Genomic DNA, 70299 nt, shown 5'->3' on the forward strand with positions numbered 1-70299 from the left:
CCGCTTTTGGAAGCAGCACCGCAGAGGCCTGCACCGCAGGGGACGCGCCCCGGCCTCCCTCCCGCCTGGGCACTGCTCTGGGCACTGTCCCCTCAAGCCGCCTTCCGAGCAGCCGCCACGTGCACGCCCTCCACGTGCCCTCCACGTGCCCCCCACACCCCTCCACACACACCCCACAACCCCCCCACACGCACCCCACAGCCCTCCACACCCCCCATGCCCCCCACACCTCTTCACGCGCCCATGCGCCCCCACACCCCTCCACGCCCCCCCACACCCCCCATGTGCCCCCACACACCTCCACACCCCCCACACCCCTCCACACACACCCCACAACCCCCCCACACCCCTCCACACCCCCCATGCGCCCCCACACCCCTCCACGCCCCCCCACACTCCTTCACACACACCCGCACATGCCCCCCATACCCCTCCACACCCCTTCACGTGCCCCCCCATGTGCCCTCCTGGGGTCTGAGTGGTTCCGAGGGGAAGCCTGGGGTCTGACTGGTTCCGAGGGGAAGCCGGGGTCTGACTGGTTCCGAGGGGAAGCCCGGGGTCTGAGTGGTTCCGAGGGGAAGCCTGGGGTCTGACTGGTTCCGAGGGGAAGCCTGGGGTCTGACTGGTTCCGAGGGGAAGCCTGGGGTCTGACTGGTTCCGAGGGGAAGCCTGGGGTCTGAGTGGTTCCGAGGGGAAGCCGGGGTCTGAGTGGTTCCGAGGGGAAGCCTGGGGTCTGACTGGTTCCGAGGGGAAGCCTGGGGTCTGACTGGTTCCGAGGGGAAGCCTGGGGTCTGACTGGTTCCGAGGGGAAGCCTGGGGTCTGAGTGGTTCCGAGGGGAAGCCTGGGGTCTGAGTGGTTCCGAGGGGAAGCCTGGGGTCTGAGTGGTTCCGAGGGGAAGCCTGGGGTCTGAGTGGTTCCGAGGGGAAGCCTGGGGTCTGAGTGGTTCCGAGGGGAAGCCTGGGGTCTGACTGGTTCCGAGGGGAAGCCTGGGGTCTGAGTGGTTCCGAGGGGAAGCCTGGGGTCTGACTGGTTCCGAGGGGAAGCCTGCGGTCTGAGTGGTTCCGAGGGGAAGCCTGGGGTCTGACTGGTTCCGAGGGGAAGCCAGGCTGGAGACCAGGCTGCAGGCTCAGTGCTTCTCAGATGCAAGCGCGCATCCTAACTGCCGAGGAATCCCGTTAACAGGCTGATTCTGGGGGGCCTGTGGGGGACCTGGGCCTGCATTCCGGCCACCTCCCTGGTGGTGATGTGGGGCATGGTCCTCGCCCACACACTGAGGGGCCAGGTTCCCTGTCAGGGACCCTTCACCGCGCTGCTCAATCCGTTACCCGCGGAGAGTGTGTTGGTTTCCTGCGGCCGCTGTAACCGATCACCAGCAGCTCCTGGCTCAAAACAAGGCGAGCTGAGGCTTCCATTCCTGAGGTCAGCGTCCAGGCCGCGCCCGGGGTCCGAGGCAGGAGCCTGCAGGCTGTGCTCCTCCGCGGCGGGGGGGCGGGGTCTGTCTCCTTGCTTTCCCGGCTTCAGAGGCGGCACATCCCCCGGCTCGCGGCCCCTTTCCCAGGGCATCTCTCCGACCTCTGTCTCGTCACCTGCCTGCTCCCTGCCCCGCTTCCTCCCGTAAGGAATTCTGTGGTCACAGCAGACAACCCAGGCATCCACAACCCTGGTCCAGTCCCTGGTCTAGTCCCACCTGCAGTCCCTTCTGCGGTGAAAACGACACTCACACGTTGGCGGTGTGGGCCCCCTCGGCAGGCCAGCGCTCAGCCCCCTGCAGGTGGTTTAACGCGGAAGCCTGCGCCCACAGGGAGGACCTGATGTTGGGTCTGGGGCCGGGCCGGGGCCGGGGTGTGGGCATGACAGCAACACTGGGGTGCTGACCCCCACGAGGCCTGAGAAACGCTGTGCCAGGCAGGCCAAGGCTCCCTGGGGGATCTCCACCACCCTTCCCCCCCCCGCCCCCCGACTCCTCCCCAAAGACCCCACACCCAGCCTGGCCCCCAGGAGAGGCCAGGACGGCACCCCGCCTGCGGTCCCTCCTCCACCCGCCAGGCCTCTGCAACTGGAGACAGCGCCCGTCCTTGTCCGGGAGCTCAGACCCAGCGGCAGGCTGTGGGCCTCGGGGTTCCCAGCCCTTGTTGGCACCACCGGACCCCACCGGCTCCCGGCCGGGTTCGGCGCTAGAGCTCTCAGTGGCGTCTGTCACCCTCCGGCCCTGACACATGCGCAGCGGCAGGTGTCTGGCAGCATCAGAGTCACACCCACGAGCCAGCGCTGAGTGACGTGGGGCCGCCGTCTGTCCCCCAGCCGGCTCCCCGGCCCTGCCCTCGGCTCCACGCAAAGGGCAGCCACTCGCCCACGACCCGGTGGCCCTGGCGACGTCCGCCCTGGGTCTGCCCGAGCCCCTGGGGTGAGTCACAGGGAAGGCGTGGCGGGCGCCTTATATGGCGCGCGTCTCCCCGACAGGTGCGGGTTCCCGGACGGAAGCGGGTGAGGTCAGCTCCTCAGGTGACACCGGGACGTGCATTTTGTTTTGTTTCACAACAGGCCGTCTGGAGGTGGCAGGCTTCCCCTGGCAAGTTCCGCTCTGGACGTGTCCCGCTGCCTCGGCTCCCGGCACCACGGAAGCGCCCAGGTTCAGGGAGCAGAGTGGCCCCCCCCCCCGCCCCCTGCACACGCAGGCCTTGTCCCCGCCTCCGAGCAGAGGGCGTCCCGAGGGGAGAGGCCCACAGCCCTGCCCCAGCCATGCTGAGCGTCCCCCACGTGCAGAGCATGGGTGGGCGTCGGTGCTGCGGAGCAAGGACAGGGAGGGCGGTCACCCCTGGGGGGGGGCGCGCCCTGTGCGGGGAGGGAGGGTGGGGGCACCACTGAGAGAGACATCAACGTGAGAAACAGCGATCGGTTGCCTCCCGTACGCACTCCAACGGGGACACTCCGACACCCTGTGTGCGCGCTGACCGGGCATTGAACCCACGACTCGTTGGCCCACGGGACGATGCTTCCCCCGCAGAGCCCCGGCAGGGCCAGAAGCGGCTGTGACTCAGCGCAGACGGCCCTCCCCTCTGGGCTGAGTCAGGAGCGGGGGGGGGGGGGGGGGGGGTTGTGACTGCTAAGCTGGGTGCAGGGAGAGCAACAGGGAGCCGGACGGCAGGCGCAGGCCTGGCTGCTGGGAGGTGGGTGCCAACTGGACCGTTTAGAACAGGGCACTCGGAGGCTCGCTGGGCCGAGGGAGGTGAGAGCAGAGGACAGAATTCCGGGGAGCCCCGCCGACCTCACCCCATGACCTCTGCCCACCGTGCTGTGTCCCCTTCCCGCCTCCTGGCCTTGTCCCCACCCTCCAGCTCCTCCCCGGGAGGCCGGGGCCTCCCCACAGGCTGCCGCCCGCCCTCCACAGGGCTCACGCATTTTAAAACACAGGTTTGACTAGAACACGCAAGTCTAAGGACGTCACTTCAACACACTGTTTCCTTTCCGCTTATTTGTAGGTGTGTAGTTATGCCAGCTTATGAACACGTGTGAGCACAGCACCCCGAACTCAACCACGGATCCCGCTGTGGGCACCGCCTCTCCCCGGCTTCCCAGGCCAGCGGTCACTGTGAGCGGTCCGCTTCATGGCTTTGGGGCTGCGCGTTTAAAAACATACCTTTCTACTGACTTCAGAGAGGAAGGTGGGGGGGGGGAGAGAGAGAGAGAGAGAGAGAGAGACATCAATGATGAGAGAGATTCATGGATCGGCCACCCCCTGCACCTCCCCCCACGGGAAATCAGCCTGAAACCCAGGCACGTGTCCTAACCGGGAAGGAACCAGTGACCTCTCCGAGCGCAGGACGACACAACCACTGAGCCACAGCGGCCGGGCTCATTCATTAAGTGTCCGTATTTGTCCTCTAGTCAGACCTTGTCACAGCTGTCAGATTTGAGGCCACGTATGCTCAGGGTTCCAGAACAAAGCTGTCCAAACCCAGCATGACTCAGGTTCGCTGTGAACTGGAAGAGACTGGGCGGGGAGACGCGACCGGACGGCACTTCACACCGTTACAGGGAGCAGAGGGGGGCGTCGCTGGCGCGCATCTGACTCGTCACCGTCCACAGAGCTGCCCCTGCGATGTCGGCTGCAGAGGCTCACCCGAGGCTGAGACGCCGGGTGGGGCAGAAGCAGAGGCTGCCATGGGCCTGGGAGGGTTCCAACACGAGGGGCCCGTGTCCCCCTTCAGCACGCTCCCCTTCCGCCCAGAGCGTTTCCACAGCTGGTGCCGTTTGGTCCAACCCACAGTCACAGGTGGGGGCACCCCCGGCCCGGACTCACCCTGTGTGTGTGTGGGGGGGGGGCGTGCCCTGTAGAGGGACGGAGGGTGGGGACCACTGAGAGAGACATCAACGTGAGAGAGAAACTTCGATCGGCTGCCTTTAGTACTCACCCCAGCCAGGCATATTCCCGACACCTGGGTATGTGCCCTGGTCGGGAAATGAACCCACAACTCTTTGGTGTCTTGGGGTAAAGAGGTCAAAGGTCATTTCACAGATGAGGAAGCCAAAGTCAAGAAGCTCAGCTGCACCCCTCGTGAGCGGTAGTCAAGGCCGGACCAAGAACCCAATCGTTCCGGCTCCACATCCACCACTGTGCGCACGGCACGGAGCTCATCACAGCCAGGGGTGGCGCCACACCCTCGACGCTGAACTGGGTTCGAGCCGTGTTGAGTCTCCTGATGAAAGCTGTTCCGGGAGAAGGCGGGAGGACACGTTCATGATCTGTGGCCGCCAGGGTCAGCGCCCTCACAGCCACGCCCGCACGGAGCCGCGTTAAGAGGAGTGAGTGCCTGGCCCAGCCGGCGTGGCTCCGTGGTTGAGATCGAACTATGAACCAGGAGGTCACGGTTGGATTCCCAGTCAGGGCACATGCCCGGGTTGCGGGCTTGATCACCAGTTGGGGGCGTGCAGGAGGCAGCCGATCAATGATTCTCTCATCATTGAAGTTTCTCTCTCTCCCCCTCTCCCCTCCTCTGTGACATCGGTAAAAGAGGTGTGCGTGCCTGGAATTCTGTGATCCCAAGCGCCTCGGGGCAGCTGCCTCAGTGTCTCTGAGGGGCCACCTGGTTTGAAGGCAGGAGGACCCTGCAGATGGCCGAGAGCCAGAACCCCAAGTCCTGACGGGCTGGACCGGGGGCGTGAAGACCGCAGGCAGGCTCTGGCGAGTGTGGCGCGCGGTCACTTCTCCCGTCGCCTGGAGAACGTCCTCTCATCGGCGCGGGGAGGAAAGGGAGATGGGACAGTCACCTGCCCACTGAACCGAAAGCGCCTGCTGTCCTCTCCGGACTGGCCGCTGGCGCACGACTCAGCCCACACTGCTGCTGTCCCCGCGGCCTGGTCTCCCGGGCTGGGCGGGGGCAGGTGCCGTGGGGAAGCCTGCTCCGCTCTCACCCGCGTGACTACACCTTCCCGCGTCCGCGGCGAGGACCCGTCCCTCGGTCCCCCTTCGTCAGAGATAGAGCGAGACCATCAGCTCCCTGAACTGCCTTTCAATATGGAGTCCCTGTGGGATGCCACTGTTCGTGTGGTTTCCTGCACTTTCCCTCCATGCGCTGCGTCTCCGAGCCATCCAGCCGGCAAAGCGAACAAGCAGGCTCCGTTTGTTAGTTCTCGGGCAGGCGCCTGACTCGCCCTGGCTGGCACACACACTCAGTAACGCCCCCCCAGCCTTGCTGGTTACCTGCTAGTCACTACTCACTTCAGTTCCCTTCGGGACAAGTGGTTATTCCAAAGACGTCGCTGCTCTCAGGGACACGCGCAGCTTTTCCGGCGCCCGGGGGGGGGGGGGGGGCGGCTGGACCCCGTGCCCTGTCCCACGGGAAGCTGGTGGGTGCATCCGCATCTGCAGATCCTCGGGGGACGCTGCTGTCGCTGTGCTGACGCCTGGCTTTCCCGTTCATGGTCTCCTATTGGTCGGAATCACACAGTGAAGACTCCCTCCTCTCACCTCAACATTCTCCTTGTTTCCTGGAAGTGGGGCCAAATAGAGCGAACGCACACACATGCCTCCCCTCCCCCGGCCGTGCCCTGCCCACCCTCACGGCGGCGGGCACGCTGCCCCTGCTCTCAGCTCCTCCGGGCCCCTGGGAGGGCGTGGAGGAAGCTGGTCCCAGGGAGGCGGGCGGCTGCACTGGCTCCAGAGGGCAGGTTTCCTGGACGCCTGTGCCCTCCGCACTCGGCTGTCCCCCCTCACGGCAGGGCCCAGGCTCTGGTGGGCTCGGTGGAGCGGCTGCCAGCTCACAGCCCAGCAGCTGGGCCTCCTGGCAAGGCCGTGCCTGGTGAGTGGAGTGCTTGGCAGAGCAGGAAGTACCAGGATGGAGAGCGGGGAGGCTGGCGCCACGCCAGGGCACCGGGCCAAGCCCCGTGGTGAGGGGTTTCCTCCACCATCTGCCCCGGCGAACAAGCAGCAGCATTTCGTACGAGAGTAACGTTTGTTTCTAACCTCCGCCAGGTCTTCACGGACACCATTTGTGCGATGGGAACTTAACTCTCCTCTGCGTGGTTCTCCATGCCAGCCAGCGCTTAGGGGGCTCGCCTGGAGCCGAGCTGGGCTCTCGTCGGGCTGAGCCCTCGCGCTCTGACCACAGGAAACCAGCCCACAGGGTAGGTGGTGCCCCCCGTTCCCAGCGGGAGGAGCCACGGTAGAACTAACCGCACCGAGCGCAATCCGCGCAGAGGCAGGCAGACGTTAAAACAGGCCCAGGCCCACAGCACAGCCGCGTATGCCGAGTCCTCAAACCGGGACTGCGTTCGGCTCCCCCTCCCAGGAAGGGAGTCCCAACCCCGTCAGCCCCGAATCCTCTGAGCACCCGCCCCCGAGGGAACGCGACCTTGAACACCCACCCTCCTTCCTACAATCACTTCCTGTCCCTCCCTGCTGCCTGCGAGAGCCTTTGGCTCTGTGCACCCCTCAGAGCGCCCTTCTCTCTGCCCGATCGCACGCCGCCGGGATCCTGAACTGTTCCATGAAGCCAGTCAGGTCTTTAACATCCACCATAGCGAGGCTGCGGGGCGAGCAGCTCTAATTTGGAGCTCAGCTCTCTGTGGACCAAGCACGCGCCCTCGGGCAGTCAGCAGACCCACATGCCCCAGCTTCCTGACCCGTAAGGCCCGGGGCAGGAGCTGTGGCTGACAGTAAGGTACCCGCCCGTCCTGGTTTGAAGGGCGCTGATCCTGGGCGCCCAGGGCCGGGGACTACCGTGCCTGTGGGCCGGGGAACTTGGTGCATGTTAATGCCCGTCCCCCGCCCATCCTGTGGGGCGAGGCCTGTCTGGGGCTTGAGGATGGCTTTCCTGCGGCCTCACCTGCTCTCACAGCCCTGAGTGTTTTCCCAGCTCCCGGCCCTCCCTCTCCCCACGTGCTTTTCCAGCGGCGAGGGGGCTGCGTGACCCGGAGGCAGCGTGGTGGCCGTCCCTGCAGCGGACGGGGCATGGGGTGGGCGTGGGGAGCACTGTGTGTCCTGCCCCGGGAGAGGGGTGTTAGTGAGACACGTTGGGAAGAGACTGGGAGCCAGGGAGGATGCGGCCAGCAGCACCTCGGGCCGGGGTGAGCTTGTGTAGGGACATCTGCCATGATGCCGCCCAGAAGAGCAGAGACATCCGACCCCACAGGCTGAGTCGTCACGCCGCGGCCCCTCTGCTGCGGACTCTGGTGGGGCCACGCCATGCGGTCTAGGCCGGTCCGTGTGGCCTGCAGGTGAGTGCTCCCACCCGAACAGCGGTGCTGCCAGCAAGGTGGCTGTGACCAGGGAGTGAGTGCAGCGGGGGCGTGGGGTACGGCCAAGCGCGTGGTCAGACACGCCCCCCCGCCGCCCCTCCCACCCCCCCCCCGCCCCGTTGCAGGAGGATGGACAGAGAGGGACATGCCTCCCACCTCCTCAGCCCGCCCTCAGGCCCAAGCGCTTAATCATTTCCGGTGCGTCCTTAGAGCAACGTGTACAAAGTAAAACACTGTACGTGCTTTTCCAGCTCCGAGCGATGCCGCGTGGAAATGCGGTGCCCAGAGCCACCGGCCAGCACAGACGGGAACCACCTCCCGCCGGGAGCCGCTCCTGGAACCACCTCCCCAGGCTTGGAAACCGCCGTCTGTGCAACATCTGCCTTTCAAAGCCTCGGCGCGGACGGCGCTCTCAGGCCCCGGGGCCTGTGCAGTGGGGGGGGGGGGGGGGGGGGGCGGGGCGCGCCATGTGCCCGCTACGCGGCTGCGAGGAGCCGGCCGCTGCTCGGGGGGCTTGTCGGGCGGAGCCGTGACTGCGAGGGAGCGGGCACGGAGCAAGAGGACCCACGTACTCGCGCGCACGTGTGAACTCGAAGCCCCTAAACCTGCCCAGGTGACACCCCAGGTTCCCCAGGAGAGTGAAGGGCTCCCCTCCTTGGGCCGCCAACCCGTGGGTCTTCCCTGTGGGACCCCGTCCATTTCAGCCTCGCTGGCAGCCCCGCCCTCTCGGGAGAGCCGCACTTGAACAAACGCCCCTCCCTGGCCCACGTTTCTCAAGCCGGCCCCCTGCCAGCACCCCTCTCTCCAGGGGAGGGCGGAGCGGTCCTCGCCCTCCCACGGGCATCGGTTGGTCTCTGTGGGCGTGGCCTTGCAGGGAGGCCCTCTGAGCTTGGCCTAGCAGCCGTGGGCAAACTACGGCCCGCGGGCCGGATCCGGCTGTTCTATCCGGTTCTCTTGCTCTCCCCTCCGCTCCTTTACTTTGAATTTATATTAGTTCACACACACACTCCATCCATGCTTTTGTTCCGGCCCTCCGGTCCAGTTTAAGAACCCATGGTGGCCCTCGAGTCAAAAAGTTTGCCCACCCCTGGCCTAGAGGCACCTGGGGGCCGGGCCGGGCCGGAGCTGGCGGCCGCTCCGGCTGTGGCTGCTGCTGTGCCGCTGGGCTGAGGGGCACGAGCATCGAGATGAAGCCACTGTCAGGACCTGCCTGGGCTTGAAGGTCCTGGCCGCCACGGGTCCTGCTTTTCCGGCGAGACCAGCTTTCATAAAGGTCTTTCCTTGTGTCTCTCCTGGCGCCAGCGCGTCAGACTCTGCAGCACAAACCGGTCCGTGTGGGAGGGGCCCTGGCCCCACGCCAGTCCGCCTGTGCCTGGGCGTCCATTACCGCCCCGTCGCTGAAGCACACCCTGGTCTTCCCGGGGTCACCCAGGCCCCGAGGGAGCCTCCTGCTCCCACACACGGACCCCTCTCCGGAGCTGCCTTGGGAACCACGCTCACCGCGGGGCGGGTCCTTTCAGCCCACGGACCTGCCCAGCCCCAGGAGAAGGCACGCGGGTGGGTCAGAGACCAGCGACCAGACCAGTTCAAGTCTTTAAGTGCAGACTTCACGTTCTCAGTGCAGATCCCGACGTTCGGTGGGGACAGGCAGCTCTGCTGTTTGGAATTCGGCCACGATCACTGACCTGCATCCTCCCCAGTCCCGTCGGCAGGCCCTGGCGGAACGCAGGCCTTTCGCTTGGAGCTTAAAGCAACGTCCGTCTCTGGCATCAATGCGGGGTCTTTCTGAGCAAGGCTCCGTCTGGAGGGTCCCACCGAAGGGAGAAGCGCGCGGGGGGGGGGGGGGAGGGGAGGGCAGGAACGGCCCAGAGAGGTCATCGCCGAGAGCGGGACACTCAGTGCCCATCCCCTCAGCACAGCCCGGCTCCATGTCCTGTGTTGAGTCTAGTAGACTGCACCTCGGCAACAAGGTCCCACAGATAGAGCCTCGCTCCCTGTAACTGTCCAAACGCGTCTCCGGAGCTTCGAGAGCGTTTGTTTTCGTCATGGTGTCTACGTGACACCACGGGAACCAATCACGTTACTCTGTTCTCGCCAGACATCCCAGGCCATGCTCTCCTCCGCCTGACCTTCAGGTTTCAACAGCTGATTTACTTAATGACCCTGGCGAAGCCGCCGACCCTCACCCGCCCTCTCCTGGACACAGACGTCAAGGCCTCGCAGTTACTCCAACCACTGCTGGCCACGTGGTGCCTGTCTTGTCGTTTATCTTTTCCTCGGACGGCTCCGTATCTCGGACTAGATTGGGGAGAGAGCCAACCTTCCCCGTTTTGGAGAAGAGGGTCCCGTCCCACCTCTTTGAATACCGGGTCCTGCTCAGGGCCCAGGGGCCACTGCTCCTGGGGGTCGAGATGCTGGCTGAACCAAGTTTCCAGACTTGGATTGTACTGTCCTCTCTCCGACATCGCATCCAAGTCTCAAATCCGCAACCTCCAGCAGCATCCGCTTCTGAAGACGGTTGGAGACCTAGAACATTGTAGGTGGAGGAACCTGTGTCCACCCGGCCCATCAACCTCACCTCCCAGGCGAGGACCGCGACATCTTCCCGAAGGCGCGTGAGTGAAGTCTGTGAGGGCGCTCTTCCTCTCCGACGGCGTAGCGCCCTGGCCAAGGTGTGGGTGGAGAGAATCCTACCCGTTCCAAGCCCTGAGCAACAGTTCCGAGACTTCACTGGGTCATAACAACAATAAATAAAAACCATTGTTCCTCTGGATGGATTGTTCTTCAAAGACCTCCAAGTGGAATGTGGTTTTCTGTTTGTTTGTTTTTAAGTATACTTTTATTGATTTCAGAGAGGAAGGGAGAGGGAGACAGAGATAGAAACACCAATGATGAGAATCACTGATTGGCTGCCTCCTGCACACCCCACATTGGAGATAGCCCACAACCCGGCCATGTGCCTTGACTGGGAATCGAACCGTAACCTCCTGGTTCCTAGGTCGATGCTCAACCACTGAGCCACACCAGCCGGGTCTCAAAGCAGTATGTTTTTAGGGGAGATTTTTTTCTAGTTTTTTAATCTGTGAGCTAACAGCATCTCTACAATCGGAGGGGAAGCAGCAGATATGCCTGCCAACCTGTTTCACTGAACTAGTCCTGTGGGGGGTTCTTTGTAAATCCAAGTCTCTGTTAAATCTATCAGCCAACATAGAAATTCCTTCCTTTTAAAGTCGATACAATGGATGGAAAAGGTAAATGACTGACTGACTAGCTACCAGGGGCTCCGGGGCCAGCCCTGCGGGGGATGGGATCCACACGCCCACGTGAGGGCGCTGTGATGGCTCACACTCCCACTAGCTGGCACCGGCTGGCGAGCAGCAGTACAAACTGGCAGGACACAGTTGGAACGCAATTTGAAACTATGTATCAGAGCCCTAAAAATACCCCACACCCTGACTCAGCAACCCTGCTTCCGAGAACCCCTCCTTAGGAAATTAAGCAAAATATAAACAAAGCTTTAAGCACAAAGTGCTTCCTAAAAGCCTTATTTATAATAGCCAACGTTAGAGAACAATCTCAATGTCCACTAACGGGAGGGCTGGTAGATTATGGGACAAGCACTCAACCGTCAGCATTAAATGTGATGTTTATAAGATTTTTAATGACATGAAAAAATGTTTATGCTAAAGCATTAAGTAAAAAGAGCAGGGTGCACATATGTAAGTGTGTGCGTGTGTGTGTTGTCCAAACATCGCACGTGCATATGATGAGATGCAATAAACTGAACAATATTGATCACTGGTGAGATTCCTTTCATCTTTGCTTTTTTTTTTTTTGATCCTCACCCGATGATATTATAGAGAGGGGAAGACAGACGGAAAGACAGAGAGAAACATCCATGTGAGAGAAACACATCGGCTGGCTGCCTCCCGCATGAGCCCTGACCAGGGCCTGGGCTGGGGAGGAGCCTGCAACCACATGCCCTTGACCGGAACCGAACCCGGGACCCTTTGGTCCGCAGGCCGATGTTCTGTCCGCTGAGCCACACCAGCCAGGGCAATCTTTATGTTTTAAATCCCCTTCCATGTTTTCTGAATATTCCACAACCAGAGTAGGAAACTCTTGTAAGTGAAAAATTTTAATTTTAAAACTAAAAAAGTGAACTCACGTGAGCGATTTAAGACGCCAAGGGGCACCACAGCTCTTGCTGCTTCTTGGTCCCGCGGCCGTTTCTCTGAGTTGATGGATGTCCGTACGAGTGAAGGACCGTGTCTGTTCTTGGTTTCTGGACCCACGAGTGAAGGAACGTGTCTGTTCTTGGTTTCAGGACCCACGGGTGCTCTCCCAGGGACTGCAGACGAGCTCGTGAACAGGGTGTGTTTCACGGGCAGTGAGGACGGAGCAGCAGGCCTGGGTCAGCAGCCGATGGTCCCGCGTCGGGACAGACCGCACCGTCCACCTGAGCCAACAGCCACAGTGTCAGCCGGGAAGTCGTGGCTTCAGCGCGGAAACCTGGACGGGCACCTGCTGTGCAGAAATTATCCCGACTGCCTGCTGTGGAGCCGTCGGGAGAGAGCGGACGCGGCTGCAGCGTCGCCTTATGCCGGTGAGAGAGATGCACGGGGACTCAGCCAGCGCAGGTGAGCCCGAGGCTCTGCAGGTACCGGGAGCGACATGGGAAGGCGGGAAGGAAGACGCGCGCGACGCCTTGGAGGGCCTTGCCTCCTGGCCAGCCGACACCCAGGTAGAAAGAGCCCGCTGTTTTCAGGGAAAACTTGTCCGCCCGGGAACGGTATCCTGCAGCCGTGAGGACGGCTTGCTTCCAGTGCTCTGTGAGGTTTTATTACAGCTTTCTAGGCGCTAACGGCTTTATGGGAACACGTATGTCCTCAGCAGTTCCGAACGTTCCATAGGAGGGACTTGCCCGTCATCCCAGGTGAGGGCCGAGGGCCGGAGGAATGTTTCTCCTGAGGCCAGTCCTCGGCAAACGCTGTAAAGCAACTCCTGAGTCATGATTTTTAAAACCAAGGGCGGGGGTGGGGCGGAGACGCAGAGGCTGTCCTAACCAGCCACCCCACCTGCGAACGCTGCCCCCAGTCGCAGTGTGTGGCATGAGGGTCCTGGGGAGGCCGAGTGCGTCTGTCTCGGGAGCTGAGAAGAGCAATAAAAGCACAAGGATCTGAGCCTCGCAGGACTGGCCTGCCCCCACCCCTCCCTCCCCCCTTTCCCTGTAAGGAAGCTCCGGGGGAGGGGAGGGGAGGGGAGGGAAGGCTCCATCCCCAAGGAGCTGACATTCTTCTTCTTTGTGTTAATCCTCCCCGAGGATATTTTTCTGTTGATTTTCAGGGGGAGTGGAAGGAAGGGGAGAGACAGAGAGAGAAACATCATGTGAGAGACAGCAGTTGGCTGCCGCCAGGGTGGGGATGGAGCCTGCATCCGAGGTGCGTGCCCTGGACTGGAATCAAACCCAGGACCCTTCCGTCTGCGAACCGACGCTCTATCCACTGAGCAACACCGGCCAGAGCAGGAGCCGACCTTCAAAGAAGGCAAAGCTCAGCGTGTGAGAGGCTGAGGCCCGAGGACCGGGACTCACCCTACAGCAGGCGCAGCTGCGGCCTCAGGAGCTCCCCTCTGTGCACTGGGAGGCAGGAGGCAAGGTCGGGCTGAGCAGAGGCAAACCCCATGTGCACAGGACGTGGGAGTTAGAATGCTTCCTTCCATTCTGACTCAGCACAGAGGTTCTGAAGGTCTAGCCCGGGTTTTAAGCTAAGCTAAGTCCTGTCACTTTAACAATGCCTTTTAGGAATGAGGGGAGATGGGAGAAAAGGTCGTCTCCGATCAGTGTAAACACAAGGAATTCTGGGATCCTCGATGTGCTTCCCATGTCAAAAGCTGTCTTAAATCGTTTAACTTCCCATGCGCCCGGCGTCTGGGTGGCCCGAGCGCGAGGGCCCTCGGCGAGGACGCACCCCCCGCCCCTTCTCAGGGCCCCGAGCCCGCTCACCAGCCGTGACCTCTGAATGACATACTCGCCAGATAAACCTCATGATACTGCACAGCAGTCACTTTAAAACCGCCAATTAGCGTGAGCCTCGTGTTTAGTTAAAACCGTGCCCTTGCAAAGGTCATGTGAAAGCCTCAGAAGAAATTCGTGGAGGACCCCATGGAGTCCCCGCTCTCAGGAACCCCTCCAGCCAGGAGCTGACACCCAAAACCACCCCCTTCTCCCTCAGAACGAGGGACAGCTCCACCCACCAGGTCCTGCCACCAGGTCAGCCCAGGAGGCCCCGCCCAGCCCGGGCAGCTGGCCTGGGAGTCTGAACCCCATTCTGTTGCAGTTTCAGGGGGCCAGGTGCCAGCCCAGCCAGTTCAAACACCGCTGGTCCCAGCCGGTGCCAGTGCGGTTGCACGGGCAAGTGTGGGCAAGGATGTTGTTCAAGAACTGAACCCGATGGCTGCCAAACCATGAAATCAGCAGCTGAACCTCTCAGCTCTTAAAAACATACATCCTCTCATCTCAGTGACGACGTCACAGACGTACTTAACTGGGGGCCTCGTGAGAAAGCCGGGTGGCGGGAGCTCAGAACTGGAACCGGAGCTTGGAGAGGCTGCCTGCTCGCCTCCCTTCACTCACCTGCACCCCGAGTCAAGGACCCGGGTCCTGGGAGCCCATCCCAGCGACTCCGAGCCCCCACCCCCACCCACCCCCACCCCCACCGTGACCAGGCGGGGCAGGCTGCCCGAACAGGCACCGCGGTCGGACGGCCATTTCTCGTTGGAGAGTCTCACTTTGGGGGATTTGTTTTTCAAAAACAAGGAAGAGGAAAGGTGGGTGCAGAGATGCAGACAGCCAAACCCGGATCCCGTGTGGAGCAGGTACTAGAGCTGCAGGACGCGTCTTCCTCCAGCTCCTGGCCGGGCTGCCTGCCTGCTCGTCCTCTCCCTCCGCCCAGCTTCACCAGGACCCGGCACAGGCCCACACGCAGCTGCCCAGCAAGTGCAGGGGGCACCCGGCTCCATCCCCAAGGCCACCCCTTGCTCCTGCGCCCCCACGCACCAAGTAACCTTTCTGTCTTGCCTTCCTCAGTGCGCACCTCACTGCGAGGAAATGAGCGTCTGTGGAAAATGGTAAAGGCTCAGTGAGCGTCGGCCATTATCATGAACTCTAACGTGCTGCCCTCTGCGTGCAGTAAGCGTGACCCGAGTCCCCGAGGAAAGGCCCTGGAATGAAATGCAGTCCCGTTAGTGAAACGGAGACACAGTCCTTCAAGCGCAGACACGTGTCGGAGCGGACGATCCGCAGCCAGCGCGATGGCCCAGGACGGGCAGGGAGGCCTGTGCACCTGCATGTCTCTGTGGCCAATGGGAACACCTGGGTGTGGAAGCCAAGGACTCGCACCGTACGGCGTCTGGTCGCCAGCTGTGTGACCTTGGGTAGCCATGTCACCTCTCTGGACTTCGGTATTTCCACGCGTGTGTAGAAGTGAGGAGCTCGCTGGAGCCGTGCTATCCAACAGGAGCTCTGCTGTGGGAGAGTCCCGTCACGTGCAGGTCGGGGGGGGGGGGCAGCAGGACACACACGTGGCCCTCACACACGAGAGTAGCGGGTGCGTGTGAGAAGCAGCCTCTGTGACTCACTTCATGCATTTCTAGTTAATTCACTCTTAATTCACATCGCAGCTTGTGGCTCCTGGCCGCCACATGGGACAGCACGGATGGAGTATTCCCTAAGCTCTGCTATTGATTCTGGGGTTCACAGAGCTCCTCCAGTAAAAATGTGGGGAACACGCATTATTACAGGGCCCTTAAAGCTAACTCTTTGGAAGGTGACTCAAGACAAACGTATAGAAAGAGACCTTTAAGAAGAACCTAGATCTTGAGAAAAGAAGGGTGGCCCTGCTTGGGGGGCGTGCTCTAAGGACCCCCAGGATGTGTCCCAAGTCATTGCTTACCTCAGGCTTAAAACATCTCACCTTTTGAAAAACAGCAGTCATGGCGTTTACTGAGTGTTTACCATGCGTGCATTCATGTAACTCCCTGTCATACACGGACTGTCACTGCTGACGTGCGGATGGAGGAAGTCTGTGACACGCATGTTAAGTGACTGGTCCCAGGCGCCCAGAGAGAAAACGAACAGGTGAGCCGGGATACGAACCTAGGCAATTAGCTCCAGAGTCTGACTTCGTAAAAATGAAAACAAAACCTTAATAGAGAATCACACACCCCGAACGGTGCTCAGGGCAGACGTGTGCACGTGAAGTGCCACACCCGGCCGATTCCGGACGCCCAGCGCAGGCGCCATTCCCCCACCCCTAGCTGCCCGCCACGCTGACCTCTGACCCAGGACCAGCAGAGCTTGCACTGTCAGCCACTGTGCTGCTCCTCCCGAAAGACAGGGTCACAGACCCCTCCTTGCAGCCAAGAGAACACAAGCGCGCACGCGCGGCTGCAGCAGCAGGTACTGGTCTCCCACCGTGTCCGACGGGCCACCAGAGGCGGAGCTGCTCCTCACTCAGTGCGCACCTGCTGAGCACCCGCCGTACGCCAGGCACCGTGCTGGGCGCTGAACTGACCAAAGCCGCGGCTTACCCACGGGGCAGCGTGGCACGGAGGCTCGCTCCGCGGCCCTCGGTCCTGGCGGCGCTGGCAGACGCGGTGGCGGCCCCCAGGACCGGCCGAGGAGGGCGGCGCTGGCCTTGGTCCCTAGAATTCGGCAGAATTCCCTCCCAGCCCCTGGAATCTTGGAAAGGCGACAATTGGAGCTCATTGCGTGGCTTCCCGCTAAAAATAACTGTATAAACAATTTCTAAATACTGTCTTTGTAAGCAATCACTTAGGAGAAGTCTGAGGCTTCATGTAACAAGAGAGATTACGACACGAGATGAGAGACGTGGGAATAGTGTGTGGACAGAGGGAAAGAGAAGGCCACCCGGGACCTTGGCCCGCAGGCGAGGAAGATGGCTCTCCACCAACAGGCCACAGAGCAGCGCTGACGTCCAAGTGGGAAGAGGCTGATGCAACGCCGCGTGCGGGCGTCTCCAAGGACGCGGGGAGGCCCTGCTGCGGACACGCCGCGCCCCGGGAGCAGCGTCCAGGTGCCACCTGGCGTGAGCTGTTCCCCGTGTGCCCCGCACGCCCGTGTGCACTGAGACCTCAGCCCCTGCTGCCCTGGGGCCAGGAGCGCGCCGCCTGCCCTCCCCCGCAGTGCGTGCACACGTGCCCCCGGGAACCGAGAGCTATGCCGAGGTCAGAGGCCGAGATGCAGGTTTCCATGCTTCCTCCGGCGGCGTCCACTCCTCGATGGAATGCTGTGGGAACACGGAGCCACAGCCCCGGGGGAGGGAGGTGCCTGGTCTGTCACCAGCTCCAGGCTGCCCGCAGCCTCACAGGCCTGCACAAGGCCGCAGGCTGATGGGGCGGCCCCGCCTGGCCCCGCCTAGTGATGCCAACAGCCTGGGACCCGGCGGTACTGGGACTCCCAGGTGGCCACGCTGTGCAGGGGGCTCACCGGGAGACCAAGGCCAAAGGGCAGCACAGGAGCAGACAGCTTCACAGGGCCAGCGAGGAACAGCCTGGCTAAAGCGGAGTCCCCGCGGCACAGGAACTCCGACTCCATGGAAAGTTGGAGCGAGCCCAGCTGGTGTGGCTCAGTGGATAGAGTGTCCGCCTGTGGACCAAAGGGTCCCGGGCTCCATTCTGGTCAGGGCACAGGCCCGGGGTGCAGGCTCGATCCCTAGTGTGGGGCGTGCAGGAGGCAGCTGATCGATGACTCTTTCTCATCAATGATGTTTCTCTCTCTCTCTCTCTCTCTCTCTCTCTCTCTCTCTCTCTCTCTGAAGCCAATAAAAGTGTATTATGTAGCCCGGCCAGTGCGGCTCAGTGGCTGAGCATCAACCTAGGAACCAGGAGGTCACAGTTTGATTCCTGGGTTGCGGACTCTATCCCCATTGTGGGATGTGCAGGAGGCAGTTGATCCATGATATTCTCTCATCATTGATGTTTCTCTCTCTCTCTCTCCCTCGCTCTCTGAAAGCAATAAAAACATATTAAATAAATATATATCTATTACATTTTTTAAAAAGTCAGAGCAAGAGCCCGAGCCGGTTCACTCAGTGGACAGAAACGGGCCTCTGTCGGAAGGGTCTGGGTTTGATTTGGGTCGGGGGCATGGACCTCGGTTGCAGGCTCCACCTTGGCCGGGCCCTGATCAAGGCTCCTGCGGAGGCGACCAATTGATGTTTCCCCCACATTGATGTTTCTCTCCGTCTTTCCCTCTCTCTGGAAATCAATGAAAACATATCCTCGGATGAGGATTTAAAAACAAAGTCCCAGCGAGAGGAAAGCCGCACTCGCACACACTGCGGGTCCGTCCCGGCCGTGACCGCGGCTGCAGCCTGGCCTTCTTCCTGCCTCTGACAAGCCTAGTGCAAACCCGAGGCTCCATTTCCAGACGAGGAGGGGCACCCCCCAGGCTACCGCAGAAAGCAGTCGATGCCCCAACCTGCTCCCGGGGCCCAGCCACCCCGGCAGGAAGTTCCTGCGCCTGGGTGCCCGCTCCCTCCTGTACAACCAAGCCTGGGTGGCTGCAGGCGGGGCTGGGAGGCTGTCCTCTGGTTTCCCTTCCTGTGGTCGAGGCCCGTCTGCCCTGCACCGACTCGTCTTCAATCCCGCTCACTCACTCGTCCACGCAGCGAATGCCGAGCACCTACTGTGTGCCAGGCACTGTTCTGGGCCCTGAGGACACGGCAAGGCCCAAGACAGAGTCCGCTCCTCCCACGGCTCACGGTCTGCTGAGCGAGGACATGAAGGACAAGCAGGTGAGTGAGTCGTCCCGTCCCGGCAGCGATCAGCCCACGCAGGGGAACGAGGCAGCGAAGGCGACAGAGAGCCGGCGCAGACAGCTGGCAGGGAGTCCTCTCGGAAGGTGGCATCTGAGCCACGACTGAGTGACGTGCGCGAGGCAGGTGGTCACCCGGAGCCACGGGCCCCGGAGCGGAGGGCAGTGGGGCTGGAAGGTCAGAGCCAGACGCTGGGGCACCCTGGCACGCAGGTGGCCGGCGGGAGGCGGGAAATGACAAGCCTGCGCAGGGCAGCGGCCAGCACTGTCGTTGACAACTGATACGGAAGCCACGCGACACCCACGGCTGAGACGCGGCCATCGCTCCCGAACGTCGGACTCTGAGCAGCCCCACTGACCCGCAGAGCCAGACGAGCTTTTACAATATTTTTCTCCACCTGAGCATGTGCCTTTTATTGAGAGAGAGGGAGGGGGGGGGGAGAGTGAGGGAGAGAGACGGAAATACCAGCGTTAGAGAGAAACACTGGTTGGCAGCTTCCTGTACACACCCCAACTGGGAATTGAACCCAGAACTCCTCCCGGAGCTGCACCTGGCCAGGGCGGGCCTACTTCCTATCTTGACAACTGGGAGGAACGCTGGATTTTTAAAGACCACGTTTGAGCCCTGACTGCCGTCACTGATGGGGTGACATTAGGCCAGTCGTTCAGCCACGGGGACCTCAGTGTCCTCACCTGACAGGGAAGGTGAGGGCAGTGACCCTGCCATGTTTCTGTGAAGATTATAACAACGCTGCATGGGAAACGACTGTTGTACGTGCACACGTGATACACATTATTTTGCAATACACTTCTGTTACTAGAACTACAATGGATAAACCAATATATTTACAACCTCTTTATTGTTCTTACTGAAGAACGTAGCCAAGGAGAAATATCTAACTTTATGCAGGTATGTGTATTCTAATCAACATATATGAAGAATATTTTTTAAATACATTTTTATTGATTTCAGAGAGAAAGGGAGAGGGCGAGAGAGATAGAAATATCCATGATGAGAGAGAATCATTGATTGGCTGCCTCCTGCATGCCCCCCACTGGGGATCGAGCCGCAAGCCAGGCATGTGCCCTGACCAGGAATCGAACCCAGGACCTCCTGGTTCATAGGTCGATGCTCAGCCACTGAGCCACACTGGCCGGGCTACATGAAATTTTTTCTAATGTTGTTCTGGAAAAGAAAGAATTTCCTGGGGAAGCGCGAAGAGTATTTTTTATAACTGATGTCTTTTACCTTTTGGTTTCCAAATGTGCCTCAACCCATCGGCTCCTCGTGGCCTCCAGACTCTGGGAAACCGTCTGGCCCCAGGAAAGGCCTTCGAGGTACGGGGTCAGACACCATAAATACAGACGGCAGAGCCGACGGCAGAGCTTCTACATGGCCACAGAGCGGGAGACCAGGCGAGTGCAATCGAGCCCAGTTGAAAGACAGATTACGAACTGGGTAAGTGTCAAATCCCTGCACTTAGAAACTTACCGTGAAAGAAGTCCCCAATGATACAATGGAGAAAACGGTCACATGGCATAAAACAGGGATTCATCAGAGAAGAAGCACTAACGACCAGTGAGGGAAAAATGCCTCGCTTCCCTGACGATTGAAGGAACGCCAGCTAAAACAACAAGATGCTAGTCTGGGCTTATCAGATGGGCAGAGGTTAAAGGACGCTATCCCACATTGCTGCCCGCAGCCGGAAGTGGGCCCTCTCAGGCCTGTCGGTGGGAATTAACCCTGTGTAACCTTCCTAGGGGGCAGCGTGGCCAGACTCGCAAACCCGGGGACCCGCTATTCCACACCTAGAACTGAGGCCAAAGAAGCCGAGAGACAGATGCGCGAGACCACTTGTGACCGTAGAGGTTCCCCAAGGCTCCGCTGTAAAGGGGGCGTGGGCTATGACATACCTCGCAGAGACGTTAAACCCTCAATGAGTGACACATGCAATAAACTTCACCGAATCCCTATACTATACATAACACCCTTCAACGGACGTTTCCTGTGTTACTGTGGTGGTCGCTTTAGCGTGATGGTCACGTGACACAGCCGTTAAGACAGTCTCTCCTCGCTCCGGTGCCTTGCTTGGGCCCGTCCGTCGGTGCCATCGGGAAAAGCGAAGCGGAGAGGGACCAGTGGTCGCACAGCTTCCGTAGCCGGGCTCAGAGCGAGACCCTCCGCGTCACGCACTTCATCCAGGCCGCACAGAAGCACTGACGTCACGTCCTGTCTGCTTCCCAAACGGGGCGACCGAGGCTCCAGGGGCAAGTCTCCTCAAGACAGCCCAGCGTTCGCCCTGGCCGGGGTGGGTAAGTGGTTAGAGCTTCGGCCCACACACCGAAGGGTCGTGGGTTTGATTCCTGGCCAAGGGTGCATACCTGGGTTTGGGGTTTGATCCAGCATGCAGGAAGGAGTCAACCAACTGATGTGTCCTTCTCACATCGATCTTTCTCTCTGGCTCTCCCCCCGCCCCCCCGACACCTCACCGCCCTCCCGCCCTCTCACTCTCTAAAAATCAATGGAAAAGATGGATCCCTGGTTGAGGATTAACAACAACAAAAAATAGCCCAACTTTTAAGTAGCAGAATCAGGATTTGACCGAAATGTGTCCGCCTCCCAGCCCCCTGGTCTTGCTGCCTCCTCTCCGAGTAGAACTGGAATCCTCCTTGGGAAAGACCAGTCCTTGTGTGGGTCCCGGGCACTGGCCAGGGTGGAGGGGACAGTGACCTGGTCCTGAGAAGAGAAACGCCCCGGCGGCCACCATAAGCCAAGAGCGCGGAGCAGGGACGCGGGCACTGAGGGGACAGGCGCATGCAGAGCAGAGGGAGGGGAAGCACAGCATCGCAGGCTGGCCTTCACGAAGCCAACAAGGCAGGAGCGTGAGAGACGGAGGATGTGGGGAGAAAGTGAAACTAAATGGAAGCAAACAAATGGTGTCTCAGTAGTTGAGTGTTGACCTATGAACCTGGAGGTCAGGGTTCGATTCCTGGTCAGGGCACAGGCCCGGGTTGCTGGCTCCATCCCCAGTGGGGGGCGTGCAGGAGGCAGCCGATCCATGATTCTCTCATCACTGATGTTTCTCTCTCTCCCTCTCTCCCTTCCTCACTGAATCAATAAAAATATATTTTTAAAAAGCAAGTTTAGAGAAAAAGAAGATGAATATGGAAGAGACCAAGGGCGCAGGGACACTGGCCTCCCTGCCTGGCGGCGGCTCACTGAGAGAGCACCGTCCCCATCGATGCTCCACGGCTGCAGGTCCATCCCAGCCAGGGCACAGACAAGACTCACAGGCAGCGCAGGAGGGAGTGGGCCCACAAGCCCATGTCTCCCTAAACCAGCCGTGGGCAAACTACGGCCCGCGGGCCGGATCTGGCTGTTCTATCCGGTTCTCTTGCTCTCCCCTCTGCTCCTTTACTTTGAATTTATATTAGTTCACACAAACACTCCATCCATGCTTTTGTTCCAGCCCTCTGGTCCAGTTTAAGAACCCATTGTGGCCCTCGAGTCAAAAAGTTTGCCCACCCCTGCCCTAAACCCAACCACCAGCGTTCTCAAAGCAACGCCTGGCGCCCTGGAGGAGAAGGCCCATGCACAGGGCGGTCAAGTACTTCAGGACTCCGTTCGGGTGACTTCCACTTGCTTCTCGGGGGCAGCCGCAGGACAGGGTGTCCTCGAGGGGAATGTCCAGTGTCTCACCCTCTCCTGCCCTCAGCTCCACATCCTCAGGGCTTAACCTTGGGGTGTCAGATCTGGGGACCCCGGGACGGCTCCCCGGGACACCCGTCTCCGAGCACAGGTCTGCAGGAGCACGGCCCCACGGGTACCCGCTCCCAGGCTGCAATCGGATCTCCTCTCTCCGTTTCCTTCTGCCTTAGCGATGGTGGGGACAGAGCACCAGGCTGCCAGACACGGGGGCGCTTTTCAGACAAAGCTCCTTCCTCTCTCGGCAGTTGCTCCACTCGCTCGGAAAGGCGAGAGGAAAGCTGCTGGAGCTGAGCTGGCTGCTGCGCTGCCAGGGCGGGGAGATGGCTGCAAAGGTCATTGTTTTCTCTGAAGGTCATTGTCTGTCCATGAAAGCCCGCTACGCGAGCCAAGGCAGGAAAGCCACCCCCTCGCCGAGCGTCCGGTGTCCCGGTCACCTGCCCCTCCCGCCCAGGAAGGATGTGGATGGTCCCTGGAGTGAGACATCCGATCGGTCCGTCCCTCTGGCTCCTCCATCAGCTGCCAGCGCAGAACAAAGCGCACACAGGCCGCTCTCAGGGCCGGCCGCCTCATTACCGGCAGCTGCGGGGAGGTGCGCCCTCCGTGAGCGACGTGACGCCGGCCTTCGCACCCTGAGTGGGCCATTGTGCTCTCGCAGAGTTCCCGGGGTCCAGCTCCTGCAGGCCCGGGGAGGGGGCTGCGGGCAGGGCTCCTGGGGGGAGGGGGGGAGCCCAGCGGGAGGGGCAGGGCAGCCACAGATCCGGAGTCCCTGGCTCCGGGGAAGGGCTGGGCTCGCTGGGGATCAGGCGCTGACTTTGGCAGGCCCCGTGTTGTGTTAGCTGCGTTTTCCTTTCCTCTTCATCACTGGGTGGGAGCTTCGTTTCCCACGGACAGGCGATGGCTCCCAGCGGGTCCCCCCGCCCCCCCAGGCCGGCCAACCCCACAATTCCACTGCAACTGGGAGTCTGTTTCATGTGGGAGGTTAAAGTTCATAGCTGTTCCCTCAGTTTCCCCACGTTGCTCTGAGTGAACCTTCCCTGAAGGCTCACACTGACTCTTTTTTTATATTTTTTTATTGATTTCAAAGAGGAAGGAGAAGGAGAGAGAAAAAAAAACACATCAATGCTGAGAGAGAATCATGGATTGGCTGCTTCCTGCACGTCCCACACTGGGGACTGAGCCGGCAACCCGGGCCTGTGCCCTGACCAGGAATCAAACCCTGACCTCCTGCTTCTTAGGTCGATGCTCAGCCCCTGAGCCACACTGGGGGGCCACACCCAGTCTTAAGGAGAAACAGAGGGACGTGGAGAAAGGACCCACAGGGTCACCAGGGGCAACTGGCGTCGCGCCGAAGCTGCCGGATGGTGTGAGTGCGTCCCATTAGGACACGTCCCCTCCCCGTGGTGCCTCGCATCTGCCTCTCCGTCGCAGATGCGAACGTTCATGTCCACGGGGGCCTTGGAGGAAATGATTTCATTACCTGCCGGCCATCTTCCTCTCCTGTGGCCCCCACCCCTTCCTGCCACAGCCCCGCCTCGGGCTCCACCACCGAACACACGGAGCTCGCAGTCGGCAACTGGACGACAGGCCTCCACACAGTCTGTGCAGACCTTCCGCCTGCGCCCAGCCTGCTGTTCTCCTCACCACCTGAGGGAGGGCTGGGCAGGTGCCCACACCCAGCGGGCCGTACAGAGGTGCCCACGCTGGCCATGGCAATGGCGAACAGACCAGCAAAACACCTTGCCGGAAAACATCCCTACGGATGACCAAACATGAGCATTTTCACTGAATGCATAGTATTTGAATCCGTGTGAAACGCTCCTCCACCCACTCACTCATTCACTTAATGCACATCATCTAGAGCACACCCCACGCCAGGCAGTGTTCCAGGCTCTGGGGTTCCGTGGGGATGGAACCCCTGTGGCAGGCGAGACAGAAACAGGGAAGTGTGCATTTCAGGTTGTGATAAGGGATTCAAAGAAAGTAAAGAGGACAGGAAGTGATGGAGATAGGGAACGCTGAGCAGACAGCCCAAGGAAACGAGGCACGAGCCACAGAGATGCCCTGGGGAGGAACACCCAGGCAGAGGGCAGAGCACGTGCAAATGTCCTGGGGTAGCGCATGCTCCGCAGACCCGAGAAGCAGCTGGGGCCAGAGAGGGTGCAGCCGGGGCCAGAGTGGGTGCAGCAGGAGGAACAGGGAGGGAGGGAAGAGCGGCCTCGAGGAGGGTCCCTGAGGGCCGGGCTCAGGGAGATTGCAGGCTTGGCCGCCCTGAGCGGAGGACATATGCCGCTGACTCATGATGTTGAAAGGTCCCTCTGGCTGCTTGGTGGGAAGAGGGCAGCGCCCAGGACAGCGGGAGCCCGGTTCTGAGGCAATTGCAGGAATGCGGGCAAGAGGCGATGGTGCTGGGTCGGGGCCTGACAGCGGAGACAGCGGGAGAGGGAAGCTTCTGGACTCATGCACAGCAGAGAGCTGCGGGTTGCCGAATGCTCTTGGCCCTGACACTTCCGATACAGGATGGGCCTGGGGTGACCTCAGAGGCATGTAAGTGCATCAGAAATGGAGGCCTCTTGCACTGGCCCTTGAGCCAGAGGCAAAGGCCCCGCTCACTGAGCACCTACTGTGTGCCACTCACCGAGCACCTACTATGCGCCAGGGGCAGCCCAGGTACTTACAAAAGTCTTTGCAGTGGGCATGAGTGCTCCCACCTCCTAGACAAGGACAGGCTAGAAATCTATACCAGGACTGCCAGCCCCCGGGGCCCTGGGCCCCCACCTTGGGCCCCTTATGGAGGAACAGCCCCTGGGGCGTGTATAGCCGGTGGCTCTGAGGCTCCAGCGGCTCTGAATGAGAGGCCTGACCCCCTCCCCACCAGCTGCCGCAGCTCCGCACCAGAGCCCCGGGCGGAGCAGCAGCAGGTCCCGGGCCCCAGCACCGAGCCTCCTCAGCGCGATCAGGGGCACCCGCTGGGGCTGGGGCTGCCAGTGGCAGGGAAGCGAAGGGGACAGGAAAGGGACCCAGGGACCCAACCGAGCCCAGGCCCAGCTTTTATTCTTTTCTTTTTTTTACCAGCCCTGATGCCACATCCATGCACGAACATTATTTGGAAGAAATATACAACAGATGTTAACATTGACTGTCTCTGGTGGTGGAATTGTAATTTTTCATGTCTCTTTTTTATTTACTCATAGTTTTACAGACCTTCAGATATTTATATATATATATATATATATATATATATATATATATATATATATTTTATGGATTTCAGAGAGGAAGGGAGAGGACGAGAGAGAGAAACATCAATGACGAGAGAGAATCCTTGATCAGCTGCCTTCTACACATCCCACAGTGGGATCAAGCCCACAACACAGACATGTGTCCTGACCAGGAATCGAACTGTGACTTCCTGGTTCATAGGTCGATGCTCAACCCCTGAGCCACACCGGTAGGGCTCAGATATAGTTTGGTTGTAATCTTTATTGCTGAAGGTATTACATATGGCCCCTCCTTCCCCCATTGACCCCTCTAGCCCCCCTCCCCCAGGCCCTCACCACCCGTCTGTGCCCATGGGTCATGCCTCCATGCACACAAGCTCTCTGGTTGATTACCTCCCACCCACCCTCCTCCCCCTTTCCCTCCGAGAGGCCCAGCTTCCTTGTGACAACAGGAAGGGCCCACCTGGGCGATGCCCGCAGCCCCCAAGTTCAGAGTTGCCACGGTCTGATCTCCGCACCCCAGAACTCTCAGCTAGCGTCTCGGAGGGGTTAGGTCACCGCCCGGCGGCCAGGGCTGTGTGGGGGAGGCAGCCCACGCCACCCGGTGCACCTGCACTGGGCGTACTGTATTTCTCCTCCCGTCACCACGACAACGGAAACAACAGTGGCTGCAGGAACCCCCTGAGCACCACAGCCGCTGACCCGACCAATGGCAGCCAGACTTCCCCTCTCGGTCACTTCCCTTTTCTCCCAGCCCCTGAGTGTCTGCTCTGAACCCAGGACTCCCCAGTCCTCATACTGAGCCTGAACTGTTCCCCAAGCCCCACCAGCTGGACTCCTCCTGCCCCCCCAGCTCCTCTGACCCCCAGACACATGGACAGCAGAGAGCTGCAGATTCTGCTGGAGGGTGGCCACATCCGTCTGTCCTGAAACTTCTGGTAAAGCATGCTCTGCCCCAGGACACCTGCACGTGCTCTGCAAGTATAGCTCTTCCTAGAATGCGCTCTGAACTGTAATGGGCACTCCGACGGGCGGCAAAAGAAGAGCGGGGCCTCCGGGACCTGCTGCTCCCCCTGGACTCTGATGAAGAGTGTGGGACACCTGTGTCCACCTGGGGACCCGCACCCTGGAGGCGTCTCCGCGGGATCCCTGCTCAGGCTCTTTACCCCAAACCCAAGCACAGGGGGCAGTTTCCCAAGGTGCGGCCACACGCGGACCGAGTCTGTACCCAGCACAGGGAGCCTGGGAACTGCCCTTACCAACAAACCCACCTCATGAGCGGCGCGGAGCTGCAGGGTCAGCCCGTCTTGACGGGGATTGAGGTCCTCATCACACGACAGGAAGGTCCCACTGAGCCCCGCCCACAGCCCCTGGAGGTTTAGCAAATTTCCTCCTTTACCTCCCAGCAGCCCAGGCCCCTCCCAACCCCAAAGGAGGGAGCTAGGGGAAAGAGAAGGGAGAGCTGGGGGCTTCTCCCCCCACAGACCCCCGTGGGCCTGTCCCCTCTGCTCAGGAAAGGACAAGCGGATATGCCCAGGCTTCCTCTTTAGCCCCCAAAACAAGGGGCGTGGCCTTTCTTCTGCTTGAGCTGGGGCTGGTGGGAGTGGGTTCTACCCACCAGTTCTCCCACGTGGGCTCCGACTCCCTCGGGGGACACTGTGATAAGAACTATGTCTGGTCTCTGTCCCAGTTTACGGCACACAACTCCTAAAACCCTTAAAACGTCCTAAGTGCTGAGAGCTGTGAGGGCGGCTGCTTTTTTCTCCAAGACTCAGCTGAGGACATGCTTTCCCTGGTTTGAGAGAGGAAGGGGGAGGGAGAGGGAGAGGGAGAGGGAGAGAGAGAGAGAGAGAGAGAGAGAGAGAGAGGGAAACATCCATGTGAGCATGAAAGTTACCATCTGAACGTGCCCTGACCACGAATGGAACCCGGGACCCTTCAGTCCGGGGGCTGACGCTCTATCCACAGAGCAGGGTGGCTCTGGCTTCTGCTGAAGGAATTGGGAAGTGTCCTCAGCGAAGCTCTCTGACCGTTTCTGACGAGCGTATTTGGTGAAACGGCTTTAAATGAGCAGAAGAACGCCCACACCAGAACATGTTTATCAGATTCGTTCACACACACCCCAAATTCGTGTGCAGCATCTAAAAACAGGCGAGCAGCTCCACGTATCACCCGCAGCCACCTCCGCCTCCCCGGGACAGCCAGACACCCCGAATCCTCACGGGGCCAGCACCCCCCTTTCTAAACCCTTCATGACGAAGGGGCTCAGCACCCCCAGAACGGGCCAGGCGCCCACCTACGCAGGGAGGGGTTGTAAGGCAGGAGGCGGCAAGCAGGGGCTCGTCCACGCTCTGCCCCCCGCCCCCCGACTCCCGTGTCCCCGCGTCAGCGCCCCTCCCGGAGGAAAACAGTCCTCAGCAAGGGGACAGGTCCTGACCCACGAGAGGAAATGCCCTGTCCCGGCCCTTCCCTGCATGCAGGGCTCCATCACCAGGCTCCCGGACGGACGGAAGGACGGGGTGCCGGGGGTAAGCCTGCCTGCGGGAAAGTGGGGAGAAGGCGGTTTCGAGGTTCCCGAGGAGGGGGCGGGAGGGTCAGGCCTCCAGCAGCTGCGAGCTGACTGCGCGGAGCAATTACCACCTAATTGCCCCCTGTCCTCCCTGGGGGGGGCGGGGCAGAGACTCGTGGGAGTAGATGTCAAGCCTGCAGAGCAGCGGGGAGGAGGGAGGGGGGGGCACCCGGAGGGATGCCAACGCCATGCCCGGCCCTGGGAGCAAAAGGAAACTCCTACACAAACCACTATGTCACTGCTCGGGTCCCCAGGGCCCTCCAGGCGCCGCTGGGCCTGGGGCTGGGCAGGGGCCTACCGGAGAGCAGCGCCCTCTGCCCGGAGCCGCGCGGGGCGGGAGGGCGGGCCTGGGCCTGGGCTGCGGTGGGCGTAGGGCCGAGACCCCCCGCCACGCCTCCTGCCTCTGCGGGCTCACGGGTCCGCATGAAGTCGTCTACCCGGCGGGTCCCGGACTCACCGCGCCCAGACCTCGGCGAGTCCTTCAGGCGTCACAGGTGCGAAGACAAGCCCGGCGCCGTGCGCAGGAGGACGGGCACATTCCAGCCGGCCAGGGCCGCCGCCTTCCCAGAATGCCCCGGGCCGCCACCCACCCAGAATGCCCCGGGCCGCCGCCCACCCAGAATGCCCCGGGCCGCCGCCTACCCAGAATGCCTCGGGCCACTGGGCAATGAAGTCTTCCACACAAACACACGTTTGCAGGCAACTCTCTGCAGGACGGTGGGCAAGACAGTTACCATCATCCCCGCCCGCGTGGCTCAGGGGTTGAGCACCGACCTATGAACCAGGAGGTCAGGGTTCGATCCCGGTCAGGGCACAGGCCCAGGTTGGGGGCTTGGTCCCCAGTGTGGGGCGTGCAGGAGGCAGCCCCCCCCCCGCCCCCCCCCGTGATTCTCTCTCATCATTGGTGTTTCTCCCTCTCCCTTCCTCTCTGACATCAATAAAAATATAAAAAATAAAAGAGTGTGCTGAGAAGCCCGGGCAGGGAGGGTCCCGCGGCAACTGCCAGCCCAGCTCCCAACTCCCAGCTCCGGTCAGCCTCTGGCAGGGGTGCGGCGGGCCGAGGGCAGGGGTGCAGCGGGCTGAGGGGGAAGCTGTCGCTGCAACAGCTCCGTCCGCAGGTGGACAGGGCTCTGGCCACCCGTCCCCCCGTGTGATCCTTCAGGATTCAGCCCAGCCGCCCACAGGCCGAATGCCTCCCACACGCGACACGCAGGCAGCACCGCGCTGCCTGGGACACAGCCCTCCCCACGAGGGACTTGAGCTCGGCCGTGGGAGACTCACCCCGTCCCCGCCGAGGGGGCAGCAGGGGGGCCGCGCTGTGCGGAGCCCAGGCCCGGGGAGCCGGGGACACAGGTTCCTGTGGACCAGAGGGAAAGGCCATCCGAGCCGCTGGCCGAAGCCAGTACTCAAAGCACACACTGCCCCCCAAGGCCAGTCCCACCCCCGCTCGAGGGGGACATCGCCTCCCAGGCCCCGAAGCCGGAAGACAGCGAGGCAGTTGCGGCCATTGTGTCTCCGCCATAGAAGGAGCCAGCAGGCGCCTCGCAATTTGCAGACGGTCACGTCCAAGCACACGCGGGAGACCCGCCCCTGCTGGGCGCTCACCCTGAGCCGGGTCCCTCCGTGGACGTGGGCCGCTGGGCGCTCACCCCGAGCCCATTCCCTCCGTGGACGTGGGCCGCTGGGCGCTCACCCTGAGCCGGTTCCCTCCGTGGACATGGGCCGCTGGGCGCTCACCCTGAGCCGGTTCCCTCCGTGGACATGGGCCGCTGGGCGCTCACCCCGAGCCGGTTCCCTCCGTGGACGTGGGCCGCTGGGCGCTCACCCCGAGCCGGTTCCCTCCGTGGACGTGGGCCGCTGGGCGCTCACCCCGAGCCGGTTCCCTCCGTGGACGTGGGCCGCTGGGCGCTCACCCTGAGCCGGTTCCCTCCGTGGACGTGGGCTGCTAAGGGTCTGCGAGGCTCCCAGATGCTGCAGGTGCGACCTCGTTTCCAGCATCAGACCTCGCGGTCCACTCCCAGCACCTGCGGCCCGAGGACTGAGGTCAAAGGAGGCCGAGCGAGACTCCGCCTTTCCAATCAGGTAGAGGCAGTGGAGGCCGCTTGAAGGACAGGCTGGGGGCGGCCGGCGGGAGTGTGGGGTGGGGAGGACACAGATGGGAGCCCCCGCCGGTGGGAAGCTGGGGCTCGTTGGGAGACTCTCACGCTTGCCCTTTGTGGTGTCTGGGAGCTTCATTCCCGCTGCTGACGGAAAGAACAACTGTACCCACAGCGCAGTCAGGTTCCTCGCAGGTGGGGGAGGTGCAGGTTCCCGGGATGGAAAGGGCCGGAGGACCTCCAGGTGCAGGAGGTGAGAGGCGGGACACCTGGGTCCAGTGCCGTCCTGCCTGCCCGGACCCTGCCCACCTGCTCCCCTCACTGCCGAGGAGGCCCACCTGGGGCAGCGGCTGGAGCAGGTCCATGGGCGGGACAGGGGCTGCGGTTGGTTCTCACAGGCCCATCACCTGCACCAGCATCTCCTCCTCCCAGGCCTGTGTGCCTTGCCCATCACCTGCATCAGCATCTCACGATGCGGGACAAACCGAGGCTTGAGTCGGAGCCTCGGCTCGTGGTCCTGCCTCTCACCCTGTGGCCCAGGGAGGTCACCCCTCTCCATGCTTCACTCCCACCTGGGCCACGGAGGGGGAGCCCCTGCCCTGCCCACCTCGCCTCGTGGGGTCGCGGGGCGGGAATCCGTGACAGCGAACCTCAAATCAGGGCCTGCGCCCACCCCCTCCTCCTCAGCCCTCAGCACAGCGGGCGTGGTCGGTAACCACTGGAAGAGCTAATAAACCCCAAACCACCAGAAGATAAACAAAACTCTGCGGGGAGAGGCCGTGCACTTCCCTTTTCAATTCCAACGTCGAAAGGTTACCAAGTGCTTCCAAAGAGCGGGAGCGTCTCGGGCTGTTCACACAGACAGTGGTCTCTCCTTGCCTGGGCTTCAGAGCTGTAATGGGGTGCGCCACTACGCCCCTCCCACCTGCCCCTTTCTCTGATGACAGGGCATCGGGGCATCAGGCCCAGAGGCAGACAGGAGGTCCAGCTGGCGCTGCAGCTGGCAGGGGGAGGATCATTAGCAAATGCATCTGAGACGGAGTTCCAGGACGTGTCCCGAGGCCAGGCCGAGAAGAAGCCAGCGGTGACAGTGCCGCTGACCGCACAGCCCAGGGAACAGCGGGCCCACCTGGGTCCGGTTCCAAGCGTTCGGTGTTGCTGCAGCAGGTGTGGGGTGGTTAAACCAACTGCTCTTACCTGAACTGAGTTTTAAAAAACACAGATCCTTATACCAGTGCGTTTCACACGTGCTGAAAACTCCAGGCTAAATGGGTGGCAAGACATCAGGCCTTCAGTCAGGGCACCAAAGCAGCAGCCTCTGCAATGACCACTATTAACCCCCCACCAGGGGGAGGGGGCCCCGGGGGGCGGGGGGGGGGAGAGGTCCCTCCTCCATGGAAACGGAGGGGAGGGGCCGCTGGAGGGAGATGCGGCTTTGACTCCTTTCCAGACATATTTCAGTTTGCATAAATATTTAAGGTCGGATCAGACACGATTTATACACAATGGCATTAGGAATGCCTTTAGGAAAACTTGGCCAGGGTCTAAATTAGGGTTCAGGGGGGAGGGGCAGCGTGGGAGCAGGCGTGGATTTTAACATTGGACTTCAGGCCCCGGTCAGCACCCCTAACACTTCATCACTCCAGGTGCCTGGCTGAGGACAAGAGCCGGTCTCCACGCTCTGGCTCAGCCACAGACCCGCCTGGGGCAGAGCCTCCAGCTCTCGGGCTTCAGGGCGCACGTGTGACCTTCGGTTGACCTTGCGTGCTGGGATTTGAGGGTTAACGTGGTGTTTTGGCATTGAGGCCTGATTCCCCCCAAGTGTTTAGGAAAATGTTCTGGGGTGGGCAGGCTGCTTCCTGGGCCAGGGGCTGGGGACCATCTGGGTCGTTCCTGTGACTGAAAAACAGGACAATGAGCTAGGGCTGGCGTTAGGGCTAGGGTTAGGGTTAGGGCTAGGGCTAGGGCTAGGGCTAGGGTTAGTGCTAGGGCTAGGGTTAGGGTTAGGGCTAGGGCTGGTGTTAGGGCTAGGGTTAGGGTTAGTGCTAGGGCTAGGATTAGGGCCAGGGTTAGGGCTAAGGCTAGGGCTAGGGCTAGGGTTAGGGTTAGGGCTAGGGCTGGTGTTAGGGTTAGGGTTAGGGTTAGGGTTAGGGCCAGGATTAGGGTTAGGGTTAGGGTTGGGGTTAGGGCTAGGGCTAGGGCTGGCGTTAGGGCTAGGGTTAGTGCTAGGGCTAGGATTAGGGCCAGGGTTAGGGCTAAGGCTAGGGCTAGGGCTAGGGTTAGGGTTAGGGCTAGGGCTAGGGCTATGTTTATGGTTATGGCTAGGGCTAGTGTTCGGTATAGGGTTAGGATTTGGTTTAGGGTTAGGGCTAGTGTTAGGTTTAATGTGAGGGTTAGTGTTAACCCTATGGCTAGGGCTATGTTTAGGGTTAGGTCTAGGTCTAGGGTTAGTGCTAGTGTTAGGGTTAGTGTTAGGGTGAGGGTGAGGGTTAGGGTTAGGGTTAGGACTAGGTTTAGGACTAGGGTTAGGTTTTGTGTGAGGGTTAGGCTTAGGGCTAGTGTTAGGGTCAGGGTTTGGGTTAGGGTTAGGGCTATGGCTATGTTTAAGGTTATGGCTAGGGCTAGTGTTCGGTGTAGGGTTAGGGTTTGGTTTAGGGTTAGGGTTAGTGTTAAGTTTAATGTGAGGGTTAGTGTTAACCCTATGGTTAGGACTATGTTTAGGGTTATGGCTAGGGCTAGGGTTTGCTGTAGATCTAGTGTTAGGGGTATGGTTAAAGGTAGAGTTATGGTTAGGGTTAGGTTAGGGCAGGGGTGGGCAAACTTTTTGACTCGAGGGCCACAATGGGTTCTTAAACTGGACTGGAGGGCCGGAACAAAAGCATGGATGGAGTGTTTGTGTGAACTAATATAAATTCAAAGTAAAGGAGCGGAGGGGAGAGCAAGAGAACCCTCCGCTCTTTCGGCTCTGCGGGCCGGATAGAACAGCCGAAAGGGCCAGATCCAGCCCGCGGGCCGTAGTTTGCCCACGGCTGGGTTAGAGTCAGGGTTAGGTTAGGGTTAGGGTTAGGGCTATGTTTAGGACTAGAGTTAGGTTTTGGGTTAGGTTTAGGGTTAGGGCTAGGGCTAGGGTTAGGGCTAGGGCTATGTTAGGATTATGGCTAGGGCTATTGCTAGGGTTCGGTGTAGATCTAGTGTTAGGGGTAGGGTTAGAAGTAGAGTTATGGTTAGGGTTAGGTTAGGGTCAGGGTCAGGGTTAGGGTTAGGGCTTGGGTTACGGTTAGGGCTATGTTTAGGATTATGGCTAGGGCTATTGCTGGAGTTCGGTGTAGATCTAGTGTTAGGGGTAGGGCTAGGGTTAGGTTAGGGTCAGGGTCAGGGTCAGGGTTAAGTTAGGGTTAGGGTTAGGTTTAGGGTTAGGTTAGGGTTAGGATTAGGGTTAGGGTTAGGTTAGGGTTAGGGTTGGGGTTGGGGTTAGGGGCTAGGGCTAGGTCTAGGGCTAGGGCTTGGGTTAGGTTAGGGTTAGGGTTGGGGTTGGGGTTAGGGTTAGGGTTAGGGTTAGGATTAGGGTTAGGGTTAGGATTAGGCCAGGGTTAGGGTTAGGGTTAGGGTTAGGGCTAGGGGTTAGGGTTAGGGTTAGGGTTAGGGTTAGGGTCAGGGTCAGGGTTAGGGTTAGGGTTAGGGTTAGGGCTAGGGGTTAGGGGTAGGGTTAGGGTTAGGGTTAGGGTTAGGGGTAGGGTTAGGGGTAGGGTTAGGGTTAGGGTTAGTGGTAGGGGTAGGGGTAGGGGTAGGGTTAGGGTTAGGGTTAGGGTTAGGGTCAGGGTCAGGGTCAGGGTTAGGGTTAGGGTTAGGGTTAGGGCTAGGGGTTAGGGCTAGGGGTTAGGGTTAGGGTTAGGGTTAGGGTTAGGGTTAGGGTTAGGGCTAGGGGTTAGGGCTAGGGGTTAGGGTCAGGGTTAGGGTTAGGGTCAGGGTCAGGGTCAGGGTCAGGGTCAGGGTTAAGGTTAGGGTTAGGGTTAGGGTTAGGGTTAGGGTTAGGGCTAGGGGTTAGGGTTAGGGTTAGGGTTAGGGTTAGTTTTACTGCTTGTTCTGTTTCACTCTCATCTTCCAGGCTGGGATGCGCCTCTTTAGCACGAACTCCTTTCTCTACTTGCGATGTCAATCTCTGCTTTCCAGGTGGGAGTCTGACCACAACTGGGATTCCACGTGTTGGCTCAAACGGGTGGATTTTCTCAGCACCATTGTCTTCCCCTGAAGGTGCAGGGCAGAGAGGCCGGCAGGTGCGGACAGCCATGAAGTATACGCACACCCTTTAATAAACACGTGGTGGTTCTCACTGAGCCTGAGCTGTGATGGGGCGGGGGGCGGGGGGGTGCATGACCTGTGTGGGTCTGCCCTCAGCACCTTCCAGCTGCTGTGACCGGCTTTCGCTTGAAGAGCCAATGACGTTCTCGCTTCCGGCCCCTGGGCAGGGCCTCGTGGGCTCCGAGCAGGTGGCTAGCCGCTAGGGATCCCGCAGGACTGGGAGCCTCGGCGGGACCTGGCCGCCCCCAACACAGGGCCTTCCCGGGACCGGCGTTTCTGTGAATACTGGCAGGTGAATGGCTTTCTGAGCGCTGTGGGCCAGAGCCCCTTTCTCATCCCCGCTGCGTCCCTTTTAGACCCCGATGCCTGAGTCATCGCATCACTAAATCCGTATATCAATCCGTGAAAAAATCTAGGAACAACTAGAAAATACCCGAGTCTTTGTCGATCAAGGGGTGCCACCTGCCCTCGCCCCCAAGCACACAGCTGAGGCGTGATGAGGAGTCCCCCTGGGCCAGCCCAGCCCCTCTCCCTGGCGACACCCATTCCCCCGAGGAATATTTCCTGACTCCTCCCAACGAGGAATATTCCTGAGCTCAGTGTGAGCCGCTTGCAAACTTGAACTTTGAGTCCTGAAATTCCTGTCATTCCACAGGAGAGATAAGCACAGCCAGCCGAGGCCAGACCGCCAGGACCTGGTGCTTCCCGCTTCCCGGAGCTGGTCTGGGGGAAGCAGGGGGAAGGGGCCAAGGTCGCGAAGGGAGAGCAGAGGGACAGAGGGACGGGAGAGGCCCGCCCTGCGCGACGCCAGAACTGCTCCTGCATCCCGTGTGCATGCACCTGGCCCCCAGGAAGCGCTGCTGGGTTTCCCATGGTCCCGGCCGCCTTTGGGGGCATCCCTGGCGAAGAGGAGTGGGAAACGAGTTCTTATGAACCAGCGAACCGGGAAGAGACTCAACCCTGATCGCCCGGGTGACTGATCGCTACATTACCCAATCAGGACTGTTTTCCTTTCGATGATGATGATGATGATGAGGAGGAGGAGGAGGAGGAGGAGGAGGAGGAGGAGGAGGAGGAGGAGGAGGAGGAGGAGGAGGGAGGAGGAGGAGGAGGAGGAGGAGGAGGAGGGCGGCTCAGAGAGGAAGAGGAACCACAGACTCGCAGAAAGCAGGAAATCCGCTTCCTGTGCCCCCGCAACCGTGTCGTCTGCACCAGAAATCACTCAGGACGAAGGAAAAAGTCGATGCTCCCGCTGAAGGAGTTTCCCTACCGCCCGGTTCTTCCCATCAGCGGAAACGAGGGAGCAGCAGTGACGCTGAGAAGGGGCAGGAGGTAGAGCAGGAGAAGGGAAGGGGACCGCCAGGCTGTGGTCCCCACGTGGGGTGATGTGTACCTGACCAGGTGGGTGGCAGCCTCAAGTCTCGTAGGTTGCTCACCACCTGGATGGAGCCCACTTCCCACTGTGCACCCCCCCTGCCCCCCCGCCCCGGGCTTGTCAGGGATGCAGTGAGTGTCTGAGGTCTGAGCCAGGGGCAGCCTTGCCAGCAAAGATGCTCAGGGAGGGGGTGGGGGAGGGAGTGGGGAAGGGGGTGTGGGAGGGAAAGGAGGAGGAGGTGGGGGAGGTGGATGGGGTGGTGGAGGGGTGGGGGAGGAGGCGAGGGAGGGGGTGGGGAAGGTGGAGGAGTGAGGGAGAAGGTGTGGGAGGGGGAAGGATGGCGGAGCCTCGACCCAGCGAGCTCAGCTCCTGCGGCACGGAGGGCGGCTCCACCCGTCAGAACATCCACGAGTCACTCGTGTCGGCAAGGAAGAGCAAGCCGTGTGTCCGAGCCCGCGGGCACTGGGGAAGCTGCGACAGCAGCTGTCCTTGCCTTAAACACAGCTAGGATGAGGGGAGGGCCTGAGCCGGCGGGTGGCTCTGAAAAAGGGGGTGAGAGTCATGAGGCGAGGAAGGGAGGGCAGGGAGGAGGCCAAGGGTGGAGGTGGTGTCTGCGTCACCTTGGAGGCCGTGGCTTTTGACAACACAGGTCCCATGCACACCGTGCTGTCAGTCCATCCCACGCACCCTCCGTGGCCATGGCCTCGACACGCCCCCTGGCCTCGCTTTCCGTTTTCAGCCACGAAAGGAAGGCACCCACGCATTTCTATACAGGTTTTCCCGTGGCCACGCTCCTTCTCCTGCTTCCTCTCTCTTCCTCCCGAATAATTTTAAATGTTTAATGTGGGGATGTTTATGGGATCGGCATTCCTCTCAGCCCCTGCCTGGTCACCTACAATAATAAAAGAGAAATATGCAAATTGACCGTATCTCCACGACGCCCACCAGCCAATCAGGCGTGAGTATGCAAAGTAACCCAACAAAAATGGCGGGTTAATTTGCATACACAGGCACGGAGCAACCAGGCAAGGCAGGATGCCTGCTATGAGGGGGAGGGTGCCGGCGGAGGGAGCTACAGGAGCGGCACTCAGACCGGAGCAAAGACTGAAGGCTCCGACCGGAGCCATGGCGGAAGGCAGCGGCCGGAGCGAAGGCCTGGGTCCCGGGTGCCGGAGGAAAACCGGTGCCGGCAGCCAGAGGAAGGAAGGCCTATTGCACGAATCTTCGTGCAACGGGCCTCTCGCGGAGAAATAAACCAGAGACCACGGGGAACATTAGGGGAACATTAACCGGGATGCAGGGCACCGCCCGGGGCCCACCCGAGTGCCTGCGGGAAAGGAGCCAGGAGATCCGTGGCCACCGCCTGCTTCCACTGCACAGGGAGCTCTCCCCTTCCTTCTCCCACAGGCGGGCGCGGGCGGCGGTGTCCCCTCGGGTCCTGGGGTCCCTCGTTCCTATTGTTGCGGAAGTGGCCTCAGCTGCTCGGAGAAGGCCCAGGTGGACGACCGAGCAGACGTGCATCACGTCAGGAAAGGCTCGCGCTTGCAGAGGCCGGAAGCCATTCGGGCACAGACAGGAGTCGCAGGACTCGCCGTAGGAGCCGTTATGGTTTTATTGTTCTCTCCGGGCATGCAAACTGAGCTCCGAGTCCCGGTCGTGAACCTCCGGGCGCTTTTGACGTCCTTGTTCCAGCACCAACGAGAGAGGACCAGGAGACCAGCTGTGACCCTCCCTCACAGCCACCGGGCTGGGTTTCTGAACCCCGTCACATCCTGTACTTATAAGCAACCAAGTGTTGCCGCTCTGAAAATAGCAAATGCCGAGCTCTCCGTCATGGGGTTCATTGAGGAAATCTTACATGAAATCGGCTCGTCGCGTGCCTCATGGATCTGCGCAGACTCTTAGAAGGCAAGAGCCTCGCCCTTTCAGCTGCCCGACGACACCGCCGGTTACAGATACCATTTAAATGGTCCGCCTTCAGCGACCCACATCACATTCCCGCGAGATCCTTCCTTCTCCACCAAAAAACCCAGCCCGACCGTTGATCCATCAAGAGCTAATCGCCCAAAGGAGTCCCTGTTCCCCGGGATTCCTTTAAAAACAAAAGCAAACGCACGATTTCTCCGTTTCCTGGGAGTCTTACCCAGAACCCCCAACTCCAAACAAGGCAATGAGCCGACAGGGAGGTCGGTGAGGGGGGCTGGGAGCAGACCAGGCAGATACTCGCAGCTTCACGCATTCGGGAGAGGGCTGTCGGGACATCTCGGAGTCCACGATCCCCTTTTTTTTTTGGTTAATCCTCACCGGGGGGTATTTTTCCATTGATTTTCAGAGAGAGTGGGAGCGGGAGAGACAGAGAGAGAAACATCGATGTGAGAGAGAGGCATCGATGGGTTGCCTCCGGCACGCGCCCTCAACCAAGGCTGGGATGGAGCCTGCAACCAAGGTACGTGCCCTTGACCCGAATCGAACCCAGGATCCTTCACTCCTCAGGCCACACTCTACCCGCTGAGCCAAACCAGCCAGCGCTTTGCCCACATCCTAAGGAGCTTCTGGGCGGACTCCTGTGTGGGCAGCGATGAGAGGCCGCAGTCCAGGTGTGGAGCGCCGGGGAGGTCGGCTCCTCGCAGCGTCACCCACGAGCCCGCAGCCAGCACGCTCGCCTTGAACGCCAACTGTATTCCCGGGCCGTGAGCAGAGGATGAGGGACAGAGAAGTCCCCGTTCGGGTCCTCGCCCTCATAGTTTGTACTTCGCCTGGGGGTAGACACGGGCTCCACAGAGGAGACACAGAGAAGCATATAAATTCCATAACTCTGACCGTCGCTTTGGAAGAATCCGGAGAAGGGGGGATCGGCATGAGAGAGAGCGCAAAAATGGGTCCGGGACACGTCTTTCTCAAAATCAGAGAGACATCAGAGCAAGCCCTTCGTTTTGAAGACAAAAAGAACAAGTGTCTAAAAGGGAGGCCTTAAAATCACTGTGGGGCACCTTTAAAAGGTTGGAAACAGCCGAAACCGGTGTGGCTCAGTGGATAGAGCGTCAGCCTGCGGATTGAAGGGTCCCGGGTTCGATTCCGGTCAAGAGCATGTACCTTGGTGGCGGGCACATCCCCAGTGGGAGGTGTGCAGGAGGCAGCTGATCGATGTTTCTCTCTCATCGATGTTTCTAGCTCTCTATCCCTCTCCCTTCCTCTCTGTAAAAAACCAATAAAATATATTAAAAAAATAAAAGGTTGGAAACATACTTGCTCCGAAGAGAAGATGGCCAGGAAGTTTAAGAAGCTTCATTATCGGAAACACAGTGTTTGGGGGAAGCTACAAACCTGAACCAGGAAGTGAGCTTAAGTGCAGATGGCGAGGTTCAGACCCGCCACTCACGTGTGTTCTTACACGCACCCGTGCCTTTTGCTTACAGCTCCCTTTTCTCTGCTGCGCTTTAAATGGTCCCAGTGGCACAGTGTGGCGGCCAAGGAATGGTTCAATGGCCTCCTCAGTGTCCTGGGTTCACGGTCCGGTGGGGTCGCCCTTCCCCACCCTTCCCACGGCTACTTGCCCGCAGAAGCGGCTCCCCTTCCGGGAGGTTCCGAGACGGTTGTCTGTAATCAGGATCCTGACCTAGAACTTCATGAGCCGCTGGGCTCGCGACCCGGGCTGGGAGAGAGGGCCACGCCCGCCCGTTGGCCTCAGGGGGAGCAGTGATGACAAAGGTCGGGAGCCAAAGGCTCCGAAGGAGAACCAATCCGGACACATCAACTTGCTGCCCCTCCTTGGAGGCAGACAGACTGGCTCGGATTGGAGAGGCACCAAGATGAGCCCCCAAATCTCTCTCCCACGAAAAGGAAAGCCATGCAGTCCTAAGAAAACCACGTGGACCTCAGCTAGTGTGACTCAGTGGATAGAGCGTCGGCCTGAAAGGTCCCGGTTTGATTCTGATCAAGGGCACATGCCCCGGTTGCAGGCTCGATCCCCCCAGGAGGGGGCGTGTAGGAGGCAGCCGATCAATGACTCTCTCTCATCACTGATGTTTCTATCTCTCTCCCTTCCTCTCTGAAATCAATAAAAATGTATTTAAAACAAGGAAGAAAGAAAAGCACTTGGTTGGGAGAGACAAAATGGCGGCGGAATAGACGGACGTGTCCTGAGCCTCGTCCCGGAGCAGATAGAGGGAGCAGCTGAAACGAGTGGAATCCAGCCCGAATTGGCGAAGGAGGCGCAGCTGGTGAGACAGTTTGCAGCCGGGAAGGCCAGAGATACCCCCGATAAAGCAAGACACCCATGAAAAACACATATGGTGTCTAAATAAGACCAAGGAAAATCGTTTGGGCAAAAATAAAAAGGATCCCAAATCAATTATATAGACAAGATTCCTTTATTAACTTTTGGCCGAGAATATGTTTGTATATTTTCAGAAAACAACTCCAAGACCATGTGGATTCCTGCAACAGAGAGGAATGGACAGGTCTGCTCCAACCACGAAGACAAGAGGAGAAACAGTCCAGAGATGGGAGACGCTGACGACGCCTTGCCACGCTAGCAGTCAGCAGCTGTGCGTCGCAGCAGGTTGCCTAGGACCAAACCAGAGAGGGTCGGACCTGCATGGCCACCATGTGCCCACCATCCAGATATCATTGCTGACATGTACACATAAGGAACTGTTTGACATTGAAACGGGGACTCAGAACTGTTGGACATTGAAATTGGGACTCAAACATTTTTTGTTATTATATGTTTACTTCTAGTCTGCAGAGGCAAGATTTTTTAAAGGAAAGAAATGGGGGGAAAAATAGATACAGAGGCAAAGAAGCATTGAACAGACTGTCAAACTACAGCGGGAAGGCAGGGGAGGTTGTGGAGGGTGGGGGGGCTGTAAGAGATCAACCGAATGACTTGTACGCATGCATATAAGCATAACCAGTGGATAAAAGACACTGGGGGGAGGGGCAGGTAAAGGCATGTACTAGGGGATAGGGGAGGCCGGAGGGAGGTCAATGGGGGAAAAAAAAGAGACATATGTACTACTATTTGTAATACTTCAAACAATTAAAAAAATAAAAATTAAATAAAAATTAAAAAAAAGAAAAGCACTGGTTGTAAGGATTGAATGAGATTGTACACGTATATGATATAAATGAGTATGATATTATGTGTGTGTGAGAGAGAAAGAGATTTAAGAGGTAAGATCATTCAAATCAATGCAAGAAAGCAACGCAATGCGGCAAAGAGCGAATACGGTGGTCTTTCCTCACGTAAGTAACAGGCATAACCCTACCAAAGACCTACCAGCCAGACACAGCGAATGAAATACGTTCCAGGCCAGTGGCCACTCCAAGTCTGTCCTAGATCGAAAGTTGAAGAGCCCAGTTTTCAAACACAGGAGGACTGTTTCGTCATGTGTGATGCCATCCATAAGGTAACAACAAGCCTTCACACACTTAACTTGCCCTGCCGTTTTCTCCACCGCATCCTTGTGCCGTGACGCGAGGGCCAGCAAAGCCGTCGATCAAGCCTGATCCGCGAATTTCCCAGGGGTGACGGCTGCCCCCCAGCTTCGTGGACAGAGCTGCACAGAGATGGCAGTGGCCTTTGCGTCGTGGAAATGATAGATGATCCACTGGATACGGAGACTCCGAGGGAAAGAGCGTCGGGAGGCGGAAGGCGCAGGGAAGCCGCTAGGGAGGGACGAGTCCTCGGGAAATGCCCCCTTTGCATTTAATATGTTTATCCAGGAACTCACATGATTCCGTTTTCACAGCGGCTGTCTAACCGCGGCTCCCAGAATTCCTGAAAAGTGCACGCGCAGCTCTCAAGAACCGTAGGAGGCAGATGCAGCGCATGGAGACCTGCTCTCCCCCCCGCCCCCCGAGCCAGCACTGACCAACGCGTGCAGGTGTCCATCTGCGCAGACCACGCTGCCTCTGGCCACCTGCTGCCCCAAGAGCCGGCTTGAGTGGACGGGCAGCTTATCCAAGAGGCAGGACCCAAGCCACCACCTCTGAAGACCAGTCTCCCAGTCTACCCAGCTTCCTCCTCCTCCTCCTCTTCTTCCTCTTCCTCCTCCTCTTCTTTCTCTTCCTCCTCTTCTTCCTCTTCCTCCTCCTCCTCCTCCTCACCCTCTTTCTTCCTTTCCCCCCTCCTCCTCCTCCTCTTCTTCCTCTTCCTCCTCCTCCTCTTCCTCCTTCTCCTCCTCCTCTTCTTCCTCTTCTTCCTCTTCCTCCTCTTCTTCCTCTTCTTCCTCTTCCTCCTCCTCCTCCTCCTCACCCTCTTTCCTCCTTTCCCCCCTCCTCCTCCTCCTCTTCTTCCTCTTCCTCCTCCTCTTCTTTCTCTTCCTCCTCTTCTTCCTCTTCCTCCTCCTCCTCCTCCTCCTCACCCTCTTTCCTCCTTTCCCCCCCCTCCTCCTCTTCTTCCTCTTCCTCCTCCTCCTCCTCCTATTCCTCCTCCTCCTCTTCTTCTTTCTCCTCCTTCTCTTCCTCTTCCTCCTCCTCCTCCTCCTTCTTCCTCCTCCTCTTCCTCTTCCTCCTCCTCTTCCTCCTCCTCCTCTTCTTCCTCTTCTTCCTCCTCCTCTTCTTCCTCTTCCTCCTCCTCCTCCTCTTCTTCCTCCTCCTCTTCTTCCTCTTCCTCCTCCTCCTCTTCTTCCTTTTCCTCTTCCTCCTCCTCCTCTTCTTCCTCTTCCTCCTCCTCCTCCTCATCTTTCCCTTCTTTTTTTTTGTAACCTGGGCTGCCCACCTCATTGCATGGAATTTCCAGCTGGAAATCTGAGCCACACCCGGCAGCGGTCCCTTTAAATGCCTCCCAGGTGAGAATGTGGGACCAGCTGGGCCAGCCTGCAGGCTCCAGGCGCTCAGGGGACGCTCACAGCCACCCCCCCATTCCCAGGAGCCCAGCATCCCCTAGTGAAGCTGCACAGGGCGGAGCCCGCTTTCCCCGGAGAGGACGTGGCTGCGGATGTGGTTCCCAGGCCGGGGCGGCTGGCATCCCAGGGTGCACGCAGCCGCCACAGAGGCCGAGGATGGGGGTGGGGGGAGCCTGCCAGTTCCCAGGTCGTGTTCATCACCAGCACGGGGTGAGAGCTGTTTCCTCCCACCGGGGCTTGGAACCTGGTCCAGGAGCTACTCCACGTGCTTTTCTCCAGTCTGTCTTCAAAAACATCGGGAAGAGGAAGCAGAGACTGTGGCTCGCAGGTGACCAGGTGGGGAAGTGTCCGGGCACCGGGATGCAGGCCGGTCAGCACCCTGAGACACGGCCCGGTCAGAGCTCCTCGACACGGCCCGGTCAGGGCCGGGGCAGAAAGCAGCCTCGATCCGCAGATTCTAGACGAGGGGCAGCTGAACCCACTGCCCCGTGTGCAAGGGGGGCGGGAACCGAGGGCAAGAGGGGCCTGGGGGGCGGGGGGCAGGTGCTGGAGGGGTGGGAGGGAGACCGGGTGCGGCTCCTCTGATCCCGTTTAACGTTCGTTTTCTCAGGGGGTTGCGCTGACCCTTCAGCCAGCGGGCACCAGCGATGAGTAACCCGCCGCCCCGAATTGGGCCTCATTGACAAATTCCTCGGGTCCAGGGCTCTGCTGGGGCAGCACCCGGGTTTGGGGGGACAGGAGACGCGGCCGCCGGGCTGGGTTAACTCCTCAGCTCCTCGCTCTCACCTGTCGCCCACGGGCCTGAGGGGCTCCCTGGCTCCGGCCTCGCGGGGTCGGCGTCGGGGACACAGGGCTTCTCTCCAGGACCCTCCCTGCTCCGAGCGTGTGGGTCCAGCAGCTGAGCCGGGAGGGCGCCGCCTCCGCCCCTCCGGCCATTTCCCACCTGCCTGCCTCACCCTCCGCTCGTTCGCAGTCGTTAGCGGGACCCCAAACGCACAGGAGCCCCAAGCTTTGGACGGAGGCATTAGCTGTGGGTTGTTGCCACCCGAGTCCTGGCTGGTTAGAACACAGCCACCTGCCTGATGTGCATGCCCTGTCTCCCTCCTCGAACAGAGGAGCCTGGGCGGCACACGCATGCACGCACGTATGCACGCACACGCACGTGCACGCACACACACGCACACCGTCAGGTGTGTAGGAAGAAATGAGAAGCAAAGCCCCAACCGGAAGTCAGCTTCTGAATAAGAAAGGACAAGGCTCGCCCTGGATGGTGTGGCTCAGTGGATAGAGCGCCGGCCTGTGGACTGAAGGGTCCTGGGTTTGGTTCTGGTCAAGGGCACATGCCCGGTTGTGGGCTCGATCCCCAGTGGGGGGCGTGCAGGAGGCAGCCAGTCAATGATTCTCTCATCCTTGATGTTTCTCTCTCTCCCTCTCCCTTCCTCTCTGAGATCAATAAAAATACATTTTAAAAAAGAAAGAAGGAAGGAAGGACAAGGCTCAAATGCAGGATTTTGCCCACAATCTTCCTCCGTTTCTCACCTTCCTGTCTGCCCTGCCTCCCGCTCATGCATTGTCCCGGGAGCCCGCACCAGGTGTCCTCAGACCTTCCTCTTCTCTGTCCGACAAGAAGCTGGGCTCACAGTGTGTGGGGGTTAGGAGCCCTCTGGGAGCTGTGAGGAGACAGGTAGGGGCTCCGTCTCCAACCCCAGCTCCCCACCCTTTTCCTCTCTCACAGAGGGCGCCCCCATTCCGTCGCTGCCCGCTCCTCGGCCTCCCCAGGACCCGGCGAACGCATTTCTTTCCATCTGCACAGAGCGAGCTCCAGCCGGTGTGCCCCAGAGAGACTGTGAGAGGGCCTGTGTGTTCGCCAAGAGGGTCCGTGGCGTTGGCTTCCCCCGCAGCGCGCCGGCGCGGCCCTGGGAACCCCTCGCTTCCCGGGAACCCCCAACCCCTCAGCCTCCTGGGAACCCCTCACTTCCCGGGAACCCCCAACCCCTCAGCCTCCTGGGAACCCCTCGCTTCCCGGGAACCCCCAACCCCTCACTTCCCTGGGGACCCCTCGCTTCCCGGGAACCCCCAACCCCTCACTTCCCTGGGAACCCCTCGCTTCCCGGGAACCCCCAACCCCTCAGCCTCCTGGGAACCCCTCGCTTCCCGGGAACCCCCAACCCCTCACTTCCCTGGGAACCCCTCGCTTCCCGGGAACCCCCAACCCCTCAGCCTCCTGGGAACCCCCAACCCCTCACTTCCCTGGGAACCCCTCGCTTCCCGGGAACCCCAACCCCTCAGCCTCCTGGGAACCCCTCGCTTCCCGGAAACCCCCAACCCCTCAGCCTCCTGGGAACCCCTCACTTCCCGGGAACCCCCAACCCCTCAGCCTCCTGGGAACCCCTCACTTCCCGGGAACCACCAACCCCTCAGCCTCCCGGGAACCCCTCACTTCCCGGGAACCCCCAATCCCTCGCTTCCCGGGAACCAGCCCATGCAGCGTCAGCAGCTCATCACAAGGCTGCCCGAGCCGCTGCTCGTGTCTAGAAGGTTCTATCACCTTCTGCCCAACTGGCCATGGAGTTGAAATTCCTCTGCAGAACCCCACCAGTGCGCTCAGCTTCTACCCAGGACGACCCTCAGTTACGAGGAACGCGAGTCAGGCACCCTGTCCCCACCCCCCACACGGCCCCTCCGGCCCCTCCCCCGGGAGCTGTGGTTCCGAGGGCGCTGGTCGTCCCACAACACCCCGAGTTTGTGTCCATTCCCAAAGCCTGGGCTGGGGCGGAGTCGCACCCCCACCTCCCTGGCTGTGGATCCCAGGAGCCCGCACAGCCCCAGCCTGAGCGGCTCCCTCACTCCGGGAGCCTCCTGCCTGGCTCCCACGGAGCTTCCCACCGGCCAGTCTCACCGCCTCCGGGGCCTGGCCGCCCGCCTGCCATCCTGCCGAGTCCCGCCTCGCCGCCCCCACGCACACGGTGACGGACGCTACCCAACAAGCCAGGGCGGGCGCCCGGGGCCTCTCAGATCCGGGGCCCCTCGTCCAGCGCGTGGGAGACCCGCGGGCGCTGCGGCCTCTGTGCCAGGCTCCGGCCAATGACATGCGTTTTCTCACGCCGTCCCAGCAAGTCCCCACGCAGCTCCCAGGTGAGGGCGCTGAGCTCACAGGGGCCCCGGCTCAGCAGGACGGGGGTGGGGTTAGGACACGGGGGTGCGGTTGGGACACGGGGGCGGGGGTGGGACACGGGGGTGGGGTTGGGACACGGGGGTTGGGTTGGGACACGGGGGCGGGGTTGGGACACGGGGGCGGGGTTGGGACACGGGGGCGGGGTTGGGACACGGGGGTTGGGTTGGGACACGGGGGCGGGGTTGGGACACGGGGGCGGGGTTGGGACACGGGGTGCGGTTGGGACACGGGGGTGCGGTTGGGACACGGGGGCGGGGTTGGGACACGGGGTTGCGGTTGGGACACGGGGGTGCGGTTAGGACACCAAGCAGCACGGTCTCAGAACAGCCCACGTGACCCGCTGTCATCAGGGGCCCCCTCGCGAACCTCGCGGCACCGACCTGGGCTGCGTTAGAGGAGAACGAGGCCCCACGTCCATCCCGCGGAGCCGAGCTGGAGGAGCAGGGAGGGGTCTCAGGTGCTCACCCTCATGGGCTCAGGTCTCTCCTCACAGCTGTTCACACGCGCTCAGCCGCTGCTCCCTCCCACCGGCTCCGGTGACCTGTGCGTGGGGCGAGGACAGGTGTGGGCTCGCCAAGCTGCGTAGACACGGCTGTCTCCCACACGGACAGGGCAACGGCTCCTCTCCTCCCGCCACCGCTCTGGGCCCGCGTGACGTCAGGGCTGCCCATCAGGGTACCCTCCCACGCGGGCATCAACGCAGCTCCAGGGCCGCCTACGGGCAGGGTTCAAAAGGCGGATGACTAGTTTTACAGCCGAACCGGGAAATGAGAGCCGGCGTGGTTGGGTTGGTGTCTGGAAAGGAGATTTTTTTTTTTTTAATATATATTTTTTATTGATTTCAGAGAGGAAGGGAGAGGGAGAGAGAGAAACATCCGTGATGGGAGAGGATCATGGATCGGTTGCCTCCTGCACGCCCCCCACTGGGGATGGAGCCTGCAACCCCGGCCTGTGCCCTTGACCGTGACCTCCTGGTTCATAGGTCAACGTTCAACCACAAAGCGACCGAGCTGGGAGGCCTCCGGTGGCGCTGGCCGGCCTGGCTGGCAGGTGGAGTCCCTGAGTCCCTGTGCGATGGGGAGAGCTCTGTGCACCCAACCTTTTGCCCCCTGGGGCAGCTCGGGACGATGGGGCCGCCGCGGGAAGGTCTGCTGCTGGCCGCTCGGCGTGTGGCCGGGGGTGGCCACGGGGACTCCTGTGGCCTCGGGGGCCGGGCGGGCTCCACACACAACACTGGGGTTGGCTGCGCAGGGAACGTCCTGCCAAGACCCTTCCCTTGGCTTTCCAAAGGGCCTCAGCGCCCACGCGGAGGCGAGCACGTCAGTCAGCAGCTCGCAGCGAGGTTCGCACTATGGTCCGAGGCCCTGCGCGGCTCCTCCCCCAGCGCGGCCCCCTCCCCCGACGTGGTCCCCTCCCCCGACGCGGCCCCCTCCCCCGACGTGGTCCCCTCCCCCGACGCGGCCCCCCTCCCCCGACGCGGTCCCCTCCCCCAACGCGGCCCCTCCCCCGACGTGGTCCCCTCCCCCGACGCGGCCCCCTCCCCTAGCGCGGCCCCCTCCCCCAACGCAGCTCCTCCCCCGACGCGGCCTCCTCCCCCAACGCGGCTCCTCCCCCAGCGCGGCCCCCTCCCCCTACGCGGCCCCTTCTCTTTCCTTTTCTCCCCACTCCAATGCCTGCTTATCTGTCAGACCCAGTCCTTGCCCCCAAGACCTCTATGACGTCCCCGCGAACACGCGACCCAGGACGAGCACTCCCCGGTGGGCAGGGGGCTGCCGGCCGCAGGTGGCCTCCTGGCGTCTGCGAACGGTGAGCACTCTTTGCAGACACGTCGCCACTTCCAGTGCAGCTACGGAACCACGGGGCGCGCCGGAGGGGACCCGCTGGACAGCCCACTGGGAGGCTCACCAGTCCGGCTGCAATCATGAGCGGGGCCTGGACACGGGGTGCGGAGTCCGCCTGCCACCACCGACTCAAACACCTGGACACCCTCACTCACCGGCAAGGGAATGCCCTGCGTGGTTTCTGAGTTTGGGGAAGCGGGGGAGGGGACGGCCAGCATGGTGCTCAGCCAGGCGTGGCTGGCCGGCGAAACCACGCCTGCCCTGTCCTCGGGCGCTGGGGCGCTAGGAGAGGTGCTGGTCCACGCTGACCCCTCCCCGGGCCACACGGGCTGTGCCTCCACCCGTCGGCAGCGGAAGGAGCTCTGTCTGTGCTTGGCACCCTCAGGCCTCTCCGGTCTGAGCCTCTCCGGTCTGAGCCTCTCCCGTCTGAGGCTCCGTTGGTTCTGCTGAGACAGGAGCTGCCTCTCCCTCCCTGGGCCCTGCGGCAGCTGAGGTCCCGGCCCACCACGGCGCCCACCACGGTGCCCGCCACACTTCCCTGCACTTTCAACCATCTCTCTGCTCAGCGGGGAGCTAGCTGAGGCGGCTGCTTCTCTCGGGGCTGAAATTCTGGAAATGTGAGTGTCCCAGCTCGGGGGCCACTTGGGGCCATTCAGACACGTCAGCAAGTGGAGCAGCGAGCAGGAAGCGTCTAGTTAGTAACTGTTAGGGCTTTAAAGTTTATTTTTATTGATCTCAGAGAGGAAGGGAGAGGTAGACACATCCGTGATGAGAGAGAATCATGGGTGGGCTGCCTCCTGCACGCCCCGCACTGGGAATGGAGCCCGCATCCCGGGCCTGTGCCCCGACCAGGAATCCAGCGGTGACCTCCTGGGTCATAGGTCGACGCTCAACCACGGAGCCCCGCCGGCCGGGCTGTTAGGACTGTTTTCCTTGCAACGGAAAGAGCTGAGTGAACAGAAACTCAACTCGGGTGAGGCAGGGGACCAAAAGGGATTGTGCTGGGCAGCGGAAGGCTGGGTGGGCGTCAGGCACGGGGTCCAGGCACAGCGTCCCAGGGCCCGTCCCGCTGGCCTTGGTTCTCCCTGACTCTCCCTGTGGTGGCAGAGCTGTCACCGCCTCCCACTTCATAGCCCACCCACTCAGCAGCCCCAGGGGACACAGGCTGTCTCCCAGCTCTTCCCCCAAACCTCCGGGATCCAGTCTGATGTGGCCCAACCTGGGTCACTGCTCCCCCCCAGAGCCAGGAGGCTGGAGGGCCGGCCTGAGCTGTGACCTTGAGCTGGGGCCTCCAAGGTCAGGTGGACCCACCAGCGCCCAGGGGCTGAGTGTGGAAGGGGGTGGCCTCGAAGGAAAATCGGGGTGCTGTTCCCCGAAGGAGGCGCGTGGACGCTGGGCAGGAAGACAGCGCACGGTTCCCGGGAGGTGGCCGCCCTCCGCCCTCGCCCCCCGCTCCCCGCTGAGAAAGGCGCTGCGGGGGGGCCCCCAGGGCTCAGGGCAGCGGACCCAGTGGCCGCCTGTGAGGACGTGGGAAGCAGGAGAAGGTGCCATGTCCATTCGGCTGAGACGGGAGAGGAAAAGCCGCCGGGTTGGGCTGGGCCGGGCCGGGCTGGGCCGTGAGGAGGCGGCGGTGAGAAGGAAGGGGGGGAGGCCGCCTCCCTCGTGGCGGGACGGGCACCCTCACGAGCAGCCTCAGCTGCCGGCTCTGGGAAGAAAGAGGCTTCTCAGCCTGCGGGTCAGGCTGGCTCCCGCCCAGGCCCAGACAGGGCCCCATTGAGGGCCCCAGGCCCACGGGGTGCCCCCCCCCCCCCACTCCCCTGAATGGGCCACTTGTAGAGGAACAAGGCCCGGGGGACACACCCCTCTCCTCTCCAGCTGCAGCCTCCTGGGGCCTCCGGGCCTGCACGTCGCAGGAGACCCACGGGAACTCCGGACTCAGAAAGGGGAGGGGACACCCCTCAGCTCCCGCCCCCCCGTCGCTCTCCCAGCTCCTGGGGTGACAGTTCTTCACCCCAAAGGACTGGGTCCCCGGCCTTCCTGCGGCTCAGACACCCGCTGTGGCCCGCGCCTTGCCGCTGGAGAGAGGACAGGAGGCCCATCGTCCCCCAAGCGGCAGTTTCTGGTTACGCCCCCGTCCCACTGCCCGCTTCCTTCCTCCGCTGAGACAGGGACAGCGTGGGAGGTGATGGCTCAGCCCGCTCCTCCAACCCCAGATGGCAGCTCCCGTTCTTGCCGACATTTAATTCCCTCCCGCCCCGCCCCGCCCCGAGAGAGGGCCTGCAGACTGTCCCAAAGAGGGGGGAGGCGGCTCCCCTACCTCCTGCTCCCCAGGACGGAGACGCCTCTGCTGTGGGTCCTTTTCTTACTTTATTGAAGTCAGAGAGGAAGGGAGAGGGAGAGAGAGAAACATCAGTGATGAGAGAGAGCCATGGATCGGCTGCCTCCTGCACACCCCCCACTGGGGATCGAGCCCCCAACCTGGGCATGTGCCCCGACTGGGAATCGAACCGTGACCTCCTGGTTCATAGGTCGATGCTCAGCCACTGAGCCATGCCGGCCGGGTGAAGATTTATTATTATTTTTTTTTAATCAAAACAGCCTTCTTGCCAAAACCCTACGTGCTCCCTCCTAAGACGCGTTCCTGGAGGGAAGCCTACGCCACCCACGCGGCTGTCAGAGCCTCTGCCTTTCCCTGGGCCCCCAGCTCCTGCCGCAGAGACGGACGGACGCTGGCTTCATTTCCCAGAGAAACAGACTCTGTACGCGGGGTGCAGACCCAGCTCCCATCCATCGCCGCGTTTCTTTCTGCAAAGCGGACGTGACCGACCTGAAGGCGGCTCTCCAAGGGCCCCCCCTCCCCCTCCCTCACCCCCACCCCCGGCTCCGAGGCAGCAGCAGCCAAGTTCCTGCGAAAATGCGAGCTGGTCGCAGCCCACGTCTCCCTGGCTGTGCCCGGCCTGTGCCCCTGGGGCTGAGTGTGAGCTGAGAAATGGGTTCGACCGGAGCATGGGAATAAGTAAGGCATTTATTTTGGGGTTCCTACGGGGGGGGGGGGGGAAAGCCACAGCTAATTCATGGCCTGAACTCGTCTGATTGTGGAATGAGCAGCCAGGAGGGACGCCCAGGCCCGGTGACTCCTGGAGCTCCAGCTGCTCGGAGCGCGCCTCTCCTGTGAGCCCGGCAGCTTCAGCGTGCGGAGCGAGGTCCTGGGGAACCCCGTGGCGCCCCTGAAACCACACAAAGTTATGTCAATTTCATCACGATGCAATTTTTAAAAATAAAGTTTAAAGGACATGTACCTCTTTGGAAGGGGTTTACCTCTCTCCAAAAGTCCTGTCCAAATGGCCACGTTCCCTCCTCCCTCCTCTGCAGGAGCTGTTCTGATCAAATATCCTCCCTCATTCGGTTCTAACAGCAGGACCTTCCCCTACCCGCCCCCCCCCCGAGTCGCCAAATCCTCCCCCCACTGCCCATCCTCTCCATTACCCCCTGGAATGACACCCAGGTCCCTTGGGCAATTGCAACTGCCGGGCGCGGGACGTCTGTGCCCGTTTCAGTATTTCACAGGTTCGGCCACAGGCTGCTTCTCCTGGGGGAGCAGGCACCTGTCCCCCCAGACCGCTGGCCTGGCCCCTCCCAGCGGCTCCACCCTCCTGCGCCCTCCTCAAAGCCCTGCATCCCTCGCCAGCTGTTCCTGCCTGCCCCTCCTCCCGGGAGTCAGCCCCGCTCAGGCCCGGGCCTCAGACCGGCATTGGAGGCTGAAACATCGGGGGAGCAAGGACAGCGTGGACGTGCGCTCGGGCATCACTGCCCTCCCCGCCGAGCCCCTCCGGCCAAGGCCCCAGACAGCCCTCGGAGGCAGCCCCTCCCGACAAGGGAAAAGTCCGTCTTCCTTAAAAAAAAAAGGAAAGGAAACCACCCACCAAAACTCTGCTACTTCAGCAACCCTGAGACAGACTCGTCTGCAGCCGGGGTTTCAGCAGATTTGTAAAATGTAGTAAGCAAAGATGTGTGTGTGTATATATATATATATGCACACTGAGTGGCCAGATTATTATGATCTCTGAACGCATAATAATCTGGCCACTCAGTGTATATCTCTACACTAATAAAAGAGAAATATGTAAATTGACCATACCTCTGTGACGCCCACCAACCAATCAGGAGTGAGTATGCAAATTAACCCAACAAAGATGGTGGGTTAATTTGCATATGTAGGCACATAGCAAAGACTGAAGACTGAAGAGGCTTGGCTTCTCCGCTGCAGCCAGAGCGAAGGCCTGGGTCACGGGTGCCGGAGAAAAACCAGCGCCAGCAGCCAGGGGAAGGAAGGCCTATTGCACAAATCTTCATGCAACAGGCCTCTAGTATATATATATATATTAGAGGCATGGTGCATGATCGAGGGGACAATTTGTATATTAGCCTTTTATTATATAGGATAGACACTGAGTGGCCAGATTATTATGTGTTCAGAGATCATCGTAATCTGGCCACTCAGTGTCTATACCATATATATACACTTGGCTCTCAGAGGCTGCGCTGCTCCCTCGCACAGGAGCCGCCGAGCTGTGGCGCTGCCCCTCTTGGGCGAAGAAGGGGGTTCATTACGTCCCGTCCCATGAAAGGGGACCAGGGCTCGGAGCCACACGTGGAGGTGACCCCCACTCTGCAGAACGTGGGGTGAGAGCACAGGCCCCCGCAGGCTCACGGGAGGACGGCCACTCTTCACCGTCGAGTCCCCTGCCCTGTTACAGCCCCGACATCTGCCGGCTCCTGGCCATGCAGCCCCAGCTTCGCTCACGCAGACGCTGCCTGGCGGGTGCAGGACGTGAGCAGCCCGGGGCCCGCCCTCGCCCCGCGACAGGTCTCATCCCACAAGACCAGCTCTGCCCACCCCTGGGCCGGTGGCTGCTGCCTCCTCCTCCCTCCTGACACTCTGCACAACCTCTTGTGTGTATTTGTAAATCTATTTTATTGATTTCAGGAGGAAGGGAGAGGGAGAGAGAGAAACATCCATGATGAGAGAATCATGGATGGGCTGCCTCCTGCACGCCCCTGTTGGGGATCGAGCCCACACCCGGGCATGTGCCCTGACCGGGAATCAAGCTCGGACCCTTCGGTCTGTACGCCGACGCTCTGTCCACTGGGCCACCCCAGCCAGGCCTGCACAGCTCTCTGCCCACCTCCACCTGCAGCTGGGCCTCCACGGGAGACGAGACAGCAGCTGCTTGTGCTGAGCAGCCTTTCCTCCCAGACTGTTGACCAAGAAGCAGGCGGGAGGAAGCCACACCCTGGAGACCAGAGGGGCTCAGCTAGCCCCCGGCCTGAGGAGGTGGCAGGACGGGGGTCCCAGAACCCGGACGAGGAATGAGGGGGGCTGGCTGGGAGCTGCCACATCAGCCGAGGGGGGCGCCCAGCCAGAGCACCCCCTCGGGGAGCAGCCGGCTCCTCCCCCTCCCTCCAGGCGTCTCCACGTATCATTGGACGAGTCCCCCGGGAAGCCGGGCACGAGGCCGTGAGGCGTCCATGGAGCAGCTTCCCGGAAGAGAGCGGGAAGGATGGCGGGTGGCTTGGAAGAGGCCCAGCCCGTCAGGGATCACTGATTCAGGCTGGCCCCGGGCCGTGCTCACGTCTCTCCTTCCTCAGTGTCGCCAAGCACAGGGCTCCAGGCAGGACCCCACTCACCTGCCCAGCTCCTGGCAAAGGTCCCAGGGAGCGAGGCTCCCCCTCCCCCCACCCCCACCCCCGCCCCGAGCTGGGTGGCAGCATCCGGCCTGGTTCCTCCCTCCGTCTTCCCCCCTCCCCCCGCTGACCACTTCCTCCCACACGGGACACCACCCTGCTTCCTTCCCCTTCACAAATCAGCAGGAATGCAGGGCTGTAAGGACCCAGCATCTCACCACAGAGGTGGCGGGGCGTCCCGGCACAGCCAGGGTCAGGGGCCACTGGGGGCCTTCATCCCGCATCGCTCGCTCCCACCAGGGGGCTCCTCGGCCCCCCCCCCGGGACCCCCACCCTCCAGGACCCCGTCCTCAGGGGTGCCCTCTTCTCCCTCTGCTGACCGCTCCTCCGAGCCCCAAACTCCCTTGCCCTCATCTGTGCCTAACCCTTTAGGCCAGGGGTCCTCAGACTTTTTAAACAGGGGCCCAGTTCCCTGTCCCTCAGACCGTCGGAGGGCCGGACTATAGTTTAAAAAAAAAACAAAAAACTATGAACAAATTCCTATGCGCACAGCGGGCCCGGGACGCGTCGGCTGCTAAGCAGGACAGGCAGCGGCCCCCGGCGGGCCGGATCCATGTCCTCGGCGGGCCGCATGGGGCCCGCGGGCTGTTGTTTGAGGACACCTGCTGAGTTTAGGCAGTTTAAAGCAATCGTTTCTAAAAATCAAGCTGGCAAAATTTTTAAATTTTTACTTTTCCATTCCAGTTGAACTCAGTGTTATTCTGTGTTGGTTTCAGGCGCACAGCATGGAGGTGAGACAATCATTAACCCACACAGTGTCCCCCCTGCCCCTGTATTGCCAGTGTCCCCGGCAGCGTACACAGTTACCACCATACTAGAGGCCCGTGCGCTGGGGAGGGGGGTCCCCCAGCCCGACCTGCGCCCTCTTGCAGTCTGGGACCCCTCGAGGGGATGTCCGCCCGCGGGCAGCCAGACAGCCCCCATGGGGTCCTGAGCGGAGAGGTTCCCACCGCCGCTGCGCTCACCAGCCATGAGTCCGGTTTAGGCTGAGGGGTGCTCCCCCGTGGGAGCGCACTGACCACCCGGGGGCAGCTCCTGCGTTGAGCGTCTGCCCCCTGGTGGTCAGCGTGCGTCATCGCGGCCGGTCGTTCCGCCGTTCGGTCGATTTGCATATTAGGGTTTTATTAGATAGGATGATGGACTCGACCCCCTCTGCTGTACTTTCCATCCCGGACTGTGCCATCCCCGCCAATCTGCACTCCTCGCCCCGCCCCCTTTCACTCAGCCCTCCCCCCCACCTCCCCCGCCCCCGCCCCGGCCCCGCCCCAGCCTCCACCTGCCTGCTCTGTATCTGTTTCTGTCCCGTCTGTTCATTTATTTAAATTGGCAAATGTTTAGAATAAAGTTTTCTCAGAACCAGAGCCCGAATCTGGGCGAGGAAATGAGCGAGACCACACACGTGGGGAAGGCCCTCTCAGCCCCTCTCGTCCACGTCCTCACACGCGTTCACCACGGACTTTTCACTGACTCTGACTTTGGGGTGCCTGCATCCCGCCAGCTCCATTGCTTGGCCTCCCCTTGTTTCTGGACCCCAAGTAAGTCCCTCCCACCCCCTAGGCCGGCCGAAGGCTCGTCTATGAAATGTAACCCCCGCCCCAGGCTTTTCCAAACCGAAGGTAAGGTCGGGAAAGGCACTGACTCGACCCCACGCCCTGGGCCGGGAAACGCGCACGCGGAGGAAAAGCCGACGTGCACATCGACGCCAGGATCACACTTGCCGAGGTCACAGCCAGGAGGCGGCCGCCGGAGAGGGGGCACCGGCTAGGGAAGCTGCTTCTTCGCCGCTGTCCCCTGGGGAGGTGCCGGAGAGCTGGGCCCTCACCCCTGCGCGGGGCAGCCTGCCAGAGGACATCTCGGGTGACGCCTGGTCCGCACGGACCGCCTCCCGGAGCAGCCAGCAGCCGGAGAACCCGTTGGACCTGCCCGGCTGCCTCCGAGGCGCCTGTGGAATTAGTTCTCTGTCCCTCTGCCTGGTTTCCACTGAAAAGTCCCTTCTGGCTTCTCTGTGCCCTCAGCTCCCCAGCCACGTCCCCCAAGACCCACACACCCCCCCCCCTTTCGCCCCGTGGGTGACACTAACAGATCCAGTCAGAAGTAGCACATTTAAACAGACGGCCGGGCGTTCAGCCCCGGGTCCTCCTTCCTCCCGGCAGCCCCTGGCAGGAAGGAGGTCAAGCTGACCTTGAGGAAGACAAGTCCTGTTGGGCCCGTTGCCATGGCAACACCAGCCCTTTCTCCCCAGGCACCTGCCTGTGGGGTTCGCACCTGCCAGCTGGTAGCGAGCGCGGCCCAGTTCCCGTCACCGGGCCCGTTTCGCCAACAAAGGTGCCCCCGTGCCAGTTGGCTCCGTGCTGTGGATACCTGCCCGCTGCGCCCTGGCCCGGGACGGGCGCACAAAGGCGGCCAACAGCTGGCAGGCGGGCCCGCCAGGCATTGTCACCGGCTGCACCCAGACAAAGGCTCCTCTGTGCGCATCCCGCCCGCCCCGGGGTCACTCTGAGCTCCAGGTCCTTCCTCAGGGGGGGAGCCGCGGCTGAAGGTGCCTTTCTGGGGGTTCGCTGCCCCAGCTCCCCTGCCTGCACCCCATCTCCGTGTCTGGGGGAAGAGTGGCTGCAAGGCCCCGGCCAGTGGGTGCAGACCTGGAGCTGGTGACCAGCGGCCGTCAGGGGCCCCCTCCTCCCCCAATTCAGGCCTCCCCCTCCCTCGGCTCACGGCACCCCCCCCCCCCCCGCCCCCGGCTCAGGGCCCCCTGGCCGCGCACCAAGGCCTCTGAGGGCTTCCCGTCACATGAGGTGAGTGTAGTTTCGCACCCTCCGGGCAGAGCTCTGTCGAAACTCCCAGTCTCACATGGCTCGGGACCAGGAGGCACCTCCCGGGCCACCCCTGCTGCGCCCTTCCCGACTCTGCTTACCCGACAGCAGCCTGTGTCCTCCGCCCCGCCCCCCGAGGAAGCCGGGAGCCGGCCTGGCAGAGAGCATCTGGTCTAAAACGGAACGGACACAGCAGCCACACGGATGAGCCCCACGAGTGTTATCTGAGTGGAGGGCGCGCGCGTACAAAGTCCCAGAACCGCAAAACGCCTCCGGGGTCAAAGTGGACACGTTGGGAAGGGGTCGCGGGGGGCGGGGGGCGGGGGCCGCAGGGGCCGCAGGAAGCGCGAGGACCTCGGTGGAGCGCTGGTTGGGTTTTGTGTCCGGGCAGGGGCGTGGGTCCCACAGGCGCGGAGCCTCAGTCGCACGCCCAGGAGGCTGCTCTCAGAGGGTGGACGGGGCGGGCAGCGCGCGAGGCCACGGCAGGTGCGCGCTGGGAACCTAGGGGTCGGTGGCGCTCACTGTGGAGACTTTCCACACGTCTAAAATATTGGGGGGAAACGCACGGTGATCAATTACCCAATATCCGCCCACCCCCCCTCCCGCTTTCTTGCCACGTGACCCTTTCCCCATGAAACGCGGCCGGTGGGACCGGGAGGTTCGCTGATCTGAGCAGACACGTCGGCGGCTCTGCGGTGGCTGATTTCCTCGGCGCCGCGTGGCCTTCGCTGGGGCGGGTGCAAGTTCTGCGCCCCCGGAACCCACCCTCTGCCCCACTGTCCTCCGCACAGGATCAGAGACAGGTTCCCAGGGGGCTGGCCCCGCCCAGGTGGGGGGCCTCTCTCCGCCCCACGCGCTCCTGGGTCTCAGCAGCCCACGCGGCCCATTCCTATGCAGGCAGTTCTAGAACCGCGCTGTGGCGTGTCCATCACCTCACAAGGACAAGGAACCGCTTTGACCCCCTCAGGCAGAGGAACCCCGTCAATGTGCCCTGAATTATCGGCTTTGTGACCACTTCCCTTTACAACTCCGCGAACACATCCTTCTTTGTTCCTCCCCAGCTGATTCTTCTCTCTGCAAACCCTCCGTCCAGACACGCACAGACCAGCCTATGTTACTGGGGTCTGGCCGGAACCAGCTAACTCCTTTTGGGGGAAAATTAAAGGAAAGAAGCAATTACCCAGCAGGCCGAGTGAATCTGTTCCCTAGGGGCAGAGTTCACTCGGGTCTGTTTTCCCCATTGGCGAGCTCATCAAATCCCACAGAAACACACCCATGTACGGAGCCCCAGGTCGGTCGGAGGACGTGAGTCACCCAAGGAGCCGGGTCCGTTTCTTCACCCCGAGCCAGTGTGGAACCTAATCCAGTGAAGAAGATAAACGAAGTTCATGGCCTTGGTGAGTGTCGTCCCGTGCACCAGAAGGTCGCTGGTTCGATTCCCGGTCAGGGCACCGGCCCGGGTTGCAGGCGCGATCCCCAGTGTGGGGCGTGCAGGAGGCAGCCGATCGATGTTTCTCTCTCTCCCACTCCCTTTCGTGCTGTCTAAAATCAATAAAAGCATATTAAAAATAATTTAAAAAATGAACGTAAGCTTGTGCAAAGTCAGACAATCACATGTCCCAGGCGCATACTCCGTGCATGTGCCGTCCAATGGGGGTGAAAAAACCGGGTTGTGAGTGGTGTTACACTGGATGAAACTCAGGTGTGAGCCCCTAATGGACCAGCCAGGCCCCTGCGTTTCCACCCAATCCTCCTCCTCAGAGGAAGGGTCCGCCTGGAAACTTGTACACAGGATTGCAGGTGTGATCAACAGGGGTGGGCAAACTTTTTGACTCGAGGGCCACAATGGGTTCTTAAACTGGACCGGAGGGCCGGAACAAAAGCATGGATGGAGTGTTTGTGTGAACTAATATAAATTCAAAGTAAAGGTGCGGAGGGGAGAGCAAGAGAACCCTCCGCTCTTTCGGCTCCGCGGGCCGGATAGAACAGCCGAACGGGCCGGATCTGGCCCGCGGGCCATAGTTTGCCCACGGCTGGATCAGCATCTTCGAAGAGCCCTGCCTCGCGGCCCCAAGCACACACACACACACACACACACACACGCACACACACGCACGCGCGTGCGCGCACACACACACACGTTAAAAATTGACCTCAGTCCTGGCCGGTGTGGCTCAGTGGATAGAGTGTGGGCTTGTGGACTGAAGGGTCCCGGGTTCGAGTCCTGTCAGGGGCACGTACCTCCGTGGCAGGCTTGATCCCAGCCCTGGTCGGGCACGTGGGAGAGATAACACACCAGGTCTCTCTCTGCCTCCCGCTCCCTGCCACCCGCTCTAAAAATCGGCGGAAAACACCGTCTGGTGAGGGCTCCCAACAAAACTGACCTCCGCCCCTGTGCGGAGGGAGGCCTTTGCCAGGAAGCCTGGCACCGAGCCCAGAGGAGCGCCTTCCATTTCCTCGCGTCTCTGTACCCGCAGAGACGAGGGCGTGGGGCACAGGTGTGACGGGCACTCAGAGGTCCAGCTGCCCCCCACCTGGTCACCCGTGGGAGGGGGGGAGGGGGGGAGAAAACCAGCAGGAGCCTGGGAGGGAGAGCGCCGCGCAGTGTGAACCGCCACAGCTTCCGGCCTGCACCGGGCAGCCCCCGTGAGGTTAAGGCCGGGGCCGCGTGGTTTTGTCCCAGCTCCCAGGGGACCATGTCCTGTCCACAGGCCGCGCCTCCGCTCCACGCTCGGCCTCGGGCACCGTTAGGATGGCCCCTCCCCCACAAACCCGGGACCTGCACCTCCAAACCGTGTGACATCGCCTCGCGCTGTGTGTGCGGCCACGACCCCCAAGAAGCCAAAAAAGAAAACAAAAATTCAGCCACAAACAAACAAGAAGAGGCTTCACGTCGCCGGAGGAAGCGGGGAACCCACGGGAGCCGGAGCGTGAGGCCTGGGATGACCTCAGAGCGTCTGCTTCAGCCGAAGCGCTTCATCCACAGAGACAGGGCGGCCTCGGAGCACCCATTCCGTGGAGCACCCATCCCGGGGAGCACCCATCCCGGGGAGCGCCCGTCCCGGGGAGCTCACATCCGCGCGTCTGCGCCTGGCCTGCAGGTGGGGGTGGGGTAAACCTTATAACCACGTCTTCAACTTCCACGCGTCACAGGTGTGGGCGGGGGGGGGGGGAGGAAACTGAGGCTCAAAGAAAGCAGCTGAGGACTTTGAGGTCGTGCGGTTACCTAGCCCAGTGGTCGGCAAACTCATGAGTCCACGGAGCCAAATACCAACAGGTCAACGATGGAAATTTCTTTTGAGAGCCACATTTTTTAAACTTAGACTTCTTCTAACGCCACTTCTTCAACATAGACTCGCCCAGGCCGTGGTATTTTGTGGAAGAGCCACACTCCAGGGGCCAAAGAGCCGCATGTGGCTTGCGAGCCGCGGTTTGCCGACCACGGACCTAGTCGGACGAAACCCCTTGTGTGTGTTTCTCGGAGACCCGGTACCTTCCTCCCCCTCCCACCCATCAGCCGTCACGTCTTCATTCCGCGCTGGCCCATGCAACGTTCACCTGTTCCTGTTTGAATCACCGCATGGTCAGGTGCAAAGAGCCGCGTCCTTCCAGCCAGGTGAGCGCGCCCGGGAGGGATGCAGCGGCCGCAGGCAAGCCGGCCGTGCAGACACGGCTGCGTACCGCTCAGGCGACGTTAAAGCTCCGTCCGTTTTCTAACCTCCCCACGTCGGCCGGCCTCGGGGAGCTCGGCTCAGAGCCTTCAGCGTGTCCCAGGTTGCGTTCCCGCTGCGGGCCAGCGTGAGCCGATTGGGCTGAGAGGCTGCAGCGAGCGAGAGGCCTCTATCCAGGGTCACGTGGCTCTAAATGGGCTAAAAGTTAATTAACAGGAAGCTGCAAGAGCCTGTGTGGTCCTGTAGAGACCACTCCCCAGGCTAATGTTCTCAGCAGGCGTCCTCAAACGACGGCCCGCGGGCCACAGGCGGCCCGCCGAGGACATGGATCCGGCCCGCCGGGGGCCGCTGCCTGTCCTGCTTAGCAGCCAACGCGTCCCCGGCCCGCAGTGCGCACAGGAACTTGTTCATAGTTTTTTTTTAAACTATAGTCCGGCCCTCCCACGGTCTGAGGGACAGTGAACTGGCCCCTGTTTAAAAAGTGTGAGGACCCCTGTCTAGAGCTTTTGTTCGCTTAATAGCTTGGCAAACTGCTCCGCCTGTGCCTGGACCTTCTAGGCGGCGATGCAGCAGGGCGCAAAGTCCCTGCCCTCCTGGGAGAGAGAGAGAGAGAGAGAGAGAGAGAGAGAGAGAGGGAGAGCCGCCACATGTTCCGTGTTCCATGCCCTGGGCCGGGAGAGAAAAAAACAGGGAAAGTAAGACAGTGCCAGGCTGGGGCGGCAGGGAGGTGCCCGCGTGCATCGTGGGTGTTTGACATGCCCTGCAGGCGAACACGGATGCAGAATGAGAAAGCGAGCTTTGTGTGTGTGCGGAAGTGCCTGCCGCCCAGGAGCCAAGCGCAAAGGCCTGAAGCCGGAGGGCGTGTGCTTGGAACCCGAGCAGGCCCGTGCGTGAAGCAGGCCCGTGCGCGAAGCAGGCCCGTGTGTGACCCGTACGTGACCCGTGCGTGAAGCAGGCCCATGCGTGAAGCAGGCCTGTGTGTCACGCGTGTGCGAGGCGGCCCGTGCGTGAAGCAGGCCCGTGTGTCATGCGTGTGCGAGGCGGCCCGTGCGTGAAGCAGGCCCGTGCATGACCCGTGCGTGAAGCAGGCCCCTTGTGTGACCTGTGCGCGAGGCGGCCCGTGCGCGAGGCAGGCCCGTGCGTGAAGCAGGCCCGTGCGTGACCCGTGTGCGAGGCGGCCCGTGCGTGAGGCAGCCCGTGCGTGAAGCAGGCCTGTAAGTGACCCGTGCATGAAGCAGGCCTGTAAGTGACCCGTGCATGAAGCAGGCCTGTAAGTGACCCGTGCATGAGGCAGGCCCGTGCGTGAAGCAGGCCCGTGCGTGACCCGTGCGCGAGGCAGGCCCGTGCGTGAAGCAGGCCTGTAAGTGACCCGTGCATGAGGCAGGCCCGTGCGTGAAGCAGGCCTGTAAGTGACCCGTGCATGAAGCAGGCCCGTGTGTGACCCGTGCGCGAGGCAGGCCCGTGCGTGAAGCAGGCCTGTAAGTGACCCGTGCATGAAGCAGGCCTGTAAGTGACCCGTGCGTGAAGCAGGCCCGTGTGTGACCCGTGCGCGAGGCAGGCCCGTGCGTGAAGCAGGCCCGTGCGTGAGCGGGGAGCCCTCGGCAGTGGAAGCAGGCGATGTCCCAAAGTGGGTGAGGCCGCCTGTGTGGGGATGGGAGGGCCTTCGACCTGTACCCAGGTGCGAGGCGAAGGCCCGGAGGGTGTGAACAGAGCACTGATGTGTCCGATGTCCCTTTAGAAGACTCCGTGGCCTGGTGTGCTGAAAACAGCTGCAGCCCGTTATTGACCTCACAGCAGTCCAGGTGAGAGAGGTGGCAGCTGGTGCCAGGATGGTGCCAGGATGGTATTGACAGGGTGGTCAGCAGTGGCCAGGTTCTCGCAGGGAGAACCCACACAGCTTCTTGGTAAATGGCTGTGGGCGAGGAGGAACCAGAAGAGAATCAACGGCTTCAGGCTCTCCCCCTGAGGCGCTCTTGGGTGGACTGGCCCTTTGCTAGAACGAGGGAAACCATGGGAGGAGCGGGCTCGGGTCCCAGGGGAGAGGTTACAAATCGGGAGCTCAGCCTGACCTGCTGGGCTGGAGGTGCCCTAATGTACATCCAGCCAATGGACCTGCTATCAGAGGTGTGTCTCCACAGTGCCCTTGAGTGTGACTACCATCCAGAGCAGGGCCCAGCCTGTGGATGCAGATGGTGGTGCTGTTAGCGTGTGGACGGTACCGAAGCCATGAGACGGAAGGAGGTCACCTGGTGAGGGCAGATGGAGGAGAAAAGCAGGACCTGAGACACCTCTGTGCTCAGAGGCCCACAGGATGAGGAGCGAGCAGTGAGGATGGCAGAGGAAGGGACCGGGCATGGACAAAGGTCAGACATGTGTTCCCAGGTCCAATGAGTGACCAGCTGGGGTGGGTGTGAGCAGAGTGATAACAGGAAATGCAAACAATAGCTGCCTGCGTTTCCTGCTCTCCCAGCTCCAGCCTTCTGATGACGGTGATGATGGTGGTGATTGTGGTGGTGATGATGATGGTGATGGTGGTGGTGGTGATGATGGTGATGATGGTGATGATGGTGATGGTGATGATGATGGTGATGATGGTGGTGATGGTGATGGTGATGATGATGGTGATTATGGTGATGGCGGTGGTGATGATGATGGTGATGATGATGGTGATGATGGTGGTGATGGTGATGGTGATGATGATGGTAATGAAGATGGTGGTGATGATGATGGTGATGATGATGGTGATTATGGTGATGGCGGTGGTGATGATGATGGTGGTGATGATGGTGATGATGATGATGGTGATGATGGTGATGATAGTGATGATGGTGATGATGATGGTGATGGTGGTGGTGATGGTGATGGTGATGATGGTGATGATGGTGATGATGATGGTGATGATGGTGATGGTGATGATGGTGATGATGGTGATGATGGTGATGGTGATGGTGATGATGATGGTGATGGTGATGGTGATGGTGATGGTGATAATGGTGATGGTGATAATGATGATGATGGTGGAGATGATGGTGATAATAATGGTGAGAACAGTGCTCACCAGGAGCTACCCTTATGGACCATCCATAGGACCATCCATCAGGTCCCGAGGGCTGTGCTTGGGCAGGTCTCATGCCAGCTCGGCCAGTGGGGTGGTCCCTGGAGCATCATGCTGAGGAGGAAGCTGAGGCTGCCTCTCGGGTGCAGGAAGAAGACTGAGCTGTGGTTCTGCTATGGACATGGAATAAGAACTTGGCATCAATTTGCCAGGCGCTCGAGATCCCTGCAACAGGACCCCGACATCCTCCCAGGGCTCATAGCACCTCCGGGCGGGTGCGGTTACCCCATTTTACAACCGCAGACTCCTCACTCAGGGACTCTACCATCTTCCCTGAGGGGGTGTGGCAAAGAGGACAGGCCGGGACCCCTGCCCTACGCTGCGGTCTCTCTCCACCCCCCCCCCCAAAAAAAGTGCACCGAATTTCAGGCCCCGCTGCACTCTTCTGACTGAAGCCTATGGCATAGGAAGCATAGAATCAGAAGCATAACTTCACAGGTGATCGTCTCTTTTGGCTGAAAAAATAAAAATTAAAAAATAAATGGCACAGCTGGATTCACGAGCTGATATTTTCAAACTTCAATAGAAACAAAACACGAGACAGGAGCCATCAAAGCGACTCAACTGCACGTTTCCCCCGCCGCGGGCGATGGAAGATGACACCGTAAGAGCCACCGTCCAACACAGGGCTCCTATTTTGTCTTCCTCATTCCCATGGCAACCTAGTACTATTCCCTGCCAAAAAGTAACTTCGTGGGCACCAAGAATTCTCAGCCTCTCTGGTAGCACCAAGCCCTTCCCACAGTCATTTGTATTAACATTTGCAAAAGATTTATTTCCCTTTGATTCAAGTAATTCCACATTCCCAAGACTATCTGGACGGGGCACGGCCAGCTGCCCGCGGGGCCTGCTGCGTCTCCCGGGTCCCGGTGCCCATGAATGGCTCATTGTTAGCGGCAGACCCGCTGTGGGGAACAGAGGGGAGCCAGAGGAGGAGCCGCGTCCGGTTCTGAGCCTAGTCTGGACTCGGAGCCATGGCCCCGCGTGGCCGCACCCAGGGCTGCGGGCGGTCCGTGGGCCACGCCTCTGGGCTCGGGCTCCCCTGGGTGCGGCCAGGTCACTATCAAAGGTCAACTCACTTCAAACCAAGTCCTTCCTGGGGCCACACAGGGGCCAGAGCAGGCCCCCAACGGCAAATCGCCCCCGCCGTCCCCCGGCATCGGTTAAGCACCAGCTGTGTACAGGATCTCAAAGAAGGTCCCAGGTCACCTTTAAATGCGATGCAGGGCTTGAGCGACTGACCAGAAGCCCAAGAGAAGTGTGGCCCCTGGACCCTCAGGCAGAGGCTGGGGGGGTGCACCTGGGTCTGGCCTTGCTCCTCATCGTCTGTGTACGTCCTGTCTTACCCATCCCAGCGCCTGGGCCTCCGGGAGGGCTGGCTGCCCCCGACAATGTCCACGGGCATCGAAGAAGAAGCCCCCCGTTTCCCACGTGGGACCCCGCAGCCTCCCCTAAGTGCACCTACAGAGTGAACTGCTTGTGATGTGGGCTCCCCGCATTCACATGTATTTATTACTAGAGGCCCGTTGCATGAAGATTCGTGCAATAGGCCTTCCTTCCCCTGGCTGCCGGCACTGGTTTTCCTCCGGCACCCGGGACCCAGGCCTTCGCTCCGGCCACAGCGGAGAAGCCAAGCCTCTTCAGTCTTCAGTCGTCTTCAGTCTTCGCTTGTGCCTGCATATGCAAATTAACCCGCCATCTTCTTTGTTGGGTTAATTTGCATACTCGCTCCTGATTGGCTGGTGGCCATCGTGGAGATACGGTCTATTTGCATATTTCTCTTTTATTAGTGTAGATTCCAGGACGTCTGAGGGAACCCCAAAATTAGCGCTCAATGAGTGTAATTGTGTAGCCACACACCCATAGCTCAGAATATGGCTGTTTTCCAAAAGTTACACCTTCTGCCCTGGCCGGTGTGGCTCAGTGGATAGAGCGTCAGCCTGCGAACCAAAGAGTCCCGGGTTCAATTCTAGTCCAGGGCACGTACTTCGGTTGTAGGCTTCTTCCCGGCCCGAGCCCTGGTTGGGGGGTCCTACAGAAGGCAACCCATCGATGTGTTTCTGTCTTCCCTTCTCCCTACTTCTCTCCCTAAAAATCAGTGGGAAAATATCCTCGGTGAGGATTAAAAAAAAGTTACACCTTCCTGCCTCTTATCCTTATTTGTGTTTTCTTTTTAACCATCAAAGAAAGGCCATATTCCAAGACAAAGCTCTCACGCCAGCTCTCCGCAACCATCGCCACGTGTCAGAGAAGAGCGAGGAAGTGACCCAGACAGACAACGGGCTTCGCTGTGGGGGCAACTCATCTGCCGAGGGCACCACAGCCCAACTGCTCCGGCGCAGAGGTAGCTGATCCATCACCCAACCTGCCAAGGCATGCCCCTCCCCTCTGCTCACCCCTGCCTGCCCCTGCCCCCTCTGCCTGCCCCTGCCCCCTCTGCCCGCCCCTGCCCCCCTCTGCCTGCCCCTGCCCACCCCTGCCTGCCCCTGCCCCCTCTGTCTGCCCCTGCCTGCCCCTGCCCCCCACCCCCCTCTGCCCGCCCCTGCCCACCCCTGCCCCCCTCTGCCTGCCCCTGCCCACCCCTGCCCACCCCTGCCTGCCCCTACACCCCTCTGCTTGCCCCTGCCTGCCCCTGCCCACCCCTGCCCCCCTCTCCCCGCCCCGGCCTGCCCCTGCCCGCCCCTGTCCCCTCTGCCCGCCCCGGCCTACCCCTGCCTGCCCCTGCCCCCTCTGCCCGCCCTGCCCGCCCACACTCCACAAGGAAAGGTGAAAGGCCAAGTAGACGGCCACCCTGGACCGTGTCCCCGCCGTCGATGCCTGCACACCGCTGAAGGGCTGTTGTCCGGCGGAGTGGTTTCCCCTGACCTTCACCGTCCCAGAAAGGGCTGTTTACACCCACACCGGGTGTATCACTACTGCGGGCCAGTCTCCTCCTCTCCGGCGGCGGCCAGTGTACAAATCCTGGCAATGGCTGTGAAAATAAGGAGGTCACAGCCTCCCCACACGCACGCACGCCCACGCCGCCGCTGATGCGACACAGCTGGGCCGGAGGGCGCAGACCTTCACTCCCCGGCTCCGCTCTGCACCTAACTTCCTGAAAGCGGTTTGTGCTGCAGGAACTCAAAAACCGCCTATGGCCCCGGGCAGGGGGGAGAGGCGGCTCCGAGGTCATTGACTCCAAGTCCCACGACGCGGACGAGGCTCAGCAACAGCCCGTCTTTGTCCCACGGTTTGTAGCGAGCTGTGGCCGTGCCAGCCCCGGCGTCGGGCGTCGGGCAGCGGGCGTCGGGCAGCGCTGGGAAAAGTCTGTTTCGAGGTTTTGCTGTTGTCATCGTAGGGAAAGGAACCCTCACAGCACGAAGCCCTCCTGACCCTAAACCACCACCGAGGTCTCAGGACCGGACCGGGCGTCCGAGGATGGAGATCCTGTCCCAGCACCTCGTTCCCCACCGAGGATGGCGATCCTCTCCCAGCACCTCGTTCCCCACCGAGGATGGCGATCCTCTCCCAGCACCTCGTTCCCCACCGAGGATGGGATCCCGTCCCAGCACCTCCTTTTCCACCGAGGATGGGATCCCGTCCCAGCACCTCCTTTTCCACCGAGGATGGCGACCCTGTCCCAGCACCTCGTTCCCCACCGAGGATGGCGATCCTGTCCCAGCACCTCCTTTTCCACCGAGGATGGCGATCCTGTCCCAGCACCTCGTTCCCCACCGAGGATGGGATCCCGTCCCAGCACCTCCTTTTCCACCGAGGATGGCGATCCCGTCCCAGCACCTCGTTCCCCACCGAGGATGGCGATCCCGTCCCAGCACCTCGTTCCCCACCGAGGATGGCGATCCCGTCCCAGCACCTCCTTTTCCACCGAGGATGGCGATCCCGTCCCAGCACCTCGTTCCCCACCGAGGATGGCGATCCCGTCCCAGCACCTCGTTCCCCACCGAGGATGGCGATCCCGTCCCAGCACCTCGTTCCCCACCGAGGATGGCGACCCCGTCCCAGCACCTCCTTTTCCACCGAGGATGGCGATCCTGTCCCAGCACCTCCTTCCCCACCGAGGATGGCGATCCCGTCCCAGCACCTCCTTTTCCACCGAGGATGGCGATCCCGTCCCAGCACCTCCTTTTCCACCGAGGATGGCGATCCCGTCCCAGCACCTCCTTTTCCACCGAGGATGGCGATCCCGTCCCAGCACCTCCTTTTCCACCGAGGATGGCGATCCTGTCCCAGCACCTCCTTTTCCACCGAGGATGGCGACCCCGTCCCAGCACCTCGTTCCCCACCGAGGATGGAGATCCTGTCCCAGCACCTCGTTCCCCACCGAGGATGGGATCCCGTCCCAGCACCTCCTTTTCCACCGAGGATGGCGATCCCGTCCCAGCACCTCCTTTTCCACCGAGGATGGCGATCCTGTCCCAGCACCTCCTTTTCCACCGAGGATGGCGACCCCGTCCCAGCACCTCGTTCCCCACCGAGGATGGCGATCCCGTCCCAGCACCTCCTTTTCCACCGAGGATGGCGACCCCGTCCCAGCACCTCGTTCCCCACCGAGGATGGGATCCCGTCCCAGCACCTCGTTCCCCACCGAGGATGGAGATCCTGTCCCAGCACCTCGTTCCCCACCGAGGATGGGATCCCGTCCCAGCACCTCCTTTTCCACCGAGGATGGCGATCCCGTCCCAGCACCTCCTTTTCCACCGAGGATGGCGATCCTGTCCCAGCACCTCCTTTTCCACCGAGGATGGCGACCCCGTCCCAGCACCTCGTTCCCCACCGAGGATGGGATCCCGTCCCAGCACCTCCTTTTCCACCGAGGATGGCGATCCCGTCCCAGCACCTCCTTTTCCACCGAGGATGGCGATCCTGTCCCAGCACCTCCTTTTCCACCGAGGATGGCGATCCCGTCCCAGCACCTCGTTCCCCACCGAGGATGGCGACCCCGTCCCAGCACCTCGTTCCCCACCGAGGATGGAGATCCCGTCCCAGCACCTCCTTTTCCACCGAGGATGGCGATCCCGTCCCAGCACCTCCTTCCCCACCGAGGATGGGATCCCGTCCCAGCACCTCGTTCCCCACCGAGGATGGCGATCCCGTCCCAGCACCTCCTTCCCCACCGAGGATGGCGATCCCGTCCCAGCACCTCCTTCCCCACCGAGGATGGCGATCCCGTCCCAGCACCTCCTTTTCCACCGAGGATGGCGATCCTGTCCCAGCACCTCCTTTTCCACCGAGGATGGCGATCCTGTCCCAGCACCTCCTTTTCCACCGAGGATGGCGATCCCGTCCCAGCACCTCCTTCCCCACCGAGGATGGCGATCCCGTCCCAGCACCTCCTTTTCCACCGAGGATGGGATCCCGTCCCAGCACCTCCTTCCCCACCGAGGATGGAGATCCTGTCCCAGCACCTCCTTCCCCACCGAGGATGGAGACCCCGTCCCAGCACCTCCTTTTCCACCGAGGATGGAGACCCCGTCCCAGCACCTCGTTCCCCACCGAGGATGGCGATCCCGTCCCAGCACCTCGTTCCCCACCGAGGATGGCGATCCCGTCCCAGCACCTCGTTCCCCACCGAGGATGGCGATCCCGTCCCAGCACCTCCTTTTCCACCGAGGATGGCGATCCTGTCCCAGCACCTCCTTTTCCACCGAGGATGGCGACCCCGTCCCAGAACCTCGTTCCCCACCGAGGATGGCGATCCTGTCCCAGCACCTCCTTTTCCACCGAGGATGGCGATCCTGTCCCAGCACCTCCTTTTCCACCGAGGATGGCGATCCCGTCCCAGCACCTCGTTCCCCACCGAGGATGGCGATCCCGTCCCAGCACCTCCTTCCCCACCTGCGACTCCTGCTCCTGGGCTCCCACGGCTCGACGCTCCCCCCCAAGACCCCACACGCTGCCCCCCCCAAAGAAATCCACTCCAAATGGCTCTCGTCCCCGCCTCCGCCTGCTCGAGAGCCAGCCGGTAAACTCCCTCTACGAACCTCACAGACGCCCACCTGCCTGTGTGTCTGGGGACAAAAGGCAGCCCCAGCAGGCGGCCCATGGGCACCAGGGCTGCACAGCAATCCCAGGTGGCAGCGTGTCCCCGAGAAAGAGGTGCCAACCCGGCCGGCGTGGCTCAGGGGCTGAGCGTCGACCGACGAGCCAGGAGGTCACGGTTCGATTCCATGTCAGGGCACAGGCCCAGGTTGCGGGCTCCATCCCCAGTAGCGGGTGTGCAGGAGGCAGCCGATCCATGATTCTCTCCCATCATGGATGTTTCTCTCTCTCTCTCTCCCTCTCCTTTCCTCTCTGACATCGGTAAAAAGATATTTAAAACAAAAAAATGAAAGAGGTCCCGGTGGAGGCCGTCACGGTTGATGGTGTCATCACTTTGGAGAACGTACGTATTTCTGCGTTAAGAACTGGAAAATTGCTGTGTTTCTTTGCATGTCTCCAAGTACGTTAATTTTTTTTCCAAGAGCAAAGCAATCACGTCTGTGATTACGGTGCTAAATGCCTTAACGGTGTTAACTGTTCCCTGCATCTCAGGGGAACAGTTCATCCTCATTCATCCCGATAGGCGCACATGACCTCAGAGTAATGACGTAGCGCCCGAGAACAAGAAAACCTACGTCTACATTTCCCGCCTAAAGAGGGATGGTTAGCGTTTCTTTCGGTGCGGACAGTCATGGTATTTTGGTGTAAGAGCTATGCTCAGTGCTCTGGTCATTCTCGGGGAACTAGAGGCCCGGTGCACGAACTCGTGCACGGGTGGGGTCCTTCTGGGTGGCCTGTGGGAATCGGGCCGAAACCCATAGTCCAACGCCGCCTGCAGCTCCTACCAGCCACTCCCGCTCATCCTGGCCCCACTGTGCCTGCCGCGGGCTCCCGCCCAATCAGTCCCGATCTGGAGAGGCTCGCTCTGCAGCAGCGCTCAGCAGCCATGAGCCCTGCGTCTGGCGCCCTCCCAAGGGGAGTGGCCTGTGGAATCGGGCTGAAACCGGCTCTCCGACATCCCCCGAGGGGTCCCGGATTGTGAGAGGGCGCAGGCCAGGCTGAGGAACCCCACCGGTGCACGATCGGGCCGGGGAGGGACCGCGTGAGGGCTCCAGGGCATGTCTGACCCATCTTGCTCAGTTTTTATCGGCCGGACCCAGCAGCAAGCTAATCTACCGGTCGGAGCGTCTGTCCCCTGGTGGTCAGTGTACGTCATAGCGACTGGTCGACCGGTCGACTGTCTGCCCCCTGGTGGTCAGTGCACATCATAG

Source organism: Plecotus auritus, assembly GCF_963455305.1.
Source record: "Plecotus auritus genome assembly, chromosome: 7".
Classification (NCBI taxonomy): domain Eukaryota; kingdom Metazoa; phylum Chordata; class Mammalia; order Chiroptera; family Vespertilionidae; genus Plecotus; species Plecotus auritus.